We start from the raw sequence: 72,089 nt of genomic DNA, 5'->3' as shown, positions 1-72,089 counted from the left end.
GGAATTGTGGAATACCGGTGTGAAGACATACGATGCAAGCAGAAAACAATATTTTAATCTACGGGCAGCTCTCATGTGGACTATTAATGATTTTCCGGCTTATGCAAATTTGTCTGGATGGAGTACAAAGGGTAAATTGGCATGTCCTTCATGTAATCAGAACACCGCGTCTTTGAGGTTAACAAATTGCCAGAAGGAGTGTTACATGAATCATCGACGATTCCTCCCGTCTAATCATCGATGGCGCAAAGAGACCGATACGTTTGACGGGCATACAGAGCATAGAGATCCTCCTGTATTATTATCGGGTTTCGAAATTCAATTGCAAGCGCGAGATCTAAAGGGAATTTGTTTGACAAAGTACCTACCTAAGAAAACGAAAGTTATACATGAATCCCGAGGTGATAATTGGAACAAATTCAGTATATTCTTTCAATTGCCTTACTGGAAATCTTTGATGTTGAGACATAATTTGGATGTAATGCATATTGAGAAGAATATATGTGATAGTTTGTTGGGAACTTTAATGAATTTCAAAGAAAAGACCAAGGATGGAATTAAAGCAAGGAAAGATTTGGTCATAATGAACATAAAACATTCCTTACATCCGGTTGAAGTTGATGGTGTTCTTCGGTGTCCGCCGGCCCCCTATGCATTGTCCTCAGAACATAAGAAACGTTTATGTCAGTTTTTGAAAGATATTAAAATGCCCGACGGTTTTTGTTCAAATATTGGGGCGTGTGTAAACATGGAGGAGAAAAAAATATCAGGATTGAAGAGTCACGATTGTCACATTCTATTACAATATCTCCTTCCACTAGCTACACGTGGCCTACTTCCCGATGATGTGTACGATGCCGTGGTGAATTTAGCAAAGTTCTTTCGGTTGCTTTGTCAAAAAAGTTTACAACGCGGGCAATTGGAAACATTACATGACGACATTGTCTTGACACTTTGCAAATTGGAGAAGATCTTTCCACCTTCTTTTTTTGATATAATGGTGCATTTGCCAGTTCATTTAGCTTTTGAAGCTTGTCTTGGAGGGCCCGTTCAGTATCGATGGATGTATCCAGTTGAACAATATATGAGCACACTCAAGAAATACCTTAGGAACAGGAACTTTCCAGAAGGATCAATCAGCGAGAGTTACCTTTTGAATGAGAGTATGAGCATGTGTGCCCGATATTTGGACGATCAAGAGTCAAATGATGAATCCATAAATACAAGTACAACATTCTCCATTTTCATCACTATGGAAGACTTATCTAATGGCACATCCTACACATATGAACCGGGTGATCGTGAGCGTGCTCATTGGTACATTTTAAAAAATTGTCGCGAAGCTGAAGAATATTATAAGTAAGTCCATTAATGTCATTAATGTCCTTATGAGCTATGATTTAAATAATAATTTAATCTGTCATTTGGGCAGCGATTTCGTTCAATCATGCCCTCCTAATATTTCCAATGAGGCTCGGGATAAACAATACGTTAGATATTTCCAAGAAAGAGTAAGTAATCGTGTTATCAATTTTCTTTTTTAGTATATGACAATTAGTTTAACAATAATTTCTAATGAATATATAGGTGGAGCAACTAACCGATCAATCCGATAGGACAACGAATCTTAAGATTTTAGGACGTGGGCCTACATTGTATGCAAAGAAATATAACTCGTGCAAAATAAATGGGTACAAGTTTAACACTGAAAAACATGACGAGAGCTTGACTACCCAAAATAGCGGGGTTTTGGTTGTTGGTAATAATGGGACCGAGACTATTAACTACTATGGAGTGATCAATGAAATCATAGAAGTGATATTCTTTTGTGGAAGACGAGTGATTCTTTTCAAATGCAAATGGTTTGATGTTTATCACAAAGATCGGGGCATTAAAGTTGATAAGTATGGTTATGTTAGTATAAATATCAACAGGATTCTACAGACTCAATTAAATGAACCATTCATAATGGCAAGCCAAGCACAACAAGTCTTTTACTCTACAGATATGGCATCAAGGCTTGAATGGAAAATTGTGACACCAATAAATCCTCGTTATTCTAATTAAGGTTGAATTAATTTCTATGAAGGGTTACTTGTAAATTCGTCTTATAAACATGACATTCAATATTTGCAGCTATCATGGCACCTAAAAGAATGCAAGGTAAGAGTTTAAGCAGCGCGCTACACGAGCTTGTACGAAGGACCGAGGAGCATTCAGAAGATCCCGTGCAATTGTGTCAATCTGTCGGGGAAATTGATTTGGACCTTGATGATGTTATGAATGTTGATAGTGTACCCAACACTATCCCCGGTGATGATGATGATGATGATGAGACACAGCCCCCGTCTGAGGAGCAAGATGGAGGTACTTGTGTTTTTGCTTAAGTTAGTTGTTGTGATCCTACATAATTTTTTTTTTCATTTTAGGATCTATTTCGAGAAGGAGACGGGGCAAGAACAAGAATAAAGCTGTTGGTAGATTGCAAGCGGGGCAAAAGATGACTCTTCAATTTAACCCTGTTGATGGTAAACCAATGTGCGAGAATAGGACAGCTTGGTCGAGGCATATTGGGAGTGTCATTCGAGACTCCAATGCACTACCTCATAGGACTTTGCGTTGGTCGGACCTGAGCTCCACACAGCTAGATCACATATGGATGGCTATCACGGTATATAACTTTTTATATTATTAAGTCCATTATGTATTCAACACAATCTATAATCGTATTTTAATGAAAACTATTTAGGATCCTTTCGTGGCTGTGGGGGATGACATCAACAAATATCGAAGACAAAGCTTATTTCAAGCCAACAAATTATGGGATAGATGGAGATGTCATTGGAACACCATGTACATTAAATCCCGTGAAGGTGACGAGCAAGCGATTAGGGCAAATCCCCCTCCCGAGATCGAAATTAGTGATTGGAATTATCTACTTGATCGTCGCTTTCTCACGCCGGAATTCAAGGTAAATTAATGTGTTTATAAATAGCTCTTACATTAATCATTCATTAAACACAAATGTTTTCTTATTTGCAGAAAACAAGTGCTGTGAATGCGCAAAATAGGTCGCATGTTGTGTACAAGAATCATGCGGGCAGCATCTCATTTTCTCAAGTGGAGAAGCAAATGGTTCGTTTTATCATTGAATAACAAAGTTTATAAAGTTATTAAGTTTTTATTAATAATTAAATTTGTACAGGAGAAGACTACCGGTACGTCGCCTAATTTTGCAGAATTATTTCTGCACACTCATACAAAGAAACCGACTCTGCAAGATCCAAATCCGGAGGTTCCCCCTATTATTCAAGAAAAAGTGGTAAGTCGTGTTTATTAGTTATATTTCTTTTATTTATTTTATGTATGTATGTAATCGAATGTAATTTGTGTTTGTAGACTGCCTTGCGAACTGCTATAGAAGAAGACCCGAATAGAAATGAATTGCAGTTGGCTGAGTGCGCATTCGGGTCTCAGGGACATGGGCGAGTTGTGGGTTTGGGCTCCGGTGTCACACCTAGATCTTTTAGACCTGATGCTCGGGGTGGTACTAGCACACAGCGCGGTGACACGCAAAACGCACTTTTACTTGAGGAGATACAGAGGATGCGAGAGGAGCGTGAAGCTGAGAAGCTTCAGTCACGGAGAGAGCGCGAAGAAGCCTTAATGGAGCGTCAAATGGAGCGTGAGGAAGCACAAAGGCAGCGTGAAATGGAGCGCGCAGAGTTATTGATGCAGCGTGAAGATGAACGTGAAGAATCTCGAAGAGAGCGTGATAGAATGCGGGATGAGATGCTTGAGATGAGAGCGACAATGAACTTCTTATTATCCAGGATTCCCCGTGATCAACTTCCACCTGCCCCTCCCACTCGAGATGATGCCCCTCCTACTTAGAGATGATCCCCTTCCTCGTGATCGTCGCTTCTGGTTAGTTGAATGTAATTTGAATTACATTAATTAATGGTTTTTGTGAATTTGTGATACGATTGTAGTTTTTGGATGGATTGTAGTTTTTGGATGGATTGTAGTTTGTGGATGATTATTGTTTTGAATTAATGATTGTAGTTTTGGGTTTTTGGTTATTGATGATTGTGTGCTTTATGGTTTTTTGTTATTGGTTATTGATTGAGGTTTTAAATAGGTAAAAATTTGTAAAAAAAAAAAAAACCATTAGGGGTTAGTAACGGTTAAATAATTTCAAATACCGTTACTATAAATCTATCTGTAACGGTTTAAGAAACAAAAAACCGTCACAGAAACGACACAAGCATCTGTAACGGTTTTCGAAAACCGTTACAGATACTAAAGCATTTCAGTAACGGTTTTTAGCCGGCTAAAACCGTTACTGTTGTCCCATTACTATCTGTAACGGTTTTCGAAAACCGTTACAGATGCTTGTGTCGTTTCTGTGACGGTTTTTAGCCGGCTAGAACCGTTACTGTTATTACATGACTATCAGTAACGGCGTTCGAAAACCGTTACTGATACTAGTTCATTTTCTGTAACGTAATTTTTAGTAACGATTGGTAACGGTTTTATTTGCCGTTACAAATAAGTTTCGGTTTTAGCCCTTACTAATGCCCCTTTTTCTACTAGTGGTAGCTCAATGCTAAGAGTCGGCTTAAGAGACCAAAAGGTCACAAGTTCAATTAATCTGAAAGCACTTCGAATTTAAGCGGGGTTCATAATTGTGGGATGTTATGCTAGTTCTCCTTTAACTCCAAAACATAATATATTATATCTTATTATATATATTCTTCTATACTAGCAGCAAAACAAAGATTATCAAGAATAACTATAAAGACTATCAAAATAGCTAGATTGGGAGAAAGACGAATGCATACATTAGAAATTAGAAAGAAAAAATAATTTTCTTCAATTACTTTATTTTCTCTTTCTAGATACCTAAGTTTAGGTATTTCCATCATTGGTGGAGATACATTTATATGTATGTGTCATCTTTAATGTTAATGTTATTTTTTAAGGCTTAAGTAATTTTTTAGATTGTAAACTTTAATTTGTAAGAACATTGTGTAAGTCATTATAAGTGATATAGCGGATGGTTAAGCGGCTAAAGGGTCCCATTGTTTTTTATTTTTGTTGAAAGGTTTTCCACGCTAAAGCTCGTGTTTATTTATATTATGTTTTGATTGGTTGATTGAAGACTGATATGTTATAAACGACGACGCACAAAAATAGAAATAATATTTTATGCATTACTATTTATGATATTCTTTTTATCAATAAATGATATTAGAGCTGGTTGTAGTCATTATGATATTTATAATAATGGAGAGTAATAAGACTAGAATGATTACTCTTTATGTATTTAACTATCAGTTTGGAAAGGGAAGAGATGAAATATCTACTTATGTCAAAGATTATTATTTACATGTATTTGTTAATGAAAAGTCAAAAAAACAAATTAATGAGCAATGGACTTTGAGTAATCGTCGGGTGTGTAACTATATTAGACAATGGGTAGATGAAAATGTTCTCAATCATGTCAGTAAAGAGATAAATGTGAAGGGTTTATGGAGCAAACTTGAAGAGTTTTATGCTCGAAAGACTAGTAACAATAAACTTATTATTACTATTTATGATCAAGCATATGATGGTCTTAAAGTACCAAGATGGAAAAATCATGTCCGATAACTTGAATATGTTTCAGAGGATTATTAATCAGTTGTTAGAATTGGTATCAAGTTTGATGACACGTCCAGATTCATGAGAGACATTCAGAACGTCATTGTTTAACTCGGTCGCAAATGATATTTGTATTAGGCAAATTACTTGGGCGATCCTCTAATTACTCTGATCTCTCACTTTTAGCCCTCAAATTAATTTTTAAAATAAATCGCCCCTTCAACTTTTAGAAAGGTCACCAATGACTCTTCCGTCAACTTTTTGGTTAAATGTAACGATTTAAGCTTAAAATATTTTTTTATATATATATTATCTTTAATCATTATTTTTTATATTTATATATAAAATTATTAAATGCTTTTAAATATATATATATAAATATCTTTTATCATTAATTTTTATTCTCTTTCATATATAGATAAAATATATATTATTTATTTTTATTTATATTTATATCTATAAAAAAAAAATTAAAATTTTTTATATATATTATCTTTAATCGTTAATATATATATATATATATATATATATTTAAAAAATAATTTAAAGGCTAAAAATAAGAGTAACCTTCCAACTATTCAATTACTTTTAACTCTCAAATTACTTTTTTTAAATATCTATTATATAGATATTATATATAAACTAATGATTAAAGATAATATAGATAAATTATATATCTATATATATTATATAAATTATTTTAAACTTTATTTTATATAAATATAAATATGCATATATATATATATATATATATATATAGATAAAAATAAATAATATATATATTTTTTATATATTATATAAAAGATTTAATAATTATATAAATATAAAAATTAATAATAAAATATATATATATAAGCACTTAATAATTATATATAAATATATATATAAATATAAAAAATAATAATTAAAGATAATATATATAAAAAAAATATTTTAAGCTTAAATCGTTGTGTTTAACCAAAAAGTTGACGGAATTACCATTAGTGACCTTTTTAAAATTTGAAGGGGCGATTTGTTTTAAAAAATAATTTGAGGGCTAAAAGTGAGCGATTGAAGTAATTAAATGGGCGCCCAGATAACTTTTCCTTTGTATTATGGAGGTGGTAAAGAGTAGTGTCATCAATGAAGAGATGAGAAGAAAAGAACAAGATTTTTCTTGCATTTTGATGTCATACTTAATGAAAGAAGATGGAGGATTAAGAGTAAAGGCCCGCATGAGAAAAGTAGAAGCAAAATCAAACTTGGTTATGGGTGTTCAATATTTGGTTTGAATCAAATATCCGAACAAATTTGAATTCACCGAATACGAATAAACCAAATTTGAATTTCATTTCCAGTTCTTGAATCAAATTTTAAACCAATTCTAATTCAAATATGGTTTCGATTTGATTTTCGAGTTGGGGTATCAACTCGAAAATATAATTGAATACTTAATTCATTTTTTTATTATTTATTTTAATTAAATATTTGATTATATATTATATAATTTATTACATATAATTATATAATATATTAAAAATTCGAATTTGAACCGAAAATAAAATTCTAATTCAGTTCGGTTTTATTAGAATTTATTTTCGGTTTTCGAATTGACTAAAAAAAATTTAAATTTTTTTTTTATAAACCTCAAACCAAGAACTCGAATAACCCAAAAACTGAACTGATGAATACCCCTATATCTGGTAATAATGATAACACTAAGTGTTAACATTGTGGGAAAAATGGCATATTAATAGATTTTATCGAACGTTTCTAATAGTCAAGTGAGAAAAATTACAAATGATAAAGAAAGGAAAATCGATGATGGTGATAAATATGAGAAAGTCATTACAGTCACCGATGATTTATTTAGTTTGTATGACGATAATGTTAATCTCGCTTGTCAAGAGAATAGTTGGGTGATTGATAGTAGTGCTTCAATACATGCCACATTGCGAAGGGATTTCTAGTAATTGTGGAAGTGTTAGAATGAGTAACGATGACATTATCAAAGTTATTAGTTTGAAAATATGTGCATAACTAAAGCTTGAAAATGGCAACACATTGGTTTTGAAGAATGTGAAACACATACATGACATTCGTATGAGTTTAATCTCCACCGGTAAACTCGATGAAGGTTTTTGTAATACTTTTCGTGAAGGGAAATAGAAGCTTACTAATGGCTCCTTGATAATGAAAAAGGGAGAAAAATGTTCCTCGTTGTATCTGATACGAGCAACGATTAAAAATTATTCAGTCAATACAATTGATAATGAAGAAAACGTTGAGTTTTGGTATAACAGACTTAATCATATGAGCAAAAAGGCTTGATGTTAGGATCTAGGTAGTTGCTGGAGGACCGGGGTTGGACCGGTTAGCGGTTCTTACTCGAAGGGTGGTGGTTAATCCGGTTAGAGATTAACACCGGGGTTTCAATACTACACAAACTATCACAAACCCTTGAACTAAGTTCAAGCGCGGAAGAGGTTTGTTTCAGGTTGAAGCAGCACACTTGTATGATAGGCAGAACCGGTTTCGGATGATGAAGGTTACAGAAAATGATGGGTCGGTTTCGATAACTTGGTGATTCGGCTTTTAGTAGGTTAGAGCGGTACGGATCGGTTAGATAATGGAACCGGCAGAAAGTAAATGACAAGACAGATTTTATGGATGTTCGGAGATAAGACTCCTACGTCACCCCTTCCTCTCGAAACCGCGAGAAGGATATTCACTAAGGAATACAAGTACAATCCGATCAAGACTTATTTCCTGCTTGATAACACTCTTACAATTTGCACCGAAATTTTAAAACACACACTTCAACTTTAGCACTTAGGCTTTTTCTAGAATACACTGTTTGGAACTTGTAAATTAAATGCTCTTAGAATCTCTTGTTATCCCTCTTGTCTCACTGTGTCCCGCATTTACTCTTCTTCAACTGCCCCTTTTATAGATGAAATATGTCAACGGTCATATTTCATCTCCTTGAATCTGATTGGCTGAGAAGAGGTGCAGAGGTTCAGTGTTTCAGTGATTCAGACCATGCGGTCATCTTTCAGACCTGACGGTCAACCTCAGACCTGACGGTCAATCTCAGACCTGGCAGTCTGTTCTTCCGGTGTGTAAGACAAACCTGCTAAGTTTGTCTTTTACTCAATGTGGACACTGTCTGTTAGACAGTTGTCTGTACTTAGAAGATCTCCTTTCTAACTTATCCCGAAGTGGAAAGATCCTGTAGGACTGTCTTCTGCAGCCTGCAGACTTTCCTCATACTTGTATGGATATGGAAGTGTTCAGTCTGTTCCTTTGGTATCATTCTCAACAGATACCCGAATTGTCTTCTTGTATTGGTCGGTCATTCGACTTAACCGGATGGCTTCCGGTGTGAGTAGTATAACCGGACTTCTTCCGGTTATTCCTCTTCCTTGTGGCTGATCGGCTGTCTGATGTTTCCGGTTTTAAGCTTTGGCCGATCCTTTCTTTGTGCGGTCATGTTCCAAGTGTCCTGGTCGGTTTATTGACTTGACCGGCTAGTTTTCTTTAGCCGATTCTTTTGTTTGACCGGTCCGGTTCCTTGTTCCTGCATGGAAGGTTTATTTAAGTTAGGTTTATGTGAACCGGTCTAATTTTATCTAACACTTGATGATATTGACTAAGAAAAGTCTTCTCTCTAGAGTAAAGAATGGTTCTTTAAAAAAGTATGTTTATTATTTAGCGGGGAAACATACTAGAGTTGCCTTAAAAAATGTATTTGATTTCTTATATTCTGGTGTGTGTGGTTCTATGAAAACAAGGACACTCGGCAGTACTTTATATATTGTATTTTATTGATGATCAATCAAGGGAGAATTTGGTGTATATTTTGAAGTTCAAAGATTAAATGTTAGATGTTTTCAAACAGTTTAATGCTCTTGTGGAAAGGTAGACTGATGCAAAACTTAAGTGTGTTCGGACGTATAATGGTGGTGAGTATTACGGTCATTTTGACGAGTATCGTATGAATCAAGGAATTCAACATCAAAAAACACATTCGAAGACACCTCAGTTAAATTTTTTAGTTGAGAGGATGAACCGAAGACTAGTTGAAAGGGTGAAATGTTTGTGTTCACAATCAAATCTTCTGAGATCCTTTTGGGGTGAGACTATGAATACAATGGTACATCTTTTGAATCTCACGTCGTGCAATCCTTTGAGTTTTGAGGTGCCAAACAAGATATGGTCGAGAAAAGAAGTTTCTTATGACAATCTACGTATCTTTGGATATAAGGTTTTTGTTCACATTACGAAAAAGAAAGATCTAAACATGGTGTGAAAACAAGACAATGTGTGTTAATAGGTTATGGGTTGAATGAGTTTGGTTACAGATTCTATGATCTGATTCTAAAAAAGCTCATTAGAAGTCGAGATATTGTGTTTATCGAAACTAGAACATAATATATATTGATATAATAGAAATAGTTGAGAATAATAGCGACGATTCTATCGATTTAGATCAAGTTCCTTCAAATCATGGGGGAGATGTGTCAAATTATAGGGATTGTATCACTAATGATGAAATCTACCAGTGATGTTGATCCAATTGAAAAATATTGATGAAGAAGTTCAAGATGAACTAGTTGAACCTTCTTTAAAAAAAGATTTGTTAGAGAGCATAGTTCCTTGATGAGGTACCCTTTATGTGAGTATGTGATGTCCGCCGATGCATGAGAGCCAAAAATCTACCAAGAGACAATTTTGATGAGAAAAAATCACGGTTAAAAGCTATAGAAGATGAGATGCAATCACTTCATGAGAACCACACTTATGACTTTGTAAGTTTCTACAAGGTAAGAAGACTATCAAAGACATATGAATTTACAGGATTAAGACCGAAAATAATAATTCACAACTAAAATATAAGGCTCGATTGGTTGTCAAAGGTTTTGGTCAAAAGAAATGTATTGATTTTGAATATTCTCTCTCGTTGTGAAGATGTTATCGATTTGAGTTGCTCTTGGTATAGCAATGTGCTTGAACCTAAAGATTGAACTTTATGTGAAAACTGTATTTTTTTAATGATTTGGAAGATGAAATGTATATGGAACATAGAGAGGGATTCAAAGTCAAAGAAAAATAGCATATTGTGTGCAAATTGAAATATAGTTTGTATTGTCTCAAACAAGTTTTAAGACAATAGTACAAAAAGTTTGACTCTTTTATGGTGAGTCATGGGTAGAATAATGCAAGAAGGCTCTCAAGAACATATGAATTTATAGGACTAAGACCGAAAATAATAATTCACAATCAAAGTATAATGTTTGGTTGGTTGTTAAAGGTTTTAGTCAAAAAAAATGTATTGATTTTGAAGAGATATTCTCTCTAATTGTGAAGATGTCATCGATCCAAATTGCTCTTAGTATAGTAGTGTGCTCTTGGTATAACAATGTGCTTGAACCTAGAGATTGAACATTGATGTGAAAACTGCATTTCTTCATGGTGATTTGAAAGATGAAACTTATAGGGAACAGAGAGAGGGATTCAAAGTAAAGGAAAAAGAACACCTTGTGTGCAAATTGAAAAAGAGTTTGTATTGTGTCTCAAACAAAGTTTCGGGCAATAGTACAAGAAATTTGACTCTTTTATGGTGAGTCATAGGTAGAACAATACATCGTCAGATCACTATGTGTTTGTCAAAAGGTACTCACAAGATGACTTCATTATTCTTCTTTTATATGTTGATGAATATTAATCAGCAGTCATGATACTAACAAGATTGATATATTGAGGATAGAGTTGAGCAAATCTTTTGCGATGAAATATTTGAGACCGGCGAAGAAGATACTCGACATGAATATTTCTAGTGATAGAAAAAATGAGAGACTTTGGTTATCTCAAAAAGACTACATCAAAAATGTTGTTGAAAGATTCAACATGAATAAGGCCAAGATGATTTGTTCTTCATTTGCAGGTCATTTCAAGCTCATTTTTTAGAAATGTTATAAGAGTGAGAAAGAGGAAGCATAAATGAGTAGAGTTTCATATTCGTCTGTTGTCGACAGTTTGATATACATTGTGATTTATACTCGTCCTGATATTGCTTATTTTTTTTGAGTAGTTAGCCGATTTCTCTCAAATCCTAGTAAAGAGTACTAGAAAGCTGTGAAATAGATATTAATATATCTAAGAGGTACTTCCATAGTGTATGTGTTTTGGTGGCAGTGATTATATGTTAGTTGGGTATACATATTCAGATATGACAGGTGATGTTAATTCTAAAAAATCTATTTCAGGATCTCTGATAACTTTTGCAGGGGAAGCTACTTCATGGCAATCAAAACTGCAAAAATGTGTTGTATTGTCAATCACAGAAGCTGAGTATATTGCAATCATTGAGGGTTGCAAAAAGTTTTGTGGATGAAAAAATTTCTTGAATAGTTGGGTTGTAACCAAGAGAAAGTTGTTGTGTTTAGCAATAGTCAAAGCGTTATCCACTTCTCCAAGAACTTGTCATTTCATTCCAAATCGAATTATATTGATGTGAGATATCATTGGATTCGAGACATTCTTAAAGAGAAGCAATTGCACTTGACAAAAGTGCACACCAGTGAAAACGGGTTGGACATGTTGACGAAGACTTTGTCGAGTGAAAAGATTAAGGTTTGTCGGCGAAGAGCGAGTATGTTGGAGCCCACCATATGAGTCGGAGTGGAAGTTTGTTGGGTGTTCGGCCCATTGGGCTTGAACTAGTATTAAAATAATATATTATATATTATTCTATACTACATAATAGGTTGCAAAACAAAGATTTCCAAGAAGAACTAAAAAAACAGACAAAGAGAGGAAGAAAAAGGCATAAATTAGGAAGAAAAAATTTTCTGAGCAAAGCTGCTGGCCTGAAGAGTGAGGCTGATCCGTAACATTGCAGAAGAATGAGGTCGGCTTTCTATCTTTCAAGGGATCTGCCTACTAGGGAGCGTCCTTCGTTTTTTTTTACTCCGCTTAGCTTAATAAAGGGTCGTTTGAGTCCCGCCATAAACAAAGGGGTGAAGCATCAATAGCAGCTTTTATCTCCGCATTCACTAAACGAAATGCTTCACACATGCCGTTCTCAGTTGGTAATTCCCTCTGTGCTCTACTACTTTTTATTCTCGTTCTAGAACTTAGGTTTAGATATATTCACCATCGGTGAGATACATTCTATATGTATGTGTCATTTTTAATGATGATGTTATTTTTGATTGGTTAAGTAATCTATTAAATTGTAAACCATAATTTGTAAAAACATTGTGGAACTCATTATAAGTGATATATTGGATTGTTTAAGCTGTCTAAGGGTCCTATAGTTTTTAACTCTTGTTGAAAGAGTTTTTATGCTAAAACTCGTGTTTATTTATATTATGTTTTGATTGGTTGATTGAATATTGATAGGTTAATAAATGGAGTATTAAAATAAAATAAAAATCAAATAGAAGTTCTTTTTCTCAACATAACGACTAATGGATAAATATTTTCGGAAAAAAAAAACATAGTGTGGATTCTAGCTTATGGTCCTGGAAGAGATCGATGTCGTGATAACTTGTTGTTCAAGTTGAAGAGGCATGTTCTTTGTCTCCATGAATATAACTCATAATTGTACTAGACATCTATCTCCGCTAGTCGCACTTACTTGTAAAGGAATTAATCAGGTTAACTATATGAGACGTTTATCTCCGCCTCTAGTCGTGATTACTTGAGAAAGAATCAAGCAAGTTAACTATATGAGACGTCTATTTCTGCTAGTCGCATTGAGAAAGAATCAAACAAGTTAACTATAATATTACATGAAGAAATGTCAGTGATGAAAGCACGGATAGAGAAGAAAATTGGAAGAGGTAAGGAAATTTGATATATATACAGGATGAGAAGAAGAAAAACACCAAATGAATTAAACTGTTTGAAAGAATTTTGGGTAAATTTTCTAAAGTGTCACGTCATTAAATTAAATTGTTTAACAAAATGAAATTATTAATTATTAATAGAAAATTAAAATTAGGTATTATAGTTTTTAATTAGGATATATATATGTTAACCAATTCTTCTATTAAACCCATACAATAGTAATACGTACACAAGCTATTTCTTAAAAAAAGATAAGGTTGAACAGATTTTACGTCTAACCAAACAATTAATCAATAATAGTATCTATAATAGTATCTATAAAATGCATTTGAACATGTCCAATATTTTTCTTTCCTAATTTCTCGAGAAGTAATTAGGTGATGACTTTAAAATAGTCTAAATCAACGTTTTTAAATGCACTTTAGTCAAGTATATCATTTTGATTCCTCGTCTTTATGAGCTAAAAATAAATCAATTTTTGGCATTACAACTATATTACTCTCTTATAAATTTTAAAAGATTTAAATAAATAAATGTTTAGTAAGTAATAAAAAAAATTGAATGGATTTAATTCTAGTACAACTCTCTATAAATTCATAATTTATATGGCTAAGATATCTAAAATATATTTTCACTGTAGAAATATTTACAAATAGTAATAGTATCCACCCCATGGAAAAGTTTTATATTGAAAGTTCTAGTATTTTGTTCAACATCATCAACAAAATTATAATTATTTTTTAAAATTATTAAAGTAAAAAGTGAAACTAATTTTATTTTTATTTGATATAAAACATGAACAAATTTTAAGTGGAAAGTTGATAAAAAAAAACAATTTTTTGCTAAAATTTTAAATAAGTTATAGAAAAAATAATTGATCAATTTTTTTAACAAAACATGATTGCTTTTGATTTTTGATCAAATGAAAAACAAAATTGTAGCAAATATAATATTTATTTTTCTTATTTTCTTTTACTATATACAGATTTTATTTTATTTTTAATATTATTAACAATATTATCTATGTTATTTTTTTTTATAAATAAATTTAAATGATAAACTATATTTAGTATATTATATAATTATTTATATTATCTTTAACATGTAAAATATAAACATGTTTTCTCTACAGAACCTTGAAATGAAATAAAGTACGACATAAATTGTTCTTAAAACTTATGAATGTGTCATTTGAGCAAATTATAAAGTTAACCTGTTATAAAATCCTCACGAACTAATCAAATCTCTATTAAATGATATCAAGGGTTTAATTAATATACATGAGGTGTGTAATGCTTAAAAAAATTGGATATAAGGATAGAGAATATAAATTTGGTGTTATGAATGGTATCCAAAATAATATAACAACACGTGATTAGACTTAAATATAATAGGAGAAAAAAAAATCAATTTTCCAAATTCAATCACGTGTCCATCGTTCCTAAAACCAAATTCTCGTTTTTATCATCTTATAATTTATTTTTGTTACTAGCACTTGACAGTTGGGTTACTAGCACTTGACAGTTGGCTCACTCAAAATCTGGTGAGAAAGATGTAATCATGTAAGTAACCTTACAGCAATAGAACAGGTCTTTTTTATTTTCTATAAAGGGTCAATATTTTCCCTAACTATTTATAACTTTAAAAAAATCATGTAAAGCCATGTATATATATAAGTGGAGGCCATGAATAATGCATTGACTCATATTAAATTTAATGAGAAATGAAGATTCTTTTATCCTCACTTTACTTAAACTTTAATTCTAAGAAAGTATCTCGTGAGTCTTAAGCTATGATGATCTTTCTTGTCAGGATGATATTTAATTCCTAAAAAAGTATTTTTACATTCTTTCATCATAGTTTTTCTTTTTGTTACAAAATAAATATTGATCAAGAACTATTTTATATTGTCTTCACATTAATAAATGATACATGTGAGATTAATTAGATTGAAACCATTTTTATGCGTTAGTAATTCCTTTTTAATGGAATTCTACATCTTCATATATTCTTTTTGTTGTTTTGACTTATATGTATATATTGATAATTAAATAAATTAAAAATCACATTTTTTGTGTTACTATAAGTTTAAGGAATTTGTGTTGCAATACTAGTGCTTCAATTCTTGATTAAAAACATTTTGAGAGCCCAAATACTAATCATTTAACTTCTTTTTTTAGGTTATAAGAAAAACAATGTCAAACTCAATGAAGTTGATGACTTGAAGGACAATAATTAAAAAAAATATATGTATTAACTAACACCACAAATAATGTTTGAAATTGTCAATTTTGTGAACCGGTTTAGTGATCCCAAGGGGTGTAACCCAAACTTCCTATACAATATCGTCTTTATTTGAAAATTTCGTTGAGACGAAATCAAACAAATATTAGACAAGTCTTCATTCTTGTGTCCATCAATTTCATGGAAACATGAAAGAAATGGAAATTTATTTCTCAATTAATAGCCACAACAAAATCCCTCTTCTTATCAAATATCTTGCATCTTCCATCAATGAAAATTAATAAACTAGAAATAAATATCTTTGTGAATAAGTTGTTCAAAATTTAGGAGATGATATAGAAGACAATATATATAATTGAGTTTTGTTTTTGTTACTCAGCCAAGTTTGGAAAACAAGTAGTTCATATAAACCTCAAATATCAGTTTTTTTGGTTGGTAACTACATCTCACCTAATTTCTTAGCCATTTTATTGAAACATTAATTTTGGGTCACTTTCAATAGAATTGCTGTCCAATTAATGTATGAATGTGACACTAGAACTTGTTTGATCTTGGGTTTTTTTAAAGATAAAAAAAATAAAAAATAAACACTTTTTGATATAATTTTATATTAAAATTTTTAATTTAACAAAAAAAAAAATTAACTAATAAATGAAGTTACTTTAAATAAAAATAATAATTATACCCCATATATACATTTATTGTTAAATCTAAAAACTCAATATCAAAGATTTTTCTTTTCCTCCCAAAATAAAGGGGAAGAATCAATTCATAACTCAAATGAGAAGTAATCTCAAACCATAACCCCACTTCATTTATAGATATTTTAAATCATTGAACTGATTTGATAATATAGATGGTAGATTAACCAATAAATTCATTTAGATTAATTAAAGTGACAAAAATCTTATGTAAAAATGTTCAAGATTTTGGTTAAAGGCATCGAATTTACGGCCATTTCGGTAACTAAGATTGATATACAGTATGTAAAAGAAAAGATCCCATATCACTTTTGACCCATATCCATATAGCTGTCACAATGCTGTTGTAATTTTCTCTTCTCCATCAGAATTAACGACCAAAGATTGATTGATAGATTAGAAAAGCCGGATCTTTCTCTCCACTTTTGTCTCCATTCCGAGTGAGGAAAAGAGTAAAACCAGTTTGCAGAATTCGGCGATCAACCCTTTTGTGTCTTCCATCTTTCTAACAACTCAGAAAGAACTATCATCCAATTGGGTGGTGGTGGTCTAGATCTGATTCTGAATTGTCACCATTCTTCTAACAGTCTTAGGTTTGTATTCTTGCTGTTGGGTTTTGACTTTTGATAGAGAATTAACTGGAATTCGATCTATTTTTTACTCAAAAGCACGATTATCAACCCAATGCAGTTATAATTACATTGATTTTGATGATTCGTTAGGGAAATCAGATCAGAAATGGGTGTTATGTCGAGGCGGGTAGTACCCGCCTGTGGTAACCTCTGTTTCTTCTGTCCGGCAATGCGGGCAAGATCAAGACAGCCTGTGAAACGTTACAAGAAGCTTCTGGCCGACATTTTTCCTCGTTCTCAGGTCAATTAGTTAACTTTGTCTGTTGTCTGTCTGTATGTCTTATATAATTGTTTTGATTCATCCTGTTTAGAAACTTCCATTTCAGGATGTAGAACCAAATGATAGGAAGATTGTGAAGCTCTGCGAATATGCTTCTAAGAATCCCTTAAGAATACCGAAGATTAGTGAGTATCTTGAACAAAGATTCTACAAAGAAATGAGAGTTGAACACTTTGGCTCTGTGAAAGTTGTTCTATGCATATATAGAAACCTATTGTCTTCATGTAAAGAACAGAAGTAAGATCCTCTTGTAGCTTTTTCTGTTCTTGATATTATTAAACAAACCAACTGATTCCATTTGTTTTTTAGGCCATTATTTGCTTGTAGCTTATTGGGAATCATCCGCACTCTTCTTGATGAGATTATAGAAGACGAAATGAGGATCCTAGCTTGCACTACACTCGTTCAATTTCTAAATAGTGAGGTATAACATAACAATATGAAAACAAAAGAAAGAAATCAACTGGATTTTAGGAAACTTAATATCAGTTATATGATGAATGCAGATGGATAGTACGTACATGTTCAATTTGGAAGGAGTCATTCCTAAACTTTATGAAATGGCTCGTGAAGTTGGAGATGATGAAAGAGCTTTACGGTTGAGATCTTCTAGCTTACAAGCTTTAGCTTCCATGGTATTTTGTTGCGATTAATCTTTTTTTTTCTAATGCTTCATTGAATCATTGCTGTTGCTTGACCATTCTCAAGTGGCTATTTTATAGATATGGTTCATGGGGGAGCAATCTCATATTGCCATGGACTTCGACAAGGCGAGTTTTTCTTCTTTTTTTTTACCTTTCCTCAAATGAAATGTCCTATTGATATTATTGTCTTCTTTGTTTTAACAGATGATATCTGTAATTTTGGAAAATTACATGGATGAGCTAGGAGGAGAACATCAGTAACTTCTTGAGCTTACTCATTTTTAAATGTTTTTTTGTTCATTTCCCGCAAATTTTCTCACTAAAATTCCTTATTTACATTCTCAAAGGGATGAGTTCAAGAATCCCTCTTACTGGTCACGGTTATGCTTAAGGAACATGGCTAAAGTACCAAAGGAGGCGTCAACCATTCGACGTGTTTTTGAACCACTTTTTCATAATTTCGATACTGAGAATAATTGGTCAGTGGAGAAAGGACTTGCCTATTCTGTTTTGACATATATGCAGCAGCTGTTAGTTGAAACAGGTATATTAACTCAAAGCTTTGGTTTTAGTACTTTACTAGACTCTTTACTTATTTTCCTCTTCTTACAACCAGGGTTAAACTCTCATCTTTTGCTGTCGATGTTGGTAAAACACCTAGATCATAAAAATATTCCCAAACCGTCTCAAACACAGATAGACATTGTTAAACTTGTCACTTTACTAACAAAGAACGCGAAACAAGAGGCTTCACTTGCTATTATTGGCGCAATATCAGACTTGGTGAAACATTTACGAAAACATATACAATATTCAAGCCCGGATGGTGATGAATCAGATAAATGTAACATTGATCTCCATTCTGCAATAGAACATTGCATTCTGAAACTTACAGAAAAGGTTGGTGATCGGTTTTTATGTTAACACATTAATTTTCTCATACTTAATGAAAACAAACTGATGTTGTTAACAGGTTGGAGATTCTGGTCCTATTCTAGACACGATGGCTGTTGTCCTAGAGAATATCGGGAGCAATTCTGTAGTTGCTCGAGCTACTATTTCTGCTCTTTATCGAACTGCATTAATTATTTCTAACGTACCTAATTTAACTTATCACGAGAAGGTAAGGATAAATAATTTCCTCTTATTTTTTCAGCTTTTTGAGGTAGGAATATGTACTAATCTTTTTGTTTGTTTTTCTTTCAGGCATTTCCAGATGCTCTGTTTCACCAATTGCTTCTAGCAATGGCACATTCCGATCACGAAACTAGAACTTGGGCACATCGTATTCTCTCTGTCATATTATTACCTGCTCGTGTTTTTCCAGAACATTCCAAAGAACTTCAATGTAATTGGAAGGATGTCATGATTGATGGGAAAGTGGTATTATTAACAGATTGATTGATCCTTTGTTTGCAGTTGTATTTCTACAAACCAAACAGCTGAATTCTTGTTGTGTATTTGAACTTCTTCTTCAGGCGGAGCTTCCATCAATTAGATTGAATGGTCATCAAATTCATCTTCTGCTTTCAGCTATATGGCTGCAGGCGACATCCAATGAAAACACGCCGTCAAATTATGAATCCATGGCTCAAACTTATCAGCTTTCTTTGTTTTTCATTAGATACAAGGTAAGTTCATACAAAGTCTAACTTCCTTCACATGTTATAACCGTCTTGTAATATTTTCTTACCATGGGCAGAGTTCTAGACATATTTTGCTTAGTAGATGTTTCCAGTTAGCGTTATCTCTTAGGAGCGTTTCTCTGGATCAAGAAGGTGAGTAATTCATTGTCAATGATTGATTTATACGCAGTAATTCTTTAATTAACAACTGTATGTAATGCTTACTAAAGGAGGTTTGCAACCATCTCGAAGGAGGTCTCTTTTTACTATGTCATCATTCATGATAGTGTCTGCAGCCAGGGCGGGTAATCTTCAAGAGGTGATTTTAGGAGATGAAATGGTTAGTCATTTTTCCACAATCTTCTTTTTTCATTTTTTTGGGTGTTTTCATTGTTAATATGAATCTGTTAATGACAGGTTGACCCATATCTTAAGGTGGTTGGAGATGGAAGGCTGCAGGCGGCGGTTTCTGGTCTCGAAAGTTATGGATCACAAGAAGACGAGATTGCTGCAGAAAAATCACTCTCAGTAATAAAATTGGATGAAAAACCTTTGAAGGAACTAGTTGCATTCAAGCTTGTCTCCAAGTTTCAGACAATATTGTCAGAGGATGAATTATCAGACATAAAGAAGGAAATAGTTTTAAATGGCTTTTCACTTGAAGATGCATACCCTTTGGGAGTTGGGTTATTCACTGAAACGCCACGGCTATGTTCTCCGCTAGCGCAGATCATCGAATCCAAAGAATTTGATGAGGTGGCTTGTTTGTGTTTGTGTTTGTGATTGTGTTTGCATTTTCTACTTGCAAAATGTAGACTTATCTAATTTTCTTCTTGTTTAGGTTCTGGCTCTATCAGATGATGAAGATTTTTTCGAGGATTCCCGTGGGAGTGGGAGTCATCAATCGGGACGAAAAACATCTATGTCGATAAATTCACTTGATATTTTAAGCGTTAATCAGCTTCTGGACTCTGTAAGTTGTGGAAATTGTTTGAATATTTATATAGTAAAGTAATATGTTTGAATTACTACTGTTTCAGGTTCTGGAAACTGCACGTCAGGTTGCGAGTTTTCCAGTTTCGTCAGTCCCGGTTTCATACAACCAAGTAAAGAACCAGTGTGAAGCTTTAGTGACAAGTAAACAACAAAAGATGTCTGTCCTTCAAAATCTTAAGCTTCATGAAGAAGAAGAAAATAAAGAAATAGTTATATTTGAAGAACAACCAAAACAGCACAATGTGAGATGTTTCTTCTTCCTTCTTCTTCTTCTGTCTTTTCTCTTTTGCTTCATTGCTGCAATCTTATTAAAAAATGGTTTTCTTTTTTATCTCGGGTTTTTCAGAAAATTGAGGTCTATAATGAGAATGATCTGAAATTGATACAACATGAACAAGTTGTTGGGTGTTCAGTTGAATATGCGCAACATTCGTCTTTCAGATTGCCGCCAGCAAGCCCATATGACAAGTTCTTGAGAGCTGCTCGATGCTAAAGATATTCAAATTCTTCAAATTATTAATGGTTTATTATTATTGTTTTGATTCATTGTTTCTTAGAATCCTTGAAAATGATAGGCTGCTTCAGGCCTTTCTAATGGATCCTTTTGTTAATGTTGTAACTTATTTCATGCTGGAATTTTATTCTTTTTATAAATATTATATATAATAAATTGTATTTGATTATGTTTGTTATATATTATTGTTTGAATCAATATTTTACTAAAAGATTAATTACAGTATATAATAAATTGTATTTGATTATGTCTGTTATATATTATTCTTGAATCAATATTTTACAATCTTGAAAAAGATTAATTACAGTATATATCTCTAAATTATATAAAAAAATACTTAAAATGGTCATTTTAATATTATAACATGTTTTATTCTAATGCATTGTCATGAAATTAAGTGCTAAAATATTGGACTTGAATTGGGTGGGGTGCGCCAGGCTCAAGCAGTAGTGCAACGCTTGAGCGACACGTGAGAAACCCCAATAGCAAGCTACTGTAGTGGGCTCTCCCCCTAAAAAAATTAATTTAATATCATGTGGACCGATGGCCCACGTATCAGATATTAAACTGATAAGAACAGATACTACACTTGATCTTAGCCAAAAGGCCGAGAAAGGTATGATTTGTTAAGAGGAGGAAGTCTGCTTATATACAAAGTTCCCCTACCTTCTTTACTCAGCGTTTCCAATGTGGGACAAAATTAAACAAAATTTGGAGAGAGATAACAAAGCTAAAGTAAAAGAATATGCAAGTAAATGCTCTCAAACCAAACTCTGTATGCTGTTGATAATGATCTAATTTCATTTAGTTATTTTCGAAGTTTTGTTAAATTATATTACTTCATAGCATTTTTCTGATATTAGTTTTTTCTGTTGTAAAAATAAATTATATGATAGTTCATTACATTTCTTATTGACTCATTTGAACATTTGTACAAAAAAACTCCAATATGATAATTATATGATAGTCCAAATTATATAAGAGTTGAGTTGACTATCTAGTATTTATTATTGTAAAGTAGTCTTATATAAAATGTTTGTCATGAATTGATTCAAAATATTTGTCTTTTGAATTGATAAAAGAAACATTTGTTGTTTTTTTTTTTTAAAAATGGCAAAATATTTGTTATATATACCAATTTTGTAAGTCCATTGTCACCTATGCAAAAGTGATGAGCTCTTACTTTGATATTATCAATATTTGATTCATAAGCATCCAAATGAACATGGTTATAGAAGACTTTATCACAAATATTTATTTGAATCTCGTCAAAAGATAATTTGGAAATAAATACAATTGCTGAGTTAAAACGAAAAATGGCTTGTAAGGGTAGACACCAAGAACACTATCCATTGGGGGTATACTTCAGGCCTCCCTGGTTGAAGATATAGCATTGATGTTTGGTTAAAAAAAATTGTATATACATTATTATTAAGGGGGACAATTTATACCTAAAATGATTTATAAAAATGTAACAAGTATGACTGGAGATTTGTAACATCATTCAAGTAAGGGGAGAAATCTCAGCTCTCCATACAACTGAGGGTAAAACTCCAGTTGGCTCTCCAAAATCGACGGATCAGCATGAGTTTGTCAGGAATTCTACTTTCAATGCTCCCGACGCCTTTGGTTCTGCTTAACCCTTGGTTCTACTTAACTCTCGGGCTCCCGTTGTTTTATTTGACGAAAAAGGTCCCAGGAAAAGAGGTCATAAACCGATATTCAAATCCGGTCTAGCTTAGCAAAGGAGAATATACTTTTTTATTATTATTTATAATAAAAAAAATTAATATCATATTTCTCTTTTTTACAGGGGTAGAAGACTGATCTAAAATAAAGGAAACAAAGGTGGTAGGAAGAAAAACAAAGCAGAATTCTTTTTAGAAGAAAAAGAGAATTCCTTCGTCAATCACAAATGCTCATTCTGAAGTGTTAGGCGGTAGTATAAAATTTGATACTTTTCCCTTTCCCTATTTAACCCTAATAATTTCAATTTTTTTTATCTTTTTCGAACATTTGGATCCAACGTCTTGTCTTTAACCTAAGTTATTGATACGACTTATCTTCTTCATCTTAAGATGGTGCTAGTGGATAAAGTTACTCCATTGCTAGAAGCCAACTCAACTCAAATTTAAAAGGTACAGTTTTTTATTATTATTGTCATCTAGTCTAATATTATCTAGTGTCAAAATATAAATGCTTGATTTATTTAGGGAAAGATAAGACCTATGAATAAGTTCTTCTAAGTTAAAACAATAGGAATTCTTAGTTATCTCTTGGGTAGCAAACTTCTAATAATGCTTAACTGCATTTTCTTTATCCTGTTATATTATATTAAATAGGTCATATTGATTTTGATCATTGATGTTTTAGTTAATCTTATTTTAAATTTGGCCTATAACAGAATAAATTCTTATTTTCATATCGATACAATATATTATAACAAGAAAAATTGAAGGCTTTAACAAAATACTGTATATAATTGAGGTAAAATGTATAAATTTCTAAAATCTTCCAAATTTAGAGTAAGTGGGATTCAAATTATAGTATTTACTGTTAAATATGAAAATTTAATAAACTATATGAACTATATTTGTAAGATGAACTGAATTAATTAGTAAATTTAAGTTATGTTTTTTATATACAATTCCAAAATATGCTCTATATGAAGTCACGTTTTCATTCAACAAAATATGAAAATAAACAGCTAAAAATAGGAAGTTTATGAACTTGAATTGGTGGGATGCGCCAAGCTCAAGCAGTAGTGCAACGCTTGAGCGACACATGAGAAACTCCAATAGCAAGCTACTGTAGTGAGCACTCTCCCTCAAAAAATAAATTTAATATCTTAATATCGTGTGGGCCGATGACCCACATATCAGATATTAAACTGATAAGAACAGATACTACACTTGATCTTAGCCAAAAGGCCGAGAAAGGTATGATTTTAAAAGAAGAGGAAGCCTGCTTTTATTCTATGTTTCCCTTCTGTGTAAAGTTTAGGTTTCCGATGTGGGACAAAGTTAAAACAAAGTTTGAAGAGAGATAACAAAGCAAAAGCATAAAATGAAACTAACCAAATCTACCTGCTTCTTCTAATGATCATCTCATTTCATTTGTTAATAGTTTGTTCAAGAATAGTTTCATCAAAATTTCGCTCTTTAAGATTTAGAATAAGATAATTATAAATTATTATATTATTTTTCATCGGTTCAAATAATAATGAATGATTGTTAATTTTTTATTTAAATAAAGATAAAATATTATTTTTTCTCTTTCTCTTTCTCTTTGAATTTAACCTTAAAAAAAATTATTAAATTTTAAAATTCTATAACATAAAAAGTATAAAAATGATTCACATAACACTACAAATATCAATAAAATAATAGATAAAAAAAATATACCGCCATACAAATTTAGTTAGAGAATAATTTCAATGTGGAATCGACAAATTAAAATTTTTAATTTTAGAATATTAAGATAATGTATTACAAAATTTCAAATTATGGCTATTTATTAATTTTATAGTTGGAGCTTGAATATTTATAATTAAAAATCAATTATATAAGGGGTATTTGACTGTTTTATTATTATATAATAGTTATATAATTCTTTGTTATGGGTCATTTGGATTACTTATTATTATATAATAATTATATAATTCTTAGTTATGGGCCATTTAGATTGCCTTATTATCATAAATTAAGTTAATACTATTTTTAGATAGAAAGTCCATCTACCCAATTTATGAAAACAATATTTCTGCTCCATAGGCTTGGTTTACAAAAGATCCTCCGAGTTGTTCTCTCCTTAAACAAAAATCACTGAGCATCATCAACCTTATTTTATTATTATATAGCAAATGATAAAGTAACACCCGGGCTACAGCCCGGATACCTCTGAACATGGCTCCGCCCCTGGGTTTGCCAATAGGTAGGCTTCCATAGCCTTGTATATGACCGACGACTTCTCTTTCTTTTCCTTAATTTCCTCTTTCGAGAGAACCACATCACCTTGCTCACATACTTGCTTGTGTTCTTGTAAACCGACCCTCCGTTGGAGCCCTCAGAGATCTTGATCTCATATGAGAGGCTCTGTAGCTCGTTCTTCATAACATCACCCTCGATTATGCTGTAGCTATGTATAGTTCTTTTTGTCTATCCCATCAACTTGGTGCTTCACACTTTGGATATGATTAGCTACAAAAGTTGATAAAAAATATATATATTGTTAACTCAGATAATAGTTCGATAAAAAAAAAATTGCTTAAGAAAATAAAAATCTCAGGTTCTATCCATTCTAAAACCACTGTCAATTAAGTGGTGCTAAAATTCTGATGTGAACAAATTCTAGATAAAAAAACATGATTATATATTTTGTTTAATTAAGATAATAACATTCGAGATATCTTCACCGAAAGTTATGATCTTGACCGTTTCGGGTCCTCTATCACCTTCAATTGTCTCAATACTCTGGATGGATTGGGGCAAGATCACAGGAACGAGGTTATCGACATTGAGTACAAAGGCCTTACATAACATGGTTGGTGAGATTGAGGAAACAAACTCGACTTCTTATGTTGTAACACTCATTATCTAAAATTGTAATTAGTTATTAGAATTAGAGATGATAATTGAAGTAGATTGTGTGCAAAATGCTTAGCACTATGAGTCCTTTTATAGATTGATTGATCACTTTAGCTTGGAGGAAGGGGGCACTTGTCACGAAAATCAAATGTTTGAAAAATGGCACTAGAATAGATTTTTCTTTTTCTGATAAAAAGTTATGATTAAATCCTCAAACATTGCCGGACAGGTTTATTAACCCCTAGAATTTTTAGAGTATTGATTTAACCCAAGACTTGTGAAAAAACAACTAAAATAGACACAATGATATCAAGACTTCATAGTGGTTGTCCATGGATGTGGTACCTCCCGTTATGCAAAGCTTATATGGACTTGTATTATAAGTTGTGGCCATTATGTAATGTTCTAATTTAGTGTTTTTGATAAGTTTGAAGCCAAAATATTACTTCCATAATCTTAGAGGCTATTTAATCCATGTAATAAAGTATAAAGGGAATATATTTTGGTATTATATATTGTTTTAACTGAAAAAAGTTGATACTAGATTTGGGTGGGGTGCGCCAGGCTCAAGCAGTAGTGCTACGCTTGAGCGACACTTGAGAAACCCCAATAGCAAGCTACTGTAGTGGGCTCTCCCCCTAAAAAAATTAATTTAATATCATGTGGACCGATGGCCCACGTATCAGATATTAAACTGATAAGAACAGATACTACACTTGATCTTAGCCAAAAGGCCGAGAAAGGTATGATTTTAAAAGAAGAGGAAGCCTGCTTTTATTCTATGTTTCCCTTCTGGGTAAAGTTTAGGTTTCCGATGTGGGATAAATTTAACAAAGCAAAAGCATAAAATGAAACCAACCCAATGTAGCTGCTGCTTCTAATGATCATCTCATTTCACTTATACATAGTTTTTTTATTAATTATTTTCTAAGAGTTTTCAAATATAATACTTGTTAACATACAAAAAAATATATATATACTCATTATAGTAGTTTAGCTAACAGTAATCAATATCTACAAGATCAGAGATTTTAAAATAAAAAATCATAATATTTGCTAGCATTTATCTGAAATTAGTTTTCTTTAGTACAGAATAATCTACAATCAACAACTTATATTGACTGATCTCCTATTTACACTCATATTCTGTAACCAAAGTCCAATTCTTGTCTATGACTGAGGAGTCCTCTTTTTATTAGGTTCATTTATAATAGTCAAAATTTCAATTTAAACTGAAAAATAATATAACAAAAGCATATACTTGCATAAGAATAATGAAACCCAGTAATATTATTGCTCAAATTATATAAATCTTTAAAAATTCAAACATGAAATTAAGATACATGATCATTGGTGACAAGTAACAATCTCAGTAGTACTTAGATCACCAAGCTTATTATCATTTATAAATCCTAAAACACAACTTATTATAAGAACAAAAAACCACAAACTTGCTTGAACCAAGCCACTTGTGACTATTTTGCACACTTAGTAATCGGGGTTGCCAATAGGTAGGCTTTCGTAGCCTTGTATATGGCCGACGACTTCTCTTTCTTTTCCTTGATTTCCTCTTAAGAGAGAACCACGCCCCCTTGCTCACATACTTGCTTGTTTCTTGCAAATCGACCCTCCATTGGAGCCATCAAAGATCTTGATCTCGTATGAGAGGCTCTCTAGCCCGTTCTTCAAAACATCAACCTCGATTATGTTGTAGCTATATGTGTAGTTCTCTTTGTCTATCCCATCAACTCGATGCTTCACACTTTGGATCTGCCTAGATATAAAAGTTGATAAAAGAATATATATTGTTAACTCAGCATAATAGCTCGATCCAAAAAAGTATTTGCTTAAGAAACTTAAAATATTAGGTTCCATCCATTCTAAAATCACTATCAATCAAGTGGTGCTAAAATTCTGTTGTGAACAAAGTCTAGTATAAAAAACATCTATTTTGTTTAATTAAGATAATAACATTTGAGGTAAAGTAATGATCTTGACCGTTCCAGGTTCTCCATCGCCTTCAATTGTCTCAATACTCTTGATGGCTTGGGGCAAGATCGTAGGAACGAGGTTTTCGACATGAAGTATAAAGGCCTTACATAACTTGGTTGGTCTCGACATCGTATGTAGTGACACTCATTTTCTTAAATTGTAATTATAGATGATAATTGAAGTAGATTGTGTGGAAAATGCTTACACTATGAGTCCTATAAACTATGAGCCCTATTTATAGATTGATAATCACTTTAGCTTGGAGGAAGGGGGCACTTGTCACGAAAATCCAATGTTTGAAAAATGGCACTATAATGGATTTTTTCTGAGAAAAAGTTATGATTAAATCCTCAAACTTTGTCGTGCAGGTTTACTAACCCCTAGACTTTTTAGAGTATTGATTTAACCCAAGACTTGTGAAAAATTACTAAAATAGACACAATGATATCAAGACTTCATAGTAGTTGTCCATGGATGCGGTACCTCCCGTTATGCAAAGCTTATATGGACTTCTATTATAAGTTGTGGTCATTATTGTAATGTTCTAATTTAATGTTTTTGATAAGTTTCAAGCTAAAATATTAATTCCAAAAACTTAAGAGGCTATTTAACCCTTGTAATATACTATTGAAGGAGTATTGTGGCATTCTTCATCATTGTTATATTCAATAATTTTTTTGAATGAAAAAAATTTAACACTTATTGGGTGGGGTGCGCCAGGCCCAAGCAGTAGTGCAACGCTTGAGCGACACTTGAGAAACCCCAATAGCAAGCTACTGTAGTGGGCTCTCCCCTAAAAAAATTAATTTAATATCATGTGGACCGATGGCCCACGTATCAGATATTAAACTGATAAGAACAGATACTACACTTGATCTTAGCCAAAAGGCCGAGAAAGGTATGAGTTGATATGAAGAGGCTGTTAGTTTTTATAAGTATTTTCCTTGCCATCTCCTTTTAGAACTTCCGATGTGGGAAGCGCTTTAACTAGCAAGTTGCTTCCAACTAACAGAAAGAGAATAAGAGATTTCATATCTATCAGCTAATTAAAATAGAGTCTTCTATGCTAATTATATTTTATGAGAGATCAAATCCATATCAACCACATCAAGAAACAGAATTGCTAATAAATTTTATTGAAGAAGATATATAAAATAAAAAAAATTTAAAATATTTTAGTATTTAGGTTAATTAACCGAGTAATGTTTTTTAAATGAGAGAAAAATAAAATGATGTTTAATTATGATTTTGTTATTTAATATTTTAACCGAAAAAACCCTAATATAATGTTTCAACAACTTGTTTGTTTTTGTGTGCACTTTATATTTAACAATTAATATCCTCTTAATATATATTACCTGGTTTGATGTAATATGAAAGTTTAAATGAGAAGTCTACAGTTAAATTTTGTTTCAAGTGTGATTACATTTGTGGTAGACAAACTTTTGATAGTTGAAATGAGGTTTGCTTCTTTGTAATAGCATATTTTTGGTAATATTAGGGGTTTAGATGTGAAGGTTAATAAATCAATGTTTTCAAATAACATAATTTATGATGAGCTAACTTTCTAAAATTTCAAAAGTGAATAAAAAAATTATTTAATAACAATCTATTCAATAAAGCTAAACTAGTTATTGTTATGGTTTGTTAATTGAGGAGTTTATCCAAATAACAAACAAACCATGTTTCACAAACAATTAAAAAATATATATATGTATCAAAATACTTTTAAGTTACTAATTAATTATCATGATTTTATTTGTATATGTTTTATGTTATGGAATAACTAAAAGAACAAATTTGTAAATTCAATGTTATATTAAAGTCTTAAGTTGAATTTATATAATTTATAATTTGTTTTATAATTTGTTTTAAATAATAAATTCTGGTTAAAAAAAAGTAATGTTAAGTTGAAAAAAACAAGAGTTCACTTGAAGAAGTTGGTTTGTTGTGATTTATTTGAAATTATCAACATTAATAATTTTTGTATTGAATTATTCATTAAAATAAAATTAATTTTATAAATATTAAGTATATTTTAATTATATTATCAAAATGATTTAAATAAAATACTTTTGTTAAATTAAATCAAACGAAAATTTGAAGACAAGATCTTTGTCTGCTGCTGGTCTAAGACTCCAAAATTGCTGTTAGCGACAAAGATCGAAGACCGACGCCGTGACTTGTGCTCTGTTTCAGAGTAATGGCGGGGATTCGTGACAAGATGAATCAGAAAAGTAGCACAATGGGTAGTGTGCAATCACGATCAATCTTCTGTTTCTTCTTCCTGATTCTGATCCTCCATTTATCCGCCATTCTATTGTTTACCAGAGGTTTTCTTCTAACAAGAACAGAGCTTCCATACTACAGTAATTGCTCCGACGTTTCTCAATTTCCTTGTTTGCCACTTCATATTAACAAATCTAGTAGCTCTTCGAAAACTCCCAATAGAACCAACCAAGAAGAAGTCGTGCCCCACAATGTCAACCGAAATCCAGGTTGTTGGACAAGGCCTGCTGTTGATCGACTGGTAATTATCGTGCTGGATGCTCTCAGGTATTACCTTGTCTCTTTACAGGACTATTTTACTCTCTTCACAGTTTTTATAGCAGAAGGTTAATACGTGAAATGCTGCGTTTGACCTCGTTTTCAGGTTTGATTTTGTTGCCCCAAGCACGTTTTTCGAAGGTAATGCACGTGTTATTGTGAACATTTCAGTTATATTTGGATTTGTCTACATGATGTCTGATGGTTCAAGATGTTGGTATTCTTATACTTGTTTTAATTCGACAGAAAAAAAACCTTGGATGGACAAATTACGGGTGCTACAGAAGTTAGCTTCTGAAGAAGGATTATCTGCTAGGATATTCAAGGCTATAGCAGATCCACCCACAACTAGTTTGCAACGCCTGAAGGTAAAAAAGTCTTGTTTTTTTCATATTTGGTTGGGTGTCCAATCTCTGATCATCATGTTTTTGACAACATTAGGAAGTTAATACAACATGTAAAGTGCTCTAAGAAAGGAAGCCCACCTGTATCATGATTATCCACCCATTAAAAAATAATGATGGATTCAAGGTCTTAATAGTTAACATGGTTTTACTGTACTAAGTGTTTGTATGATGAATACATGTTCTTTCTTGGCTTCAAGGTTTCAGTAGGTCCAAACACAAATTGTATAGATAATCATTTCTAAGTTTCTCAAGGTGCAGTGAACAATCTTCTCCATTTGTAACTCTATATAGTAAATTGTTGTAGAATAAAAAGAATTTGATAGACGGTTGTAGATGTCTCGTTTATGGGGCTGAGAAACTGAAATCTTCAACTCCAAGTTGGTAATCAAGTTTTTATAGTTGATGGAAAATCTACGTGATACACAAGAAGAGAAACTCGACCCTGGTCGCAAAACAAAAAAACAAAAAAAGGAAACTTAGCCATGCACTGTATATAAATTCTCGGTTCACATTTTTCTTAGAAGTTTGATGGCAAAACAGTTTTAGTGTCATTTTCTCCCTAGGGATTGACAACAGGTGGCCTGCCAACATTTATTGACGTTGGGAACAGCTTTGGTGCTCCAGCAATTGTTGAAGACAATTTGATCTACCAGGTTAGCATTTGTATGTGCATGATGTTTGTATGAGGGACCATGTGGAAACACTTATTGTTTATGTATCTAGATCTGTTTCCTTGATACATTAACCTTTGAAAAATAAATTTAACCAGATATATTAAATTTATTTTTTTGTATCTGGAAACGGATCCAAATAAGAAAACAAAAACAATAACTGGTTTTAAATGGGGATATTCAATTTTGTTTCTTAGCATCTTCCTGTTTTAAGCTGTCTCCCCGCGGAGTTTCTTCCATGTCTGACTTCTTTCACTTTATATATGTACTTTACATGGTCATCTACAGCTGGCTCAAAATGGGAAACGTGTGGTGATGATGGGAGACGACACATGGTTCCAGTTGTTTCCACAGCATTTCAACAAATCTTATCCCTACCCATCCTTCAACGTCAAAGATCTTGATACTGTAGGCAGTGGTTGTGGACTCATTTTTTCTTTCTCATTTGATTAAGTACTGCTCACTGTTTACTAAATGAAATTATTTATAGGTTGATGATGGGTGCATAAAACACCTGTTCCCTTCTTTATACGAAGATGATTGGGATGTTCTCGTAGCTCATTTTCTTGGAGTGGTATGTCTTCTTCTTGCATTAAGCTGAAGTATTGGGAAACACTTGTTGTTTCTGTATCTGGATTCATTTTCAGGTACAGAAACATAAATAATATTTGAATCTGTCTCTAACTAAGGTTAGTTTTAAATGTTTTTGTATCTAGAAATGGATCCAGATATAGGAAGATAATCAATAAGTGTTTCTGAATGGTAACAGAATTTAACATTTAGTTAAACTGCATTAATAGTTACTCATAGCATCTACAACTCATTTGTATGTATATGCATTCTGTTTATACTACTTAGTACTTACCTAGCATTCACATTGATGTGTTTCCTGTGATCTACTTTACTCCAGTTTTAATTCTTTTCTGCTTGCAACCTTATTGCTGCCAATTTTGTTCTTAGAGTAGTTTCTGTTTCTTAATATCTAATCTACTGCATAATGGCGCTGTTTCTTAGTGTTAACTAAGACAGCTTCTCTCAAGAATTAATGTTCAAAACTGCCAACTTTGGGCTGTTTTGTTATCAACTTTGGACCATGATCTGAGAGAATCTATATTTGTTATATTTTGCAAAAATCAAAATGATGTAGAAAATAATATGAATCATAATCCCATAAATAATCTAATCATGGTCTAGAAAAAAAAAATCTCTATACTAAATGAAACAAAAATTACACTGTTATTTGGATCATGATCTAAAAAAAAATTTGTATACCAAATAAAATAACACTATAATCTAGATCATGATCATGATCCAACCCAAAATAATCTTATACCAAACGAAAAAAGAAATCTGTTTCATTTTAACTTGGCAGATTTTAAAATTGGACCGTGATTGTGACAATATATCAGTTTTCAAATAGGCTCTTTATCTCGTCAATTTTACATGCTGCTTATAGTGTGTGGTATGTGATTCATGCAGGATCATGCTGGGCATATTTTTGGTGTAAACTCCATTCCAATGATAGAAAAATTAGAGCAATACAATGCCATGTTGGAGGCAAGTTTGTGATTCCATGTAATACAGTTATGGGTCCTTCTGTTTCCTTTAATACTCTTTTGGTCGGCTATTGTGTTTATCTTTTTTTATAAAGTACCACATGATTGGGCAATATCCTATTTCAGTTTCCTTGCGTATTGATTTTGTCTTGTCCTGAATTTGCTGACTATTTTTCCAAATTTAATTAAATTAATGTATTGACTTTTGTCCTCACTACAATAATGAATGAGATGCTCTTTTTTGATACAGAAAGTGGTTGAAGTGCTGCAGAGCCAGTCTCAACCAGGTGGTTTGCATGAGAACACTTTACTCCTTGTGATGGGCGATCATGGTCAAACTCTTAACGGTGATCATGGTGGAGGAGGTGCTGAAGAGGTATGTATTATTTAGATCTTCCTTTAGGCCCATTGATTAACAAATTGATACTCAGGAGACTGGATCTTCCCTGTGTAGATTGAAACTGCAATTTTTGCTATGAGTTTGAAGGAGCCCCCATCTTCATTTTCAGCAGGATATGAAAGTTCATCTTGTCATCTAGATTTGGTATAGTTCTTTTTGTTCCATACGATTACAGAATGCTCTCAGGATCCCAATGCTTAGCATAATGATCTATCCCTTTAAATCTCAAATGGGTGTTCATGTGTTGATTTTCCCTCCCATCGATTACTAAAGGAGACCATCCTTGTTTAAGTAACGAGACTTCATAACTTTGTGAAGATATTTGAAACGTTTTGTGAAAATCATCGCTTGGGTCCTTTTCTTATTTTTTTTAATGAAAATTTCATTAAAGTCTACAGTAAATGCAAATATCGCATTACCTCATAAATGAGTACAACCAATAACAATGCAATTATTCAAAAGTGAGATTTGAAAAAGGATAACTTAGACCTGATAAATGCATTTGAAAAAATAATTCTCACCTCCCTCAGGTCTTGTTTTAAAGTTGAAATAAGACAAGTGTTGCCACTTAAAGTAATTCTAGCATCTTTTCTTCATCATATTTATACTAGGGCTCTATGAACATGCCAATTTGGTTGGAAAGCATTATGATTTTGATCAAATTTCAAGGGTGATTATTTGGAATATGTTCTAAATATAGAGCAAAAATCTCTTTATGGATCTTGTTCTCATGAATCGTTCACCCAGATAATGAGAACACGGGTGCAAATTTTATATAGTGTAATAAGAAAATGCTATATAGTTGTTTGAGCACAAAAATAGGTTACTGAGTGGAGCATAATTGCATTTGTGAGAAAAAAATAATTCTGTCGATATTCTTATGTTGTGATTTAACATCATAGGAACTATATATTTATAACTTACTACATGAACATTGTTCTAATTATTCCCTATAATCTTCAGGATGGAAAGACAATGTGCATCAGCACCATTCAACAGGTCAGAATCACTTGCATATTATATATGACACACACACACATTTATGTATATCTATACATAAATTGAATAGGAAGGTTTGGAGGCCTCTTTTTGTGATTTCATCCACTCATGATGACTTTCAGCTTGACTTTGCGGCCACAGTTTCAGCTTTAATTGGTGTTCCATTTCCATTTGGAAGGTACATCGTAAGCATCCTCTTGATGTTGTGCTTTTGCTCATTATCTTTATTCCAACTTTCATATTTGTTGACCAATATTTCTTTATGGAGCTAATATTGATAATTGAGTATATCATGTTTGTGTATATTTTATTTAGTGTTCATATTGGTTAGTAAAAATCTTATATCTATTAACTGTTTCACAATAATAATAAATTCCTTGATAATTCTAAGTATGAATGAGCATATTTAAGTGTGATTATGTAGTCCTAGCTTTATTCAGGTTAAGGTTGAAGCCAGTGTGTGAACACTAAAAAAATTACAGTTAAACTACAATTCTTTCATTTGTTCTTACATAAGAAATCAAGTTGTTTGTTAATATTTGGATGCCTCTATAACTTATCAGCCAAGAGATCTAGGATTTGTAGAAGAAAGACAAATGAGAAGAGAATGACCTAAGCCTTTGGAGATGAGAGTAACCATATTCAATACTTCTTCATCCATAACTCCCCATAATACATAGCCTACTATTTTATAAGCTACTAACCCACTAACTTACTATACTAATTACAAGATTTCCATTTTAGTATTTACTAATATATCCCTACTACTATTACAGCCTACTATTCTCATTGTTCCTTGTATGATTGTTGTATGTACGTTAGATAGTGCATGGTATAATGAACTTTAATCTTGATTCTTGCTGTTAATTGTTACAAATGGTTAAAATTTTCAATCTTGTTTATTTAATTGATAGAAATTTGTGAAATAAGTTCTAATTCTAAACGTGTAAGTTGATTCTATTTTCAGCATTGGGCGTGTTAGTCCCTATTTGTATTCTTTGGTTGGTGGTACATGGGATTTGGAAAGCTCCCACAGAAGTACTGGCCAAGATCAATCGGATATGGAAGAATGGATGAAAAATTATGCGAATGTCCTCTGCATTAATTCTTGGCAGGTAGCTATATGTCTCTTACTGATTTTGGTTAATTATCATCTTTCTTTATTTATCTTGATTGTATTTCACTTAGTTGATATTGGAGCAGAATTGATATATTGATGAAAGCTTAAATTTAGTATCCTTGTCTTAGGTAAAATCAGTTAAGTTCATGATTATCACCACTATAAAAGTAGTGTTCTGTCAACCATTAGAAACTTTGAAGTATGCTATATTTGGTAGCCCCTTTGCATTTGAGATCTTAGTGCATCTTGAATGTTTGGTTTAGTTCTGAATTTCAAACCTTCTATATCAGTTTAGAAGGAAGTTAAAAGTGTTCTGCTGATCGAAGTTCCAGCAAAAAATTCTACAGCCGGTTGGTTTAGTTGAAATGTTTTAACAAGTGAGATATCTGACTTTATGTTCATATTTTCTTTTTGACATGTTCATCTTGTGTTATACCTAGAAGAGAATTGCGACATTCGCGTTCACTATGGTTTGAATGAAATTATAATTTTTTTAAAACATAATTGTGACATTCCCTCTGTTAGGTTCACTTTTAGCAATTTAGACTTCCAAAAATTATATAAGAACGATGAGCACCAGAGTTAGCACTCCAAATTTTCAATTATTTGTTGAAGATATTTGATTAATCTTCTTTTATGTTCATCATCAATTTTATCGAACAATTATGTTGATTTGGATAGATAAAGAGATATGTTGATCTGTACTCAGCTTCATCTGTTATTGGGTTCTCAAATGAAGACTTGTTACGTGTAAGAGACATGTATGCCAAAGCCTCTGAGAATTGGATGCATGTTGGGAGCAGAAATGCATCCTTACCTGATCTTGAGAAACAAATTCATTTATATTCCAGTTTTATGGCAAGCATTGCTGAACTAGCACGATCGAAATGGACAGAGTTCAATTTAACTTTGATGGGTGTTGGCTTTGCTGTTATGATGGTTTCGCTTTTTGTTCACTTCTTTTCTATATGGAGGCTGGAAAAGCTCTCCGGAGTTTACTTTGGTTCTCATGACAATTCTGGGATTTCTGTTGGGTTTATTTGTGCATGTTCTATGATCTTCATTCGTGCATGTAGCTTGCTTTCGAACAGCTATATATGTAAGTTCTGCTTCAAATTGTTTTTTTTCTCTTTCCTCTTTATTGTCATTGCTAACTAACCTATTTTTGTGGTTCTATCATCTTTAACTTTGAATTTCATGAGATCAGTGGAAGAAGGAAAAGTAGCATGCTTCCTTGCTGCCACACTTGGTGTCATCAACTTACGATATTCACTAATGAAAAGGAAAATGCTACAGGAAGTAGGTTCCCTTATGCTTTTCATAATGACTTCAACTGATATCCCCATTTGGAAACACTTATTATTATTGTTTCTGTATATAGATCTGTTTTGTGCGTGACAAAATTTAGTTTCCAAACGTTTATGAATCTGGAAACAGAAGTAAAAATTTTATAAGAGCATTATTATTATTATTATTATTTTAATGTAAGATTCTTTTTCATTGATCCACAATAAGTATGAAAATCCCTTTTACTATGTTAAAAAACATAACAACCCAAGTTCTGACATAGAGTCAACAAAAAAGAAAAAAACACCAAAATACAACCAACAAACACAAGAATCGATAACTCAATGCTCAAAGTCTGACGAGCTTAAGATCGAAATGGATCACAACTCTGACCCCTGAAACAGTCTTAGCATGATTTTTTTTATTAATGGTTTCATGGTATAATTGCAGGCTGTTGTGTTTGTGTTGCTGATCTTTATCATTAGGCTCTCCATAGAGCTAGGGTTATCAAAGGAGGCTGGTGGTTCTATTGTAATGGATTTATTTCCTTCTTGGATGACTAGAGACAATGACATGGCTTCTTTGGTGGTGCATATGGTCGAACTCTTGCCAATTCTTGCATTGTTGGTATTAGCAATGTTGCTATACAAAGCCATTATTAGGAGTGCTTGCCATTGGATATTGAAATGTTTAACTTCATCAACCATGACTTGTTATCTTCTCATTGCACTGTATTGGGGTCAAGAAAGTAAACTTTTCTCTATCCCATATTTTCTTAAAGGCAAAAACAGCTACATAATCCCTAGAATAGTATACGCTGTGGGATTTGCTCAAGTTCTGTCACTCTTCACAATTTTTAAGCTTCTTGGTGAGAAGAAAACTCAAAAATGGGAAGAAAAAGTAGTTGCCTTATTGTCTGCTTTGAGTTCCACAATTATTATTCTATCGGGAAAACAAGGAACCCTAGTTGCTTTAGTCTCTATAGTTGGAGGTGGGTTCTCTTATTCATTTTGTCTTCCTATTATTAGTCTGTTTCACTTTTTTCTATTTAATCCGATCAGCTGGCCTTCTGTTTACTTTAAGTTCTTCCAATTTACATTTATATACTGCTCTTTTGTAGGATGGTGCATAATGAGATGCCAGAGTTTGTTATCTGATTCAAGACTCTCAACCTCTCCTATTGTACAGTGGAATCTTCTGGCTGTTTGTCTGTTTTTCTGCACCGGTCACTGGTATGTCAAAATTTTCAAACTAACTACATGGATATGATATCTTGCCCCATTTGGAAACACTTATAATTTTAGTTTTTGTATTCGGATTCGACGAGAAACATATTCTAATCCATATTGTTTCTGGATCCAGAATTTTTGTATCCAGATGTTTCCAAATGAGGATCATGCTGGTAATAATTTAAAATCACATCTCCAAACTACTCATTCATCATTTTGGTACAATAGGGGGGAGATTAGGGTTTAGTGAGTGACTAGTGAGACTTCATCTTCATCTGAATTCAAAATATCTGGTATTCATTCCTTTGATCCATGGACTATCCAACTACTGAAACAAATTAATAAGCTGGAATTGTAACTAAAATATAAGTCCAAGGACTTATTTTTGTTTAACTACTATTATTTCTAGAAGATTGAATCTGGACCGTCCATTGTCATTGTATCTCCACCGTCCCTTGATCCAAACCATATGTGTACCACATTTTGAGTATGTACCTGGTTCATTGCTTATTAATTTTCTTTTATTGTACATAGTCTACTTAACATTTTCCAATATTATTTATTCAGGTGTGCCTTTGATGGCCTCCGATATGGGGCTGCTTTCACCGGGTGAGCATACATATTCTTTTCTATGCAATTCTATCATACAAAAATGTGGTTGATCTACGTTTATATTTAGAATCTTACATATTCTTTTCTATGCAATTCTATCATACAAAATGTGATTGATCTACGCTTACATTTAGAATCTCGCACATGTTCATTATTTCACCTTTCTCATCCAATGAAACATCTTTTTGTATTAGCAGTTATTGCTTCAAGAGTTTCTCATTCATCTGGCTTGAAAACTGAAAAAAGTAACATTATACATGTTTTCAGGTTTGACGAATTTATCCTTACACGACAAGCTATTCTCCTTACTATTGAGACATTCGGTTTTTCTCATATCCTTCCAATTTTCGGCCTCCCGTTCCTCATTGTGAACAAAAAATTGTCTAGTCCTGACAAGCAAAGGAAAGGATCATTTTTCATACAACTCTCTCAGGTAAGTTTTGTGACAATGTACCCCTTTTTTCTACTAAAAAAATTATTTAAAGGGGGGAATTATAGTAAACTTTTGTTAACTTAATTGTTCAGGCATACTTGATCAATGGGCTTATTACAGCAACTACTGTCACAATTACAATACTATGTGTGTCAATTCACAGACGACATCTGATGGTATCCTCTATTCATTGTTTGCTTGTTCTGTTGGTTTGACTATTTTTGCGACAACTCAGATTACACTCTTTGAATGCAGGTTTGGGGACTATTTGCCCCAAAATTCGTATTTGAAGTAGCCGGACTTGTTCTAACCGATGTTCTAACCTGCTTTGCACTGTTCTATTACCGCAGCAGCTCATGATGAGATCACTGGAAAAAATGATGAAGACCAATTTATTAACACTTGAATATTGTTTCTTTATTTTAGTTTTGCTTAGTTACATTGAAAGAACAAAATATCACTCTTTGAGCTACTAGTTGTATAAGAAATGGTGAAGGAAAAATCATTTTTTTTTAGATCTCGTAGTACTCGTTAAAATTTGTTCTTTTTGTTTTGATAATTGGTGATTTTGTGTTGTGTTTTTTATTACAATGTTTTTCTTTCGATTTTAGTAATATTTTTATCGTCGAGCTTAAACGACTTTTATTATATCATTTTGTATTGACCATTTTTATATAAAAAGAAACCAATATAAATTCATTATTTTTTTTAGAATTACCCATTAATTAAGTAAATCCAATTGTCTTATTTTTTATTTTTATTAAGAACATTTTTCGATGAAATGATTTTTATGAAGAATATTATGATAGCGGGAGGTCTGTCGAACTCCTTTTGTTTGAACAATCTTAGTAACTAGTAGCTTATCAAGTTGATAGTAGGGTCGAAGAAACTTTCAATTTCTTCAATTGAGCAAACTGTAGGAACTTGTAAACATAATTGGTTGGTTATGCAAATCTTTGTTTTGGGTATGATTTAAAGATTTTTTAACTAAAATTTATAATTTTAAAAAAGAATGTTAGTACATATAAAACATTTAAATAAGAAGTTATGATATTTTAATAATTTGTTAAATATATATATATATATCATCAAACATTGAAGGTCTACTAGACTGTACCTAAAGGAGGGAAAAAGAGATGAAAATGTTGAATAAAGCTAGAAAGAAAGGCTATGTGTTCTTCTGTCGGTCGGTCCGAAGGAGATGAAACGGATAATAAGCTACGAGTTATTCTCTATTAATGCATCGAAGAATCCATAGTTGATACTACTGCCTTTTCTATTTCGAATTTGCCGCGAGTTTTGTAGTGTGATTTCAAGGAGGCAGAGAGAAAGAGTGGCGTCGTCGTCTAGTAGGCTTATCATCATCATCGAAATTAAGGGTTAGTTGAAAGAAATGGAATTGGATGACTGGGATTTGAGCGCGGAAGAACTTGATTCTCTTGAGAGAGACGCCATTAATTCGATATCTCAGCGCAGTGCTTCATCTTCTTCGTCTACCACTACCTCCACTTCTTCGTGTTTACCCGCTACCAGCAACTCTTACCGTCAACAACATTCTGCTCCATTTCATCGGCAGCACCAACGTTCTACCGTCAAGACGGTGGCTTTCCCTTTCTCTCCTTTTTTCCCTTTTTGCATTGGCATTATATGCTGATACTATGTGAATATGATGACTTTCTCTTAAATGAAGCAGGTTGATATCCTGCCTGCAGGATCCAAACGTGATCCCAAATTGCCCGAGTCAGGAATAAAGGGTGAGTATCATCAAACTAATGTATTTACCTGTATATTCAGTGTGTGGGTGTCATCTATTGCTTCTTAGTATCATTTCTCTTGCCTCAGGGGATGGATTGAAGGAACAGCCAAAGATTGTCAAGTTTTTTCTTCATTCTACTGGGAATATTGCTGCAAAGTTTCCTTATGATACTGTACTTTCTATAACTTTTAATTTTCTTTTGTCACCTCACTTTCTTGATTCCACTTTTAAATATGTATATATTTTCTCTTTTCACAGTTTCTTATAGGAGTTTTCCGTAAAATACCTAAAGCTAGTTGGTATGCAAATGATAGGTTCCCATTCTTGCCTCATCTTCTTCTTAATTCTTGTACTATTATATGGACTGACATCAGATTGTTGCTTTGATTTTCTAGTTGGACTGACTTCTCTATGTTTTTCTCTTAACTTATGTTTGTTTGATTTTTCAGAATATGGATGTTCCCAATATCCTCCCTTTTGTCTGCTGAGAAGCTCTTAACTGAAGTATCTGGACATAACATTGAAGTGAATACTTCTGACACCACTTTAAACATTCCTCAGTCTATGTGTTACCAGATCTGAACATTAGTTTGGCTTATTATTCATTGATTGATTTTGATCTACCAGGTGGAAAGTCTAGAGCCTATGGTGCGCCGTTCCATTGCTATTGCTGCTACTGTTCCTGACCTTCGAGGTAAATCATGAATGGCAAGAATCTATAACTGCCGTTGGATTTCGCTTCTACTTCTGTAATGAAGTGTTTGAATACTTTTTAGTATATTATCCAATATATCCATTTATGGTTGTAGGCATTTTGGTTAGATATCTTCATGCAGAACATTTTGTAACTTTAATGTTTTACCAGACAAATATGACAGGATTCCAAATGACATTGAGTCAAGGCTTTTGCCATTTCAGCGTGATGGAGTTAGGTAAATGGAAGATACAATGCTAGATACTTCATTTCAGAACATTTTGTAACCTTAATGATTTATTCCCTGTAAATCCAGTTTGTCCTTAGTTTGAACTATTATTTTTCCTTTTCCCCTCCCCTTTTACTCATCATTTTATCCTTTCAGGTTTATATTGCAGCATGGTGGTCGTGTACTGCTTGCAGATGAGATGGGACTTGGAAAGACACTTCAGGCAAGAAACTTCAATAAATGTCAATTCTCATCCGGACTTGATTCTGCAAGTCCATTCTAGATTATTTGTAGAGGGCCTGTAGAATTGATGATATTATGATTTGTAAATCTCATTTATACTCCCCATAAAGAAGTTATATTTGAGATTGTGCCTTTCCCTTAAGCATTCTTTATAATTTCATATTTTTCAGGCTATTGCTGTAACCACTTGTGTTAGTGAGGCCTGGCCAGTTCTTGTTCTGGCTCCTTCTTCCCTGCGGTTGCAGTGGGCTTCTGTAAGTTACAGCCTTCGGTCTTTTCTTTGTTGTGGTTCATGGGTTTACACTGATTCACCTACATTATATCTTGATGTGCAGATGATCCAAGAATGGTTGCATATCCCTTCATCAGACATACTTGTATGTTCTTTGCAGCTCGATATTAGATATATAAATATACTTTTGTTGTGTTTTCTTGTTTTTATTCATATTTGTTCACTGTGTTGTTTAAATTCCTGAATTACCAAGTGTGCTTGCCACCATATTGGTATATACTAGTGCTCTGATCCATGAACTGTTTCTTGACGTTAAAACCCTCCTCCCTGGCAAATCTTGGGAAGATGTTAAAAAAGGCTCACCGCATCATTAGTTTCTTGAATATGAAAAGAAGTCTTTTTGAAAGATTAAGCATCTTGCCTTGACCTTGTTTTATATCCTGCCATCTGCTTAACTTTTCTATTTGTTGATTCTTTGATATGTATAACACATTTTTTAGTAGTATGAGAATGAATATTCTGATAAGCAAACTGAGTAGTTAACACAATTGACCACTCTGTAGTCAGGTCAATTGCACATGCCGAAGAGATTTGTAATTTTTGGTTCATATTGTTCATACTTTCTGAACGGATAATTATGAACGTTTGCTAATTCTAAGAACATCATTACCTTTTGTTCATGTTGCTTTTAGATTTTCTCTCACCTGTATCCTTTATCAGGTGGTTTTATCAAATGGGAACGGATCAAACAAAGCTGGATTCAAGATAGTGCAGCCGAGTGCCAAGAGTACCATTTGTCTTGATGGTATATTCAACATTATCTCCTATGATATCGTCGCGAAGTTGCAGAACTTCCTAACTACTGCTGACTTTAAGGTGAGGATTGCTTATAAGATCAAATTTCTTATTGCTTCTAGATGTCAAGCAATAAGGGGAAGAATGTAAAAGACAGCCGTATGTAGACTCAAACACTTATAAATCTATAGTTTTCGAGTAGATGCAGTTCTTGGCCAGAACATTTCAAGCAGATATTTTGCTTGATAACCCGAGGTTTGTTCTATTTGGTGAAAATATTTGATGATGGTGCTTCGAAGTGATGAAAGATATATAGCCTAGATTAGGTGAATAATATTCTAGATACGGTGGATTCTAGTTGATCTGCAGCTACTGTTCTCAACCTTCAATATGATCAAAATAAGAATTTTAGAAAGGAGTGTCTTCTAGATGATGCTTCATTCCTTTTTAATCTTCTGCAGTATGCTTTTAGCAGAGTTGGATTCCAAGCTTAGATAAGTTGTTGTATCAGTTAAGTTCACTTACTAGTTGTGCCTCCCATCCACCAGAATGTCCCTGATACTTTATGGCATTGTTTGATCTAGGGATATTTGAATAACCATGTGGTTATTTCAAAATAACCTTGTTTGATGTAGGTTATTGAAATTAAGTTATTTGGGTAAAAAAAGAAGACAGTGGGGGTATATATATAATGAAAATTTATTATTTAGTGGGGTATTTTGGTTGATGTAATGATTGATGAGTAGATTGCTGATGGATAGTGGGTTATTTGAAATTAATCTCAAATTACTCACCTCAAACAAGGCCATATATGTTTTCTTTTGCAGAATGTATAAGCATTGGAAAATTAACTGAAATATCAGTGTGTTCATGACAATTTCATTCTAACCATTTGCAGCTTTTAAGCTATCATTTCTTAGTGATGACACGTATAGTTAGGTTGTGATTGCAGATGAATCACATTTTCTGAAGAATGCTCAAGCAAAGCGTACTAGTGCTTGTCTTCCCATACTACAAGTACTCTCTCACACAAATAAGAATGTTCACATGCTCAGTATAATAAAGATTGGCATGTTTTCACAGACCCTTTTTAATTGATTTCAGAAAGCTCAATATGCAATATTGCTTAGTGGAACTCCAGCTTTATCAAGACCAATTGAGCTATTCACTCAGGTACCTTTGTAATGCAAGTAGTGTGTTTGTTATATATGGTTTATTATAACTTAAGCCTTCTGCTATTTGGACAGCTGGAAGCTTTGTATCCTAGTGTGTATAAGAATGTCCATGAATATGGAAGCAGATACTGTAAAGGAGTAAGTCAGAATTGTCAAAGTCTATTGTATTACTATGTTCTTCTTAAACATTTTATGTAATCTCTAGTGACAATATACTAGGGTGTGTTTGGGATGTACCAAGGAGCAAGTAATCATGAGGAACTCCACAACTTAATGAAAGCAACTGTGATGATCCGCAGATTGAAGAAGGATGTACTTACCGAGCTTCCTGTGAAGCGTAGACAACAGGTTAACTTATTTTATGTTGACTCAGCCATTTCCATCGCTTCTGAAGTTTACAAAAATTCTTAAATACTGAGGGCGCGCTTGATAAAACTGAAAATTTGTGTTGGATACAAAGTTTCTAAGTCTCTAAAAAATAAATGTTGAATAAACCAAATAAAATGTCCAAATGCAAAGTACTTTGTATGTAAGTTGATTTGATAAAATATGAAACTAATATAGGGAAAATACTTGAAGACTATTTTACCCTTATAATGACGTAATTTGATTAATTTCAGGGTTAAAGTTGTTTCTTGGACGCTCTTACTATATTATTGTGTTAAGTCATTCACAGCTTACTGAATTAAGCCAAATTGTATAGCGTAATTTGAGCTGAATCTAAATTTAAGTGATTTTAATTAACAGTTATAAAATTAACTTAATTCAAATAAGCACTTGGTTATTTACTATTTCGATTAGGTGATAAATTTTGTTATCAAACACAACCTAAATTTTCATATTTGTGCTAGTTTCCTCTTTCATTGTGATTACCCAGGAAAAAAATGAATATATTGCTGATTTCTAATACTTATCTATGAGCATACCTTTGTATCACTTGATAACCTGTTTTCTCTTCTGAAACCAACACGGTGTCTCACACTGATATCAGTGAAACGTGAAATCTGGTCTTTGTTTGATCTTTATGTAGAGTAATTCTACTATCCTTCTTTCTGTAGTGAAGAAAAAGACAATTACCTTTTATCTTTTTATCAATTTGATTATAGACTTCTAGAATTTCTATGAAACATTTCTCTTCAGTTTTTTTTTCCCATTTATTAGTTTGTCACCGTTCTTCCCAAATGACTGGCTTTTTCACTTGCTTGTATGCATTTAAATACTTGTGTAGGTACAGTTGTTATTTCCAAAAGACTCATCAGGATATGCTTATCAGCATTGAGTTGTCATTAATGATTATATAGTTGTGACATCTTTCTGTCTAATTTTAGATGCTTCTGAGTTTTCTATTGGCTTCTTGTTTACTTTTCCGATAGATATTTTTAATTGTAGATAATGGTAAGTTCTTAGACAACTTACAATCTAGGCAACTTTGTACATAGATTACCCTATAAAATAATTTAGACCTTTATTAATCTATCTTATATGAAGGCATTCTGAATTTTGAATTAGATACATCTTCCGCATCCATCATCCTGCTCATGATACTTTTGCTCTACTTGATAGGTATTCTTGGACATGGCAGAGAAGGATATGAAAAACATCAATGCTTTATTTCGCGAGGTATTTCAGTGCATGGATTCAGAAAATATATCCTACAAAATAAGTCTTGGACATAGTCGTTGACTTGAAGATAGAGCCATCTTCTGGTGTTAATTATACTTTACAAGTGGACTTTAAGTGTATATGTGCCCATATGGAAACACTTTCTGTTTATGCATCTGAATCCGGATCCAGACAAGAAACCGCAAATAATTTTTTTATACGCGACCGACTAAGTTATGTTTCTAAACGTGGTCTATTTGACAGAAAAAAAGGGTTTCCAAATGGGTCCATTTATGTGTTTCAAATGAAGCCATGATCTCCCTTTCGCCTCCTCTTATTCCCCCCCCCACTTGCTTACCTAAGAAGTTATTCCTGTACTTCTTCCCTGCCACCTTTATTGTTTCAGAAGGTTCCCTATTGGGTTGCCTCATTGACAAGATTTTTTCATTAAAGAAGTACCAGATCAGTTTTGGCATCAATGATTTTGATTGATCCCTTTTTAGATGCTGTATCTTTCTTTTATAGGAAATGTGTTGTTTAGTGGTATTTATATCTTTCAAAAGATAAATAACTATCATATGGGATTTTCTGTAGTTGGAGGTGGTGAAAAACAAGATTAAGGCCTGCCAATCAGAGAAAGAATCAGATTCACTTCAACTTTCCCAGAAGAATCTCATTAATAAGGTATTTATATTCATCTCAACAACAACAGCTCCATACCAGAATTTGTGCTACATATAATTAACTTTGAACAGCAGGAAGTCATTTTGTGTTACAGCTCCAAAGTTAGCATTGTCTATTTTTCACTGCTCAAAACTACATTGGCATGAGAATCGCAAATTTTAACTTCACAATCGTCTTCTCTCTGGTTATGCATTGCAGATATATACAGATTCTGCAGAGGCCAAGATTCCAGCTGTTTTGGATTATCTCGGTACTGTCATTGAGGTATATTATTATTCTGAAAATTAAGGTCTTCATCATGCTCCCTGAAAAAGATAAACATTTCTTTTTTTGCGACCAGAGTTTATTCCCTCCATGTAGGAGGTTAGCACAGCCCCCACTTCATTCGGGGTGTTCTTAGTGAGATCAAACCTAAGATCTTTGATCTCTTAGGCAAGACTCTTTCACTCGAGCTATCTTGGTGGGTTGAAAAGAAAAATTCCTCGTGCCGACCTTCTTTTAAGCCTTTATGACTATTTTCAAAGAAAAAAAAACTGTCCTACCTCAACTCTGAAAATTTGGTTTGTGTGTAAGTAGTTGCTATCACTTTGCATGGTTACCTTTGGAAAGTAATTTTCAATGTTCGCAGTAACTTCATATCCAAACTAGGCCGACTTCTCTGTGATGCAAACTTGGTGCTTGTTTGATGTAGGTTTATTTCAAAACAAAATGGGTGTTTTGAAAGAGTATTTTTTTTTATGAAAAAGTGGATTATTTGGGTCAAATGATCAAAATATATTGTGTTTATTATTTTAAAATGTTATAAAAAAATAAAGAATACTTTGGTATTCAAGAAGTTAGGTTTGGTTTTCAGTGAAATTGATGCTAATAATTTGAACCTTTGCAGGCTGACTGCAAGTTCCTGATATTTGCACATCATCAGCCCATGATTCAAGCAATACATGAATTTCTTCTGGTAAGGGTAAAACAAGTTGATGTGACATATCTGTAAAAACAATATCCACTTACCCGAGCCATTGTAAAATTATAGAAAAAGAAAGTTGGTTGCATTCGCATCGACGGTGGGACCCCTGCATCAACAAGACAATCTCTGGTTACTGATTTTCAAAACAAAGACAATGTGAAGGCAGCAGTGGTAACTACCGGATAAGTTTTTTTCCAAATGGAATTTTTAACATAAACAAAACTACTACCTTTCAGTGTATCGATCAGTCGCCGCCCTTTGGTATGTTGTTTTGCAGCTATCGATCAAAGCAGGTGGAGTTGGATTAACGTTAACAGCTGCAAGCACAGTTATTTTTGCAGAATTATCTTGGACTCCAGGTGATCTTATTCAGGCAGAAGATCGCGCTCATAGGATTGGACAGGTAAATATGATGATGTCTTCAGTTTACAAACATCCTCGGCATCTTTATACCCTACATTTTGATCTTTCTGTTACTTCAGGTGTCATCCGTGAATGTATACTACCTATTGGCAAACGACACTGTTGATGACATCATCTGGTAACTTTTGTTTTCACTTGGAAAACACGATTTGTTTGATCTTGGCTTATTTAAAAAAACCCTTTATCACATCTACAAACCCGCCTTTTTTTTATCAAACAAGATTTTTATTTTTTAACTTAGATTTTTTCAAATAACCCCACATCAAACTAGCTATGTTGTTTATGTTTCTATACAAAAATAATTTTTTTATAGGTCTTTGACTATATTTTGTTTCCAGACGTTTTTTTATCTGAAAATGTATCTAGATACAAAAATAAAGTAATAAGTGTTTCCAAATGGGGACTGCTGAAGGGAATGATTAACATGGGTGGTTCTCTTTTTCTCCAGGGATGTTGTTCAGAGCAAGTTGGAGAATTTGGGACAGGTTTAAATATAATTGGCCAGTCTTTACATAAAACATTAATGATTTGTTGTTCATGTATTGTTTTGACCTATAATAAATGGTGGGATTTTACAGATGCTGGATGGGGAAGAGGACACGATGAAAGTTTCTGGGACAGAAGAAACTAAAAGTAGCCCGGCCAAACAGTGGGGACGGATGGTTCGTAGCAGTCCGTCAAAACAGAAAACACTGGACTCGTTTATGAACCGCTGTAGCAGCATGGATGATTCTGAACATGATCGAAATCTTAAGTATCAAAGGAAATGATGTTTTTAGAAGCTGCCGAGATTATTATTGTGTAATATTTTCTCTTCTAGTTTTGTTGCTATCATTAAGCAACTTAGGTTAGAGTGAGTGAATCTTCTTCTGTCTTCACTCCACACATGTAAATTATCTTTCTTTTTTCTTTTAAGGATTGTCATTACTTTTTTTTAAAGAATTTAATTGATTACTTTTGAGGATTAGACTTAGGCTACATTTGTAGAGGTACCCACTAGTGTTTAATCAGAATGCAAGGCACAAATAATTGAGTTTTATCATGAGTTTACTAAGTTGATATCAGACTTTTATGATTGATGATCATGTAACTGATTTTACTCTAGGAGCTTTGAATGGAAGGCAAGTCCATGGTTTTGGAGTGTCAATTAAAAAAAATATTCTTTATGATAATTACACTTAATCATAAGCCAATATTTGTTGGTTTTGCTTATTTTTTTTAGAATATTTTAATAAAATAGCAAAACTCTACCCATAACCTCAAGTAGGGATGACATTTTAAGTCGGGTTTGAGCTGTCAAGCAATATTAATCTGAACATAATCCTGTTTTGTTTGACTGGATTCAGCAATATTAACCTGTACATAATCCTGTTTCATTTGACCAGATTTGGTGTTGTAAAAATTATATATATTTTTTACAATATCTTATTGATTATTAAGATGTTGAATAAAATAAAATAATGTTTCGGTAATATACTTTAATTATATATTTACAAATTTAATAACATTTATTTGTTCAACTTCAGTTATATATTAAACCAACTGAGCTCGAGTGAGTAAGAAATGACACACCACTTTTGATTTTCATTTTCAACTAGTAAAAAATACATGACATTGATCTAATTTTTGTTATACTAAGCCCTACATTTAAGCCTGCAAGACTACTGCTCCACTAATGAGTTTGATTTGTGCCTTTTTAATAGAAGTAAACATTTACAAGCAAAAGAAAACAAAATTGATAAGGAAATTTTGAAAGTGGTGACAGAAGAGGTTATTAGGGCATTGATGATGAATTAATGTAAGAGTTTACAATAACTAGCTTTGTTTAGACATTGAAGAACTAATAAAGTTGTATTTATTTATATATATATCTACATAATACATTTATTATTATGTAAACATAAATGAGAAAAATCTTAAAGATTTGAGACAATCACACTAACATCCTCAAACCCAACTCCAGTACAAAGTAAAGTATTATGATTATGTTGATGATCATGACCACTACCACCACCAACTGTCTTCTCTCCTTCTTCATCTGCCGCCGCAGCTGAAACCAGAAGTCTCTGCTCGACATCATGTACCTTAACATTTGGACCTGTTCTACATTTCCCCATACATTTACATCCAACAACAGCTATTTCAACTCCAACTGTCTTCTGAAACTCCTCCATTAATGCTGGAGCCCCCAATTTCTTACATTTACCCCCCATACACACCTCTATCATCTTTGTCTCTGGCTTCTGAGACAAAGTTTTAATCTTTGCATCATCAATGGCTTCCATGAGGGAAGAAGAAGAATAATAATAAGAAGATGTCTCATTGATACAGTTTTCCGGTAAAAGCCCAATCTCTCCTGTTACAGCAATTGCAGACTGCGATTCTTCCTTTCTGTTTCCTTTGACTAATGCTTTCTTTAAACGGCTCATATCCATAACCTGTCCACGTTCATCGTCACTTGATTCAGAAGAAGAAGATGATGATGAGTCAAGATGTAACATTTTCGCCTTTTCATTTTTCTTCTTCATCTTCAGTTCTTTCTTCTCTGCTTTTAGCTGTTTCAGTTGAGCTAACAGTAACTCTGTTGCTTCCTGAAATAACCCAAAAACGAATTGATTATTTCTAGATCATGAATTCATGATGGATCACAAAATTAAAAATAATAAGAAGAACCCTTACAGATACTGTTTTCCCCTTGTTTATATCAATCGTTGATTCATCATCCTGTTGAAAATTGGAATTGAACCCGATTTCCATCTCAGAGAAGAAAGCAGCATCCTTTGATAACCCTTTGAGTAATTTCAATCTCTTCTTCATCATCTTCATATTCTTCTTAATCGCTGAATCATTCTCCTTCACAGCTCCTCGAATTGAAATGGGTTTCAATTTCAATCCACTGCAGTAGTATTTAACATGTCCTTCATCGATGAAGGAAGGAACAGACATCGATGAACTTCTAATCATATGTAAAGAAGTCCGGCGAGGGCCGATCTCGCCGGAGAAGAAGGAAGGACGACTGGATACGATACCGGAAACCTCCATTGATAGAGAATGTGTATGTAAGATCAGATTTAGAGTTTAAAGTTTTGAGCTTTGAATCTGATGATGATCATAGCTCAAATGAGAATTATGTTCAGGATTTGAAGGAGAGAGAAAAGGAGGAGGGGAGAAGCAATCAAGGGTCAGGATTTGACGATGGTGACGTGGCGGAGGATTCTGTTTGGCGCTCGCGCGCTTGCGACCGTTTACGCCTTCCCACGGCTAGGCATGCTTATTTATGCGTTCTTGACCGTTTGATAGGTTTGGAAAGTGATCTACGGCTGTGATGAAAACAACTGGATGACACGTAAGATGGAAGAAATTCCAGCTAGGCAAGGTTGTTTTCATTGACGATATTACCCTTAATTTATAAATGTTCGCCATTTTTGGCCATATATCAATCTAAGAGTTTTTTCATATTAGTAACTCTTAGTAACTCTGATATTATTGCTCAATTTTTTTTATAAGGTTTTAAATTTAATTGTTTAGGTTTAAGCTTATAAAATTTATAAAATTGACTCATTCGATCAAAAACTCGACTTGAATTTGATTTCAAGCTAAGTTTAAACTCATATAATATTTGCTTCTTCCAAAAATTTAAAATTAAAAACACTAATTAAATATATTATTTAGATAAATATATTGGAATAATAATAATATATTATAAATCATATTATATATTTTTATCAAACACCTTTTTCTATTCTCTCACTTCATTTTTTTTCATATTATTTCTTTCGAGAATTAGTAAACTCAAATTACTCAATCTTTTCTTTTTCGTTGAATAAGTAGGAAAGTTTGATATTTTTGTTTTGAAAATAAATTTTTGTTTGAGCTTGAGTTGAGTTTGAATTTGAAATTTTAATTTTAGTTCAAGTTTTTCGTGCCGTGTCGAATTTATAGGTAAATAGTCAACTCGAGTTCGAGCTCAAATTTATAAACTCGTTCGAGCCGAACTAATAAGTATTTAATCGAATCGAACTCGAGTTCAAGCTGATTTGAGCTCGACTCGGCTCATTTCCGGCCCTAATTGTATTCTCAAATTTCCTCATTTTTCTGTCCTAATTTTATATAATAAGCATAGTTAAGCAAAAACTAAAAAAAAAGGAAAATGCATGTTTATTTTCAAATGTATAAACCAGCCTCATTATATCGATATAGCTTTCGGTATTCTAATCAATCTTTTTATCTTGTTCTAAAAAAATCTTAGGTTTTTGTTTCACTCATATAGTTAAACTGTCAAAAATTAGAATTGAAAAGATGTAAGGAAAATATTTAGGAAACTGAACTTAATGTATGAAAAAAATTCAAAATTCAAAATACTCTAAGAAGAATTCAATTTATGACAAAAATAAAATAAAATATATTGTTTATCTTAAAAGCTACTAAACTAATAATCTATTATAAATTAAAACAAAATTGATACAAAAATATTGAGTTAATCAAACAAAAAAAAAATTGGGACTAGGCATACATATATAACCCTATATATTGAAGATCCGCCTCAAGATATAACTCAATCAAACAATGAATAAAACCGGCATACGATGCATCTCAAATGTTACCAGCTTTTCATTATGCTCTCAAAAACTTGTTGATATTGGTGTTATAAAATCGCTGCTGAATGATTTCTTCTAACGTTCGACAATGACCCTCACTTCATATTAAAGGAAAAGGATGAATTGTTTCATATTCACTTTCTTGGTTACATTATGAAAATAGTAAATAATTAAAGACATTTAAATGTATTCAGAAAGAGTAGTCCCAAATTTTAGGCTACACTAGCTCTCAATACAAATAAAAATTTATTCTTTATTACTTTAGGTCTAATATTAAAAATTGATTAAAAAAAGTTGTTCAAACACCTATTAAATATATATATCATAAGGAAATTGTATGAAGTATAATCCCATCCATAATGTCTATTTAACAAAAAGAAAAAAAAGAAGAGAAAATACATATATAAGAGACCAAAAAATAATGAAAATGTGATCTGATATAAGAACTTCATAGTTTATATTAACCAAATGGCTATTAAATGTATGAATTTGAAATTTATTTATTTTTTTAATAAAATAATTCATAATTTTTCTAAAAAAAATAATTCTACTTGAACTGTTTTTGCATTCTAATTCTTGCAACCAATTTCTGAAATTAGATTTCACAGTAAGGAATCAAATAGACCATCAAAAAATTGTATACTAAAAAATTTGCATTCAATATTTAAATAATTTTATTATTTTTTTTTACTCCAATAAAAACTAAGTCGGTGAGATAGAATTTAAGAGGATAGAATTAGATAAGAGATCTATTATTAATGGATGGAATGAAGGATTATCCAGAACTTTCCTTTTTTATTTTTATTTTTTATTTTTTGGGTAGATTAAAAAAAAAAAAGGAGTCGAGGACACTAAGCAAGCTCTGGGAGGGAGGCTCACACCACTCTCTACATGCAGGCTACGTGTCTCAACACGTGTCATCTTTCTAAACTATCTCTCTTTGTATAAATTCGACACCTCATTTCTCTTTTCTCACTCCATTTCTTCTTCTATCTATACACCCATTTCATCTTGTAAAAGAAAGTTGTAATCTTGATTTACCAAAACAAAGAAGATGGCATCCACAATGAGATCATGGAGATGGGTTCTCTTCTTCCTCATAATCACTACTTGTACTTTCTCTCTTATGGTGACCATGGCAGATTCACAAGTTCATGAAACAGCTGATTCCGAGTCATCATGGACAGACTGGGCCAAGGAAAAGCTCGCCGGTGGATTGAGTTTCAGCAAGCCTAGTGTTGAAGACCAAGTCAACGATGATGCCGCCAAGATCCGACAAACCATTTCCGGTAATCAAAATCAAGTATTTTTTTGGTATGAAAGTACATATTAATTAATTAAGAAATGATTGATCAGATGCTGGGGAATCTACAAAACAATCTGCTTCTAAGAAAGCAGAGGAGGTGAAATCCAAAGCCCATCGTGTTTCGGAAGACACCAAAGAGAAGGCCTCGTCTGCATCTAAGAAGGCAGAGGAGATGAAGGAGAAGATATACGAGACAGCTGAGGAAGCTAAGGAGAAAGCTCAGCACAAGGCGGAAGAGACAAAGCACAAGGCTTGCGATACTAAGGGGAAGGCCGAGGAGGCAGGGTGTCGAGTGGCGGAGGAGGCGAAGAAGAAGGCGTACGAGACTAAGGGAAAGGCGGAGGAGGTGGGGAACCGAGCGACCGAGACGGCTAAAGAAGGGTATGAGACGGTTAAGGTGAAGGCTGGTGAGACATTGGAGGCGGCTAAGGAGAGGGTTGCGGCTGGTATTGAATCGGCTAAACACAAAAGTAAGGGTTTTAAGGAGAACATTGGTAGTGGGAGTGGCAGGAAACAAGATGAAGAGCTCTGATTATATATGAAGTGGTAAATGGTTTAATATTTGTTGTTTTTGAATGGTTATTATTATGATCATATTATGTATGCTTTTGTTCTTCTTTGTGTTGTGTGTAGTAAGTAGTATAATAATAACAAGTTATTAGTGCCTTTGGTTTTCTTTTTATATTGTAGTTTCAACCTGCATTGGTCAAGAGGAAATTGAAGGGCTTGGGCTTTATATTTATCATTCTTTTCTTTCCTTAAAATCCACAAGTGTTAAATATATTAAGACCCTAATTTTGTTTTAGGAACCCTTTAATTTCCATACTAAAACCTAGTCATTCCATTCCTAGTATAGGATTGACATTTGTCAGAAAATAAGGGAATTCTTTTAGGTCAACTTTTCATTTAAATAATTTTTAAACCTTGGATGGATGCTTTGTAGTTTTTCAAATCTACATTTCATTGTTACAACTTCCAACCTTTCTATCGGGCTTAGTTTTAGATAATTTGACCCATTATCCTGACCATGGGCTTAGTTTTAGCCCAATAACGTATTAAATATATTAAGACCATAATTTTGTTTTAGGTTAAAACTGTATTTTAGGAAATAAATGTGTGAATTTTTTAAAATTATTTTAGGGAATTATAATATTCTTTATTTACATACTAAATCTTATTTTAGAAAGATTATAAAATAAAATAAATATAGGATATCTAAAAATGATGTGAATACTCTATTTAAATAATAAATTTATGTTAAAATTTTATTTTATATAAAAAAGCTTTTTAAACCAAAAGTATAAAATTTATTATACTGGATTTAACGATCAATTTCAAGTTTTAAAATAGGTTGTTCTCTTTAGCATTAAATGATGTTTGAAAATGACAATAATATTTTTTTTTGTTATAATATATTAACAAAGACATAGAATTAGGATGAGAATATATATATTTATAAAATTTACTACTATAAAATAAAAAATTAGTCGATAAAGAAAATTAAGTTAAGAAAATGTAAAAATTAAATTTTAAGTATATAAAGACTAACTATATAAATATAAAAATTTTAATTTGAAAAATATAATATATATTTTAAAATTTACCCTATCTACTACATCCCTGAATTATTATCAAGCTCCGTTATTGTACACCGCCATCCTTTTCTTTACACACTTTCCTTTATTTTATTTATCCACAATATAACTAAATTATGTATTAAAAAATATCAAGCATTAAACACGTATGGTGACTTTTACTTTAGCAGAAAAATATTAAAGTGATGTTTGAGTATTTAATTTATAATTTTATACTATAAACTGTTCTTCTTAGACAATTATAATTGATTAAAACCTAAGAACGAATTCATCATAGGCCCCAAAAGATATAAAAAAAATGACCCGAGCTTAAGATTATAATGAATTTTCTAATATCAGAATAGAATATGAAAATATCCAGTGGGTCAGTACCCGAATCAACCCGTTTTGAATGGTCTCATACGGGTAATTCTCCCATCCGGGTAATTCAGATCCAAACAAATTGAGTAAAAATATAAAATCATTCACCTGATGATTCTTTAGTCCCATCCGGGTAATTAAGATCCAAACAAATTGAGTAAAAATATAAAATCATTCACCTGATGATTCTTTAGTCTTTAATAAAAGTGTACTAAACCTAGTGCTGGGCAATGAGTTGGATAAATACGGAACGACACGATCCAACACGATATTTGTCGGAACGACACGATACAATATTATCTCACTCGGGTCCAGGATTGACACGATACAAGTACGAGACGACACGATTATGAGTTTATACGATCGTAACACGGTTACGAGTCGACACAGACACAACACGAGTATAGACACGACACAAACACAGATATACACACGAAACGACATAAACAAAATTAGTCACCTAAGCTACTTAGGTTAACATTCTCTGACCCTATTATATTCTTATTCAATTAATAAATAAATAAATTTCATAAATATAATATTTATAATTAAAATTAAACATACTAAAATACAATATTAAAAATATTAACTTAAATAATATAAATTAAAATAAAAAATAAATAAATTATATTAATAGAAAGGCGAGTGATCTATTAATAATTCTTTTTATAATATTTTTATTAATTACTTATTAATTTTTTATTTTTAATTATTTTTAATACATTAAATAATAATTTAATTTTTAATAATATAATAATATATATTTATAATTTCAATCCACCCTTCTCATTTTCTTTCTTATTTTTTTTACTCAAACTACCACCTTTCTCTCATAATCAAGTCTCTTATTAATTGTTTATCATAAGATGATTTTTAAATTTTTTACAAGTTAATAAGAATTTTTATTTAAAAAAAATTATAAAATAAAAAAAATTAAATTAATTTTATTAATTAAATAAAAATCTAATTTATAAAATTAGTATTAATTCAATAATAAAATATAACCAACGTAATAGAACCAACTCTAAATATATTATAAAACCGACTTTGTTACATTCATTATATATGTTGTATAAATTAATATTAAAATTGATAAAATAATTAATTATACAAATATGTCTTACCTAAAGTAAGTATTTCCATACTTTGTCAAGAAAGTGACTAAACTACCATTTGTTACGAATTAGAATAAAAGGTTACACATCCGAAAACACGAAACAAAGAAAATGACATTATAACTAACATATATTGCTATCATGCACCCACACATGGAATTTTCCACCCAAAACAAATAATTGCCCATTATCTCCAAATATATATATGTTATTGAGTAACTACAACAAATCTTACCAATTTCTAAACTTATGACTTTTATTTATTTATGGCTTAGAGATTATTTTCGAAACTTACCCATTTTTAAGTAAATAATAATAATAATAATGTCAAGTTGGGGGTGAGGTTGCTTAATGTTTAGGCGACATGGTCATTTTCAGTAATTAAGAGCTTAGAGTAATCTTCGAAACTTACCAATTTCTTGATTTTTTATTTATTTATGGATTAAAGTTATTAAACACTTGTGTGGTGACTTTTACTTAGCAGAAAAATATTAAACACCATACATATGCGGTGTTTGAGTATTTAATTTATAATTTTAGAATATAATATTTTGAGTGTATAATGACACGTATGAAAACGGATATTGACCTGACACAATTAAGTCAATACGATGACCAACACGAGGTAGTACGACATGAATAAACTCGTGGATACTAATTAACACGACACGAAAGTGCCCGTAGATCATAATATTTCGAGTGAGTCGATACACGATACAACACACATAAAATTGAGACACGAGTACACGACACGACACAAAATGATTGATAGTCTAACACGACTTGTCCAAGTAGAATACGACCACATAGGCACGATGCCCATCTCTAATCCATAATCATCATTTTCCTTTACACTTGGATAGTCTTCCTACTTCTCTTCAACGGTATGATATATGCTAAAACGATTGCAACTAGAATGAGTATGATGCTCCCTTTATAAAAGGATGCTACAGATGTGTCCTATATTGAAAATGAGAATTATGATAGGTGTCAAAATAATTGAGTATGATGCTCCCATGTTATGTGTAGGTCTTTCCATCACACGTGCTTCTCTAGTATGCATATAGCCTTCATAATCGACCTCTTCAACGGTTTTCATACCAAGAAATTGTGGTTTCCTTACAAGTTCTTTGGTCTCAACGCCGCCATATCTGTTGTCCTCGCCATAGCCTCGAAGATTCCCTCCGATTTAACTACTCCTATGCTCTCATTAGCGAGGAGGTCGTGAAACTCTCCGTCACCGCCTTGATGTCCATATCAATGACAAATTAAATACCCTTTCTTGCCTCCCTGTCCGATTCATAATTTTTTCCCAACTTGATGAACGGAGAGATTATGACAATGGAAAGAGTTGTGGGTCATGGTTCAATTACCAAACATACATATACTATATATAATAATAATTAAACATTAATTAATAAAACAAGATAAATAGATTTAAACATAATTTAACATAGTACGAATGGATGGATTCGGAGACCATAATATTTTGAGTGTGTCAAGACACGACACACATAAAAACGGATCACATCGATCCGACACGACATAACACACATGAAAACGAGAATTGACCCGACACGAATAGATCGAAACGATAACCGACTTTAATCAGAATAACACGAAACACGAATTTAAACACGAGTTAACACGACACGAATAAATTCATGGATGTGAATTAACATAACACGAAAATGCAAGTAAATCATAATATTTTTAGTGGGTCAAGACACGATACGACACTCATAATAATAAGATCCAATTATTATTAGGTAAACATCAATAATGCTGTTAATAGTTTATAAATTATTAACTAATAATGTATTATCTCTTGAATTATTAGATTTTTAGTCAATTAGGAGAATTTAAAGAAAAATGACAGCAATTATAATTTTTTTTTCTCTCCAATTCCCCGATAATATATTTTTATCTTTGTTTGGTTTTGCATTTTTTTTTTTATTTCTCTTTATTATTTTTATTTATTTTCCAATTGTTTATAATTATTTGTAATTCATAAATTAAAGTTGAAAACATGTATCTTTTATAATAAAAATAATTTTATTTATTTTTATCAAAATTATTTTGATTATAAAATATAAAATTAAGAGTTATACAGTTAAAACAAGATAAATAGATTTAAACACAATTTAACATGGTACAAATAAACCCGCAAACCATAATATTTATAGTGTGTCAAGACGCGATACGCATGAAAATGGACATAGACCCGACCCGACATGACACACATGAAAATGAGAATTGACCCGACACGATTAGGTCGAAACGATGACCAACTCTGATCAGAATAACACAAAAAACGAATTAACACGACACGAATAAACTCCTGGATGTGAATTAATATGACAAGAAAATGCAAGTGAATCATAATATTTTAAGTGAGTCAAGACACGATACGACACCCATAATAATAAAATACAATTATTATTAGGTAAACATGATAATGTTGTTAATAATTTACAAATTATTAACTAATAATGTATTATCTCTTGAATTATTAGATTTTTAATCAATCAGGGGGAATTTAATGAAAAATGAAAGCAAATATAATTTATTGTCTCTCTAATTACCCCATAATTTTATCTTTGTTTGGTTTTGCACTTTTTTTTATTTCTCTTTATTGTTTTTATTTATTTTCCAATTGTTTATAATTAATTGTAATTCATACATTAGAGTTGAAAACAACTGGTATATATCTTTTATAATAAAAATAATTTTATTTATTTTTATCAAAATTATTGATTATAAAATATAAAATTAAGAGTTATAGAGTTAAAACAAGATAAATAGATTTAAACACAATTTAACATGGTACGAATAGACTCGCGTACCATAATATTTTGAGTGTGTCAAGACACGACACGTATGAAATCGGACATCGACCCGACATGACATGACACACATGAAAACGAGAATTGACCCGACACGATTAGGTCGAAACGATGACCAACTCTGATTAAAATAATACGAAACACGAATTTAAACACGTGTTAACACGACACGAATAAACTCATAGATGTGAATTAACATGACACGAAAATGCAAGTGAATCATAATATTTTGAGTGGGCCAAGACACAATACGACACTCATAATAGTAAGATACGTAAACATCAATAATGTTGTTAATAATTTACAAATTATTAACTAATAATTTACAAATTATTAACTAATAATGTATTATCTCTTGAATTATTAGATTTTTAGTCAATTAAGGAATTTAAAGAAAAATGAAAGCAATTATAATTTTTTGTCTCTTCAATTCCTCCACAATTTTTATCTTTGTTTGGTTTTGCACTTTTTTTATTTCTCTTTATTATTTTTATTTATTTTCCAATTGTTTATAATTATTTGTAATTCATAAATTAAAGTGGAAAACAACTTGTATCATTTATAATAAAAATAATTTTATTTATTTTTATCAAAATTATTTGAATTATAAAATATAAAATTAAAAGTTATAGAGTTAAAACAAGATAAATAGATTTAAACACAATTTAACATGGTACGAATGGACTCGCGGACCATAATATTTTGAGTGTGTCAAGACACGACACGCATGAAAACGAACATCGACCCAACACGACACACTTAAAAACGGGAATTGACCCGACACGATTAGGTCGAAAGGATGACCAACTCTGATAACACGAATTTAAACACGTGTTAACACGACACGAATAAACTCATGGATGTGAATTAACATGACACGAAAATGCAAGTGAATCATAATATTTTGAGTGGGTCAAGACACGATACAACACTTATAATAATAAGATACGATACGATTAAGAGTCTAACACGACTTGCCCGAATCAAATACGACCGTTTAGATATGATGTCTAACTCTAGATGATATTTTATATAGAGAGAGCGCTAGTTAAGGCTATATATGTTAAAAAAAACATGGGTCATTTGATTTTATTTCAATGTATGAATGAGTGTAAGAGTTCTGCAAGGAATGCTATGAATGTATTCTACAGTGACGATGAGAAGTATGATAGATTCCAGAATGGAGGGCAACTAGAATGATTATGATTCTCCCATATTATGGACAAGTCTTTACATGGTAGGTGCTTCTCTAGCAGTGCCGTTCCTGAGATTTTTTAGGCCTTAGGCGAAAGCACGAAATTGGGGCCTTACGCATAAACTTCACATGTGTTTCACCGTTGATCTTCAATAACCTTCCAATATCTACAATGATGCAACATAAATTGTCAACGAAAGTGACTTCTTTTTGCATTTTTAGATGCAAAATCAATGATAATTGTATCGTAATCAATATATTCCAAAAAATCTTTTTCAATACATAAAATAGCAAGTCCATTTAATCTATCTTGAGACATCGAAGATCTTAGATAATTTTTCAATAATTTTAACTTAGAAAAACTTCTTTCAGCAGAAGCTACCGTAACAAACAATGTTAGTAAAATTCGATATACAATAGAGACATTAGGATAGCAATCTATTGACATTACAAAATCAAGAATTTCAGCAGCGGGCATATCCAAACTAGGTAAAGCAACTTGTAGTATTTTTAGTTCAGAAAACAAATCACTCAAATTAACATCACACGTACATTCATGAGAAAATACATTACAAAATGTGCTACACTTTTCTTTCAATTTGCTTTCATTCAATTTTTTCAACTTTCCAGAATTCATAAAGAACCCAAATAAGTCATTAAACTCATTCAATTGTTCAAATCTATGTTTTAGGGATGCAAGAGACATATCAACCAATACTAAAAAATAGTTGATCTTAAAAGATTCTTCTGGCGATTGTTGTTCAACATTAGAAGTATTATCATCAAAATATTTTCTAGGGATCTTCTTAACACGTTAGTCGAAAAAACAGGATCTATGTCCATTTCACATGTAATACCATTTGCAATAATTAAACTAGAGACAAACCCATCTATTCGAAACTTCTCAAAAAATGCAATTAAGCTTTCCAATTGATTAATGGCAGAATCAATACACATAGATGAGGACTGCATTTTCTTACTAACCATATTTATAGCAAACAATATTTCATACCAAATAACCATATCAAGTATAAATTCAAAACTTTCAATCATTGATGCCAAACTTTCAGATTCACTCTTTGATTTAGCATCATCACAAATATTATACAATTCAAGCAAAGCTTTCCTTACCTGAGGAGCTTGAAATCTGAGTGCTTTAATTCTTGTAACACGAGCCTCCCATCGAGTGTTAGATAGAGACTTTACAGTCATATTAGGAACATTATCAAGTAAAACTTTCCATCGCTTGGTAGAATTAGAAAATAATACAAATATGCGTTGTACAATTCCAAAAAAGCTAACGGCCGTAACACAAGAACTAGCCATGTCACATAAAGTAAGATTAAGACTATGACAAGCACATGGCATGTATAAAGCTCTAGGATTAATGTCAAGTAACCGTTTTTGAACCCCTTGATGTTTTCCTTTCATATTTGAACCATTATTATATCCTTGACCACGAACATCATTAACATTTAAATCAAAAGACTTTAGGGCAACAATAAGTTTGTTAAAAATACCTAATCCAGAGGTATCATCAATTTGCAAAAAACTCTAAAAAATATTCTTCAACTTTACATTTCGTACCTGATATGTTCACACACCTCACTAGTAGAGTCATTTGTTCTTGATGACTAGTATTAGGAGTGCAATCAAGAATAACAGAAAAATATTTGGCCTCTTTAACATTCTTTATAATAGAATTTTGTACACTATTAGCCAACATAATGATCAATTCATTCTGAATTTTATGACTAAGATAATGATAATGTATTTCATTGTCGGTTTCATTGTCGGTTTCGTTGTGAGTTTCGTTGTCGGTTTCGTTGTCGATGTAGGATACAGAGACTGAGAGAGACAGACAATAGGGTTTTCAATTTTTTGTTCTGATAGTATTAATTTGTTTCTCTATTTGGGCTATAGAGCCATGGGCCAAAAAAATCTAACATAATAAAAAAAAAATTAAAGAATAAGAAACTAAAAATCCTTACTAATACCTAGCATATATAAAAAAAAATGGGCCCCTTTTTGGTCCTAGGTCTTAGGCCGTGGCCTAGGCTGCCTACCCCTCCGGGCCGGGTCGGGCCTGTTCTCTAGTATGCATGATAGCCTTCATAATCGACATCTTCAACGATTTTCGTACCATTTCCTTGCAAGTTTTTCGGTCTCAATGCCACCATATTTGTCTTCCTCGCCGTAGCCTTGAAGATTCCCTCTGATTTAACTACCCCATGCTCTCATTTAACGAGGATGTCGTGAAACTCTTCGGCAATGCATTCCTTGATGTCCATATACTTCATGCCCTCTATTGCCTCCATGTCAGATTCAGAACTCTTTTCCAACTTGATGGAAGGAGAGATTACTACAATTGAAAGAGTCGGGGTCACGATTGAATTGTCGTCTCTTGCAAAAAAAAAATGTAACGGGAGAGTTTAGTTTCTCAAATCATTATAATAATAGATACTTATATTTGGAGACAAATTATTGATCGAATAAATAAATAATAAAATTATATATATAATATATATAATAATAATAATAATAATAATAAAAAAAAAATAATAATATAGACATGGATGAATACAATAAAATAAATATAAATAGATTTTAACACAATTTAACACGGCACGAATAAACCCGCGAACCATAATATTTTGAGTGTGTCAAGACACCAAATGACGCGTATGAAAATGGATATCAACCTGCATTACATAATACACATGAAAACGGGCATCGACCTGATACGATTGGGTCAACACGATGACCAACTCTAGTCGGAATAATACGATACACGAATTTAGACACGAGTTAACATGATACGAATAAACTCATGGACACGAATTAACACGACATAAAAATGTCCGTGAATCATAATATTTTGAGTGAATCAAGACACGATTCAACATGCATAAAATTGAGACACAAGACGATTGAGAGTCTAACGCAACTTGACTGAGTCGAATACGGCCGTTCATGCACTTTGCTCAACTCTAAATGATACTAAATATATTTTATATAGAGAGATAGCTAGTTAAAGACATTGAAAAAGAAAGGAATCTAGAGTGGGAAATAAAACTTGATAATGAACCACAGTTTCCCAATCATACATTAAAGAAAATTGTTAGTGTTGCTAATGGTTATATCAACAAAGACAAGAAGAACACAAATTCCATGAATGATGAAACTAATCAAACTCCTCAACAAAGAAAATGAGTTAGATGAAAAAGAGAAATTCAATCATACTCTTATTGGAAGCTTGACCGGAATAACCATAGACGGCATTTCTAATAATCCAAATGACAGTTGGACCATGATTGTTGTGATACTTTCCACCATTATAGTCGGCCTGCTCAAATAAAACAAGTCTGATGTTGTGTTTGTACTTATGTACTTATGGTGAGCAATATTTTTCCATATCCATACGGTCATTGATGAAATTGTTTGCGTTGACTCAAAATTAAGTTGACAATATTATTGATCTTGTGTGTGGTTTGATGTCCACTATATTATAAGATGGTTAAACAATAGCAACTTGACAATTATCCAGAGCACACAGAATCATTCCTTGAAGGAGAATCTTAAAATTCTAGCTAAGAGATTCCAATAATATATATAAATAACTAGGCTAACCTCTCATTTCACTCATTTATATAAGTATAATATATATACATAAAAAAAAATTGGTTGGGGTGGGCTTAAGCCCCGCAGCCCCATGTGCCTCCATCTGGCTCTGGCCGCATGTTTGGTGAGTGAAGTGAGCCTATCAAAAACCATAACCATAAAGATATCAGACACTCCCATTGAGAAAAGGAGAAAAGAGAGGAGGTGGTGAAACATGCCGCTTGCATATTCGGAGAAACCGAAAAAGTTCGAAAATTTGCAGAAGAAATGAATGCGTAGAGGTCTCATGGTGGAAGGTTGTGATTAAAATTGAAGAAACAATAAAATTTTCCAAGCCGTCTCATGTTTCTACCTCCAACCATACCATAGACATGCTGCAATAATCGGAGTAGTCATTTGCAGTTCATGGTTAATTAATTAAGCTTACTTTTATTTTGTTTAATTTCTTAGTACTATGCTTCATCTTATGTGTATCTATGTAGGAGTGAGCATAATATGGGTTTACCTAAACCCAAACCTAACCCAAACTCAAAATATTAATTTGGGTTGGTTAATATGGGTTGGGTTAGGGTTACCCAAATTACTCAAATTATATAAATTTAGTTTAATTCTCTATTATTAATCCAATATAAACTAATCATCTTCCAACTTTAAGTCGAACACGTTTTTGGCATGTTTAACACGTTTTGCACACATCTAACACGTTTTTAATATTTTTAACACGTTTCACTTATAACATGTTTTTCACACGTTTAACACGTTTTCACATTTTTGACACGTTTTCACGTTTTTAACACGATTAACATGTTTTCACGTTTTTGACACGTTTAACACGTTTTTGACACTAATAACACGTTTTTCACGTTTTTGTCACGTTGAACACGTTTTTGACATGTTTAATACGTTTAACGCGTTTTTGACAAGTTTAACACGTTTTTTTATGTTTTTGGCACGTTTAACACGTTTTTAACATATTCAACACGTTAACACGTTTTAGATAAGTTTAACACGATTTTCACGTTTTTGGCACGTTTAACACGTTTTAAACATATTTAACACGTTTTTAATAAGTTTAACACGATTTTCACGTTTTTGGCACGTTTAACACGTTTTTGACATTTTAACACGTTTTTGATATGTTTAACACGTTTTTCACACGTTTAACATGTTTTTAATATTTTTATCACGTTTTCACACTTAAAACATGTTTGTCACACGTTTAACACGTTTTTAACGTTTTTGGCACGTTTAACAAGTTTTTGACATGTTTAACACGTTTTCATACTAATAACACGTTTTTGTCACGTTTAACACGTTTTTGACATATTTAATACGTTTAACACGTTTTTGACAAATCCAACATGTTTTTTTACGTTTTTGGCACATTTAACACATTTTTAACATTTAAACACATTTTTGATATATTTAACACGTTTTCACACGTTTTTCACACGTTTAACACGTGTTTCACACATTTAATATGTTTTTCACATTTTTGACATGTTAAACACGTTTTTGACATATTTGACACGTTTTTCACACATTAACACGTTTTTCACATTTTGGTACGTTTAATACGTTTTTGACATGTTTAACATGTTTTTCACGTTTTTCACATTCTTAACACGTTTAACATGTTTGTAGCATGTTTAACACGTTTTTCACGTTTTTGGCACGTTTAACACGTTTTTGACATTTTAACACGTTTTACACATTTAACATATTTTTGACATGTTTAACATATTTTTTTGCACGTTAACACGTTTTGATAAGTTTTAACACGTTTTTGTCACATTTAACATGTTTTTGGCATTTTGACACGTTTAATATGTTTTTCACACGTTTGACATTAAACGTGTGAAAACATATTAAACGTGTCGAAAATGTGAAAAACATGTTAAACGTATCAAAATGTGCCAAAAACGAGGAAAACGTGTTAAACGTGCCAAAAACGTGGAATATGTGTCAAAACATGTTAAACGTGCCAAAAACGTGTGAAACATGTTACAAATGTGTTAATAATGTGAAAAACGTGAAAAACATGTTAAACATGTCAAAACGTGTTAAACGTGCAAAAAAACGTGAAAAATTTGTCAAAATATGTTAAATGTGCCGTAATCGTGAAAATGTGTCAAACGTGTTAAAAACGTGTTAAACATGTCAAAACATGAAAATAGTGTCCAACGTGTCAAATGTGTTAAACGTGTTGAATGTGTGAAAAACGTATTAAACGTGTCGAAAACGTATTAAACGTGTCGAAAATGTATTAAACGTGTCAAAAACGTGTTAAACGTCTCAAAACGTGCCAAAAATGTGAAAAACGTGTGAAACGTGTCAATAATGTGAAAAACGTATTAAACGTGTCGAAAACGTGTCAAAACGTGTCATAAACGTGCAAAAACGTGAAAAACGTGTGAAACGTGTTAAAAATATGAAAAATATGTTAAACGTGTCAAAACGTGTTAAAATGTTAAACGTGCCAAAAATGTGTCAAAATGTGTTAAACGTGTCGAAAACGTAAAAAAAACGTGTCAAAAATGTGTTAAACGTGTTAAAAACGTGTTAAAGATGTCAAAAACATGAAAAACGTGTTCATCGTGTCAAAAATGTGTTAAACGTGCCAAAAACGTGTTAAACGTGTCAAAAACGTGTTAAATATTTGAAAAACGTATTAAAAATGTCAAAAACGTGAAAAACGTGTTAAACGAATAAAAATGTGTTCAATGAGTCAAATACATGTTAAATAAAAAAAAATAGTTTGGGTTACCCAACCCATACCCAACCCATATTAGTAAATAATATGAGTTGAATTATGAGTTAGGTAAATTTAATTTGGGTTGAATATGGGTTGGATAATATGGGTTGAGTTTACCCGTTTGCTCACCCTATGTCTATGTTGTTAATTTCTCAATAAAGTGTTTTTAATCTTCAATATTATAAAATAGTCTAAGGAGAAACTTATCCAAATTACGAGAGGATATATATATATATATATATATAAAAAGATCTTCATATGAAATATCACTGAAAACATAATAAACGACTTCAAATTCATTAATTTCGTCTTATTTGGGGCTAAAAGGAAGATAAACAAGTATTCGAAAAAGATCAACAAACACACTAAAAAAAATGTAATGAACAAATGACTAAGCATATTATTTGAATAATAAAAAATTAAGACAAAAAATTTGATCAAACTACATAAAATATCTCATTAATTCATGTTTCAAAAATAGATAATTATGAATAAATCACAATACAGTTTGTATTTGATTATTGAAAAAAGAAACTAAACATAAAACATAAAAATCTCATCTAAAGAGGTAAAAAAACACTTTATATTTAAGAGGATGAGAAGACAAAAATATGTGAATCTTATTTTTTTTTATAACTCTATAAATATTAATATATATAATAATACTTAATACTATGTTACATGTATTCTCACCACAATATCCATTTTGTAAGAGTAATTGTGCAAAGTTGTTTGGGCCGATTGTATTTTTTTTATAACTCTATAAATATTAATACATAATAATATGTGAATCGATGATATATATTCAAAATCTCTCGCCATCTTTGATTTGCATTCCTATAGTAAGTCACGATATGTCTACGGATCGGACCCTCTTTCTATATATATATATTATAATTTTAAAATAAATTTATATATAATATTTATTTAAATTAATTTCGTAGAGTGCTTAAGCTATATGCATTATATTGTACTCAGGATCGACAAGTCCAAAGAAATTTATAAGAAAAAAAAAGTCCAAGTGTACAATTTAATCATTAAACTAAACTATTTATATTAAATATAATATAAAATTATTAATTTTTACAATATAATATAAAAAATATGATTTTTTTTCCGTAGACCAAAACTTTTAATTGTAAGATACGAGTCCCATCATTTTTGCTGCCGTATATATTAATATATTTGAATTAATTTGGCAGAGTGCTTAAGCACGCATCATTTTTGCGACCTTATATAATAAATTAATATGGCAGAGTGCTTAAGCACTATATGTACTATATGATATATACAAATATAAATTTGGCAGAGGTGTGCTACCTTCTTTGTCTATATGTTTTAAACAATTTTTTTTCTATAATACCCACCTTTTTTTTAAAACACATTCCTCTCTAAATCTATTAAATATCTATTCCTTTTTTAAACTTATTAATTACAGTTTAAATTCATTAATTACTTAATTTTATAAATATAAAATATATATAATTAAAATTAATAATATATAACTAAAATAAAATATAAATATAATATATTAAAATAAACTATATTATATGAATATTAAAATAACACATATTTTAATTTAATTTTATAAATATAATATATATAATTAAAACTAAGCAAGTTGAATTAAACATTCAAATAAATATTATAAAATAAAATAAAAATACATTATAAAAACGTTAAAATAAAATGAGTGATAGAGTGAGGGAATGACGTGGCATCACCTTCATTGGTTGGAAAATGTAAAAGTGAGAGGAAAGAGAAATTATTTGATTTTTTTTCATCGAATAAGATTATGCCACGTCATTTCCTCACCAAATTTCCTCATCTAATCATTTCTCAAATAAAATACATTAAATAAAAATTAAAACAAATTACTTTATATAAAGAATAATATATATATATAATAAATAGAATTTTTTTTTTTATTTATTTTGTTGGAAGGTTTCTTTTTCGCGCCCGTCCTTAGAGTCCTAAAAAGAAGTTTTGGCTGTTCTTCCGGCCACTTGACAAAATAAGGATGAATCTTCCAAAGTATAAGAAATGATCACTCTATTTCAGTGATCATTTCAGCTTTTGAATCAGCCGAATTAGTTGACTATCGGCTGTATTCCACTTTTGAAGAAGCAAAATATGAGACATCATCCTTATCCTCCCGGCGTCGCGTTCCGTTAGCGATTCAGCTAACATGCGTTAGCCGATCGCCTGCTTCTTGGCGTGCGCGTCTCTAGCTACAACGGGCTACACGGGCGCTCCCTGGGGGCTCTGGTTTTGGACTGTAACCGGATTTCTGTAATTCGGCTACACCCGATTACATATTTAATTTTTATTTTAAAACCTTAATTGTTTGTTTGAAATTGAATTTTTTTCACTCTTTTAACTTTAATTTTGATATTTTAAAATATTAAAAAAAATATGTTAAATATTTTGTCAATTTAATTTTTTCTTCATATTTTTAGGGTTAAATAAATAATTTTGGGGATTAAATGGTATCTCATTTCAACTTTAAATTATTTATTTAAATTTCTTAATGTTTTTTAAAATTATTTTAAGATAAATCCCAAATATTTTTTATTTTTTCTCAATTAATTAGGCTTGATTTAATTGGGTTTTTGACAATTGAATTAATTATTCTGATTTTATTTATTCAAAAATAAATTAAAATAATTATTTTAATTTTATAAATTGGTGTTTAGATTTTTAGTACTTACCATTAACTTTTTTTTTTTTTAAATAAATAAATAATTTTTTATAAAATTGTATTAATATAAAATAGCTCAAAATGAACCGTTCCTAAGTTTTAACTTCCATATAATCAAATATAAAATCAAATGTGTCTAACCATTACTGTCTGGTATACCTTTCTTTATTTGAAGACCATAGTTTTTCCTCAAAGTCAATTTTTTTTATTGTCTAGTATACATATTTATTGGAAGACTATAAATTTTGGTCAATTTTTTATATTTATATAAATATTATATTGAGTTGATGATCACTATCACATGGATGCTACTAATATACTTTGACATATATATAGAGATCGAGCTAGTTAAGGCTATATATGTTAAAAAAAATATGACCTATATTACTTTAGCTCGCTGTGCGGATGGCTGCTGGAATGCTGCAAACATCAGTAGAGTGAATGGTGTCTTTGACTTTGACTGGGGTAGTTGCGAGAACGATTGCTACCAGAAAGAGTATGATGGTATGATGGTATGGGTAGGTCTTTACATCGCAGTTGCTTCACTAGTATGCATGATAGCCTTCTTAATCGATCTCTTCAACGGTTTTCGTACCAAGAAGCTGTGGTTTCCATGCAAGTTCTACGGTCTCAACGCCGCCATATCTGCCATCCTCGCTATAGCCTTGAAGATTCCCTCCGATATAACTACCTCCATGCCCTCAGACATTGATCAGGTCATGAAATTCTCCGGCACCGCCTTGTTGTCCATATCATTGGCAAACTTCATGCCATCTCTTGCCTCGATGTCTAATTCAGAACTCTTTTCCAACTTGATGGCCCTCGCCGTCTTAATCGTCCCTCTTATTTCAAATATTTGTATCCAGATAGTAACTGGAGTTATCGACGAAGATCTCCGAACATTACATATCATCATCCTATCATGCATTCTCCTCCAGTTTTCCTTGCTTATTTCCACGGCCATAGCTTCTCCCACCATGAAATTAAAACTCGATTCTGCATACAAGGAAGTCACGTTAGCAACAAAAGTTTCTTCCAAACCCATCATTTCCAACTACGAGTTAATTAGGAAACATTGGGTTATGACACAGACAAGCAACCCTCAGTTTGCGATTGCTCGTTCTGCTATATGTACTACTTCAGGTACAATCTGTCTAGTAATCATTCTTTTACCCCACACTCATTTACATCAATTCCAATTACAAATGGTCGGTGAATTTCATTGTTCCAGCCCAAACGGCCGCAATTCTCTTTGGTTCCATATCCCCAATATGCCGATGGTTCACTGTGGTTTGGTTCAAATTTGCAGGATGGTCAAAAACAAGCTTTACAGATTTGTGGACGGTAGAGGAATACTGGATAGAGAGATTACGCGAAATGAAAGAATAATCTTAAACCATAAACCCTAAACCCTAAACCCTAAACCATAGACGGCATTCCTAATAATCCGAATGGCAGTTGGACCATGATGGTTGTAACACTCTCCACCATTGCAGTCGCCTGCTCAAATACGTCTATTGATGACGAGTTTGTACTTATGGTGAGCAATATCCTTCCATACGTCATATACGTTGATGAAATTGTTGGCGTTGGCTCAAAAGTTGACAATATTATTGATCTTGTGGACGCTGCCATGGTTGTGTGGTTTGATGTCCACTTTTCTAGACAATGGCTAAGAAACACCAACTTGCCAATCCAGACCATCAAGAATAATTCTTTGAAGACGAGTCTTACAATTCTAAGAGATTCCAGCAAGAATTATATCAAGAATGCAACAACTGACCGTGATAAACTGAGACTCACGGCAGCGGAATGGATGAAAGAAACAGTTGAGATTGTTCTACAATTCTTGGAAAGGGAGCAACATGTCATGATCGATTTGTCAGACAAAATATCTGAAATGGTTGCAGATATATTAGCCGCATGTTTGGTGAACCTTTCAAAAGCCATAACCATAAAGATATCAGACACTCCCATTGAGAAAAGAGAGGAGGTGGTGAAACAGGCTGCTTGCATATTCGGAGAAACCTTCGAAAAACACAAGAAAAGAGAGGCCTCCTGGTGGAAGGTTGTGATTAATAATAAACCGTTAACTGAAGACACAATAATAACATGTTCCAGGGGGTCTCATGTTTCTACCTACGACCATACCAATATTACCATAGACATGCAATAATCTCACGGCGAAGCTGTCATTTGCAGTTGATGGTTGGTTAAGCATATTTTTATTTTGTTTGATTTTT

The 72,089-nt window shown here is 32.1% G+C and overlaps 6 protein-coding genes, 3 non-coding genes and 1 pseudogene across 9 annotated transcripts; 4 read left to right on the top strand and 6 right to left on the bottom strand.

The window, feature by feature from the left end:
* Window positions 1-16,764: 16,764 nt before the first annotated feature.
* On the top strand, window positions 16,765-21,295 carry LOC124938018 (protein SEMI-ROLLED LEAF 2-like). Its single transcript, XM_047478376.1, has 18 exons — window positions 16,765-17,020; window positions 17,150-17,300; window positions 17,386-17,576; window positions 17,649-17,763; window positions 17,846-17,974; window positions 18,062-18,109; window positions 18,188-18,240; window positions 18,331-18,527; window positions 18,600-18,883; window positions 18,957-19,106; window positions 19,190-19,366; window positions 19,462-19,614; window positions 19,686-19,761; window positions 19,839-19,948; window positions 20,026-20,364; window positions 20,450-20,581; window positions 20,649-20,846; window positions 20,951-21,295. Exons 2-18 carry the CDS (start codon window positions 17,166-17,168, stop codon window positions 21,095-21,097), a joined length of 2,634 nt encoding a protein of 877 aa, XP_047334332.1. The 5' UTR covers window positions 16,765-17,020; window positions 17,150-17,165; the 3' UTR covers window positions 21,098-21,295.
* Window positions 21,296-21,541: 246 nt separating this feature from the next.
* On the bottom strand, window positions 21,542-21,738 carry LOC124940858. The gene has a single exon (XR_007099583.1). It is a non-coding gene; the product is annotated as a U2 spliceosomal RNA (small nuclear RNA).
* A 2,118-nt stretch (window positions 21,739-23,856) lies between these two features.
* LOC124940867 lies at window positions 23,857-24,061 on the bottom strand (annotated as a pseudogene).
* A 2,193-nt stretch (window positions 24,062-26,254) lies between these two features.
* Window positions 26,255-26,451, bottom strand: LOC124940862. The gene has a single exon (XR_007099586.1). It is a non-coding gene; the product is annotated as a U2 spliceosomal RNA (small nuclear RNA).
* Window positions 26,452-27,051: 600 nt separating this feature from the next.
* On the bottom strand, window positions 27,052-27,825 carry LOC124939474 (major strawberry allergen Fra a 1-2-like). The gene is made up of 3 exons (XM_047479947.1): window positions 27,677-27,825; window positions 27,309-27,478; window positions 27,052-27,116 (listed from the first exon to the last, which is right to left on the bottom strand). Exons 1-3 carry the CDS (start codon window positions 27,823-27,825, stop codon window positions 27,052-27,054), a joined length of 384 nt encoding a protein of 127 aa, XP_047335903.1.
* A 577-nt stretch (window positions 27,826-28,402) lies between these two features.
* Window positions 28,403-28,598, bottom strand: LOC124940864. The gene has a single exon (XR_007099588.1). It is a non-coding gene; the product is annotated as a U2 spliceosomal RNA (small nuclear RNA).
* Window positions 28,599-29,822: 1,224 nt separating this feature from the next.
* On the top strand, window positions 29,823-39,441 carry LOC124937898 (GPI ethanolamine phosphate transferase 3). The gene is made up of 20 exons (XM_047478228.1): window positions 29,823-30,252; window positions 30,350-30,384; window positions 30,490-30,611; window positions 31,214-31,303; window positions 31,610-31,729; window positions 31,812-31,895; window positions 32,801-32,878; window positions 33,128-33,253; window positions 33,332-33,421; window positions 34,241-34,276; window positions 34,399-34,454; window positions 35,244-35,391; window positions 36,078-36,495; window positions 36,604-36,695; window positions 37,134-37,674; window positions 37,804-37,915; window positions 38,480-38,521; window positions 38,792-38,957; window positions 39,050-39,133; window positions 39,213-39,441. The coding sequence occupies exons 1-20, from the start codon at window positions 29,900-29,902 to the stop codon at window positions 39,315-39,317; spliced, it is 2,898 nt and encodes a 965-aa protein (XP_047334184.1). The 5' UTR covers window positions 29,823-29,899; the 3' UTR covers window positions 39,318-39,441.
* Window positions 39,442-40,082: 641 nt separating this feature from the next.
* On the top strand, window positions 40,083-48,721 carry LOC124938374 (SWI/SNF-related matrix-associated actin-dependent regulator of chromatin subfamily A-like protein 1). The gene is given in 24 exon segments (XM_047478798.1): window positions 40,083-40,557; window positions 40,651-40,712; window positions 40,714-40,885; window positions 40,972-41,027; window positions 41,163-41,238; window positions 41,341-41,407; window positions 41,579-41,645; window positions 41,793-41,859; window positions 42,050-42,133; window positions 42,215-42,256; window positions 42,832-42,987; window positions 43,846-43,923; window positions 44,011-44,079; window positions 44,154-44,219; window positions 44,301-44,429; window positions 45,645-45,701; window positions 46,278-46,367; window positions 46,566-46,631; window positions 47,254-47,322; window positions 47,398-47,502; window positions 47,609-47,734; window positions 47,814-47,872; window positions 48,203-48,239; window positions 48,333-48,721. Coding segments are annotated over 24 exon segments (2,199 nt in total). The 5' UTR covers window positions 40,083-40,350; the 3' UTR covers window positions 48,525-48,721.
* Window positions 48,722-49,606: 885 nt separating this feature from the next.
* LOC124938421 (diacylglycerol O-acyltransferase 3) lies at window positions 49,607-50,878 on the bottom strand. Its single transcript, XM_047478854.1, has 2 exons — window positions 50,434-50,878; window positions 49,607-50,345 (listed from the first exon to the last, which is right to left on the bottom strand). Exons 1-2 carry the CDS (start codon window positions 50,794-50,796, stop codon window positions 49,671-49,673), a joined length of 1,038 nt encoding a protein of 345 aa, XP_047334810.1. The 5' UTR covers window positions 50,797-50,878; the 3' UTR covers window positions 49,607-49,670.
* A 2,474-nt stretch (window positions 50,879-53,352) lies between these two features.
* On the top strand, window positions 53,353-54,403 carry LOC124940623 (late embryogenesis abundant protein 1). The gene is made up of 2 exons (XM_047481145.1): window positions 53,353-53,641; window positions 53,709-54,403. The coding sequence occupies exons 1-2, from the start codon at window positions 53,407-53,409 to the stop codon at window positions 54,188-54,190; spliced, it is 717 nt and encodes a 238-aa protein (XP_047337101.1). The 5' UTR covers window positions 53,353-53,406; the 3' UTR covers window positions 54,191-54,403.
* The last annotated feature ends 17,686 nt before the right edge of the window (window positions 54,404-72,089 follow it).

Source organism: Impatiens glandulifera, chromosome 5 (genome assembly GCF_907164915.1).
Source record: "Impatiens glandulifera chromosome 5, dImpGla2.1, whole genome shotgun sequence".
Lineage (NCBI taxonomy): Eukaryota > Viridiplantae > Streptophyta > Magnoliopsida > Ericales > Balsaminaceae > Impatiens > Impatiens glandulifera.
The sequence above is the reverse complement of the archived record's forward strand: the minus strand, read 5'-3'. Positions and strand labels throughout refer to the sequence as shown.

Bases quoted from the DNA above. Each gene is read 5' to 3' on its own strand.
- LOC124938018 (XM_047478376.1), top strand. From the start codon at position 17,166: ATGGGTGTTATGTCGAGGCGGGTAGTACCCGCCTGTGGTAACCTCTGT. The intron at 18,241-18,330 runs GTAACTTCTTGA...ACATTCTCAAAG, and splicing joins GAGCTAGGAGGAGAACATCA to GGATGAGTTCAAGAATCCCT. The intron at 19,949-20,025 runs GTTAGTCATTTT...TGTTAATGACAG, and splicing joins TGATTTTAGGAGATGAAATG to GTTGACCCATATCTTAAGGT.
- LOC124939474 (XM_047479947.1), bottom strand. From the start codon at position 27,825: ATGTCGAGACCAACCAAGTTATGTAAGGCCTTTATACTTCATGTCGAA. The intron at 27,479-27,676 runs GTTATTATCTTA...TTTTATATCTAG, and splicing joins ATCATTACTTTACCTCAAAT to GCAGATCCAAAGTGTGAAGC. The intron at 27,117-27,308 runs GTATGTGAGCAA...GTTGTGTTTTAG, and splicing joins GATTTGCAAGAAACAAGCAA to GATTTATAAATGATAATAAG.
- LOC124937898 (XM_047478228.1), top strand. From the start codon at position 29,900: ATGGCGGGGATTCGTGACAAGATGAATCAGAAAAGTAGCACAATGGGT. The intron at 34,277-34,398 runs GTCAGAATCACT...GATGACTTTCAG, and splicing joins GCATCAGCACCATTCAACAG to CTTGACTTTGCGGCCACAGT. The intron at 38,958-39,049 runs GTAAGTTTTGTG...TTAATTGTTCAG, and splicing joins TTTTCATACAACTCTCTCAG to GCATACTTGATCAATGGGCT.
- LOC124938421 (XM_047478854.1), bottom strand. From the start codon at position 50,796: ATGGAGGTTTCCGGTATCGTATCCAGTCGTCCTTCCTTCTTCTCCGGC. The intron at 50,346-50,433 runs GTAAGGGTTCTT...GGGTTATTTCAG, and splicing joins ACAAGGGGAAAACAGTATCT to GAAGCAACAGAGTTACTGTT.
- LOC124940623 (XM_047481145.1), top strand. From the start codon at position 53,407: ATGGCATCCACAATGAGATCATGGAGATGGGTTCTCTTCTTCCTCATA. The intron at 53,642-53,708 runs GTAATCAAAATC...ATGATTGATCAG, and splicing joins GATCCGACAAACCATTTCCG to ATGCTGGGGAATCTACAAAA.